Here is a 71,423-nt window from a genome sequence, read left to right as displayed (position 1 = left end):
CCAATCTTTCAATTTCTCTTTTGAGATCTTCAACTGAATTTCTCCTTGCAGCACTTTCCTCTTGTTGTTGCCTTATCAGGGAAGCTTTCTCTTGTTCTTGTTTTAGCTTGCGTTCAGCTTCCTCCTTCTCTTCTAGGAGGCGCTGTGACGTCGCAGCGGCTTCTTGCTCTGCAGTTATGCGTTTGTCTTCTTCTTCGAGCATTTGTACCTTTTTTCTGTGTCTCTCTTGTTCAGTCATTATCTTCAGTACAGCCTTTGTAGCTTCATACTCTGCAGCAGCTTCTTGTCTTTTGGCAGAGGAGACATTTGAAACAGCTGTACTTGTCTTAGACTGGCTTCGTAGTGAGACACTGGTGGTGCTAGATGATGTAAATATAGAGCTAGCATCAGGCCATGCAATCTCATCTTTACTTGCACCTTCAATGTGAGATTTAGCATTTTGTAGTACTAGATTAGTCACCTATGGCCCACCACCCGCAGGAGGGGCCATAGGGGTCCGGTGCCATGTGTGTTGGGCGGCGGCCAGGGGCGGGGAGCCTGGCGTACCGACCCCCGGCTACACAAGCTGGCTCTAGGGACGTGGAACGTCACCACTCTGGCAGGGAAGGAGCCTGAGCTGGTGTGCGAGGTTGAGAAGTTCCGACTTGATATAGTCGGCCTCACCTCGACACACAGCAGGGGCTCTGGAACCAGCCCTCTCGAGAGGGGTTGGACTCTCTTCCACTCTGGAGTTGCCAATGGTGAGAGGCGCCGAGCAGGGGTGTCAATACTCATTGCGCCTCGGCTTGGTGACTGTGTGTTGAAGTTTACCCCGGTGGACGAGAGGGTGGCCTCCCTTCACCTTCGGGTGGGGGGACGGTTCCTCACTGTTGTTTGTGCCTACGGGCCGAACAGCAGTTCGGAGTATCCGCCCTTTCTGGAATCCTTGGAGGGGGTGCTGGAGAGCGCCCCTTCTGGGGATTCCATAGTTCTGCTGGGGGACTTCAACGCTCACGTTGGCAATGACAGTGAGACCTGGAGAGGCGTGATTGGGAGGAACGGCCCCCCCGATCTGAACCCGAGTGGTGTTCTGTTATTGGACTTCTGTGCTCGTCACAGATTGTCCATAACGAACACCATGCTCAGGCATAAGGGTGTCCATATGTGCACTTGGCACCAGGACACCCTAGGTCGCAGTTCGATGATCGACTTTGTTGTCGTATCGTCGGACTTGCGGCCGCATGTCCTGGACACTCGGGCGAAGAGAGGGGCGGAGCTGTCAACCGATCACCACCTGGTGGTGAGTTGGCTCCGATGGTGGGGGAGGATGCCAGTCAGACCTGGCAGACCCAAACGGATCGTGAGGGTGTGCTGGGAACGTCTGGCGGAGTCCCCTGTCAGAAGGAGTTTCAACTCCCACCTCCGGTCAAGCTTCAACCATGTCCCGAGGGAGGTGGGGGACATTGAGTCCGAGTGGACCATGTTCCGTGCCTCCATTGCTGAGGCGGCCGATCGTTGCTGTGGCCGTAAGGTGGTCGGTGCCTGTCGCAGCGGCAATCCCCGAACCCGTTGGTGGACACCGGCGGTAAGGGATGCCGTCAAGCTGAAGAAGGAGTCCTATCGGGCCTTTTTGGCCTGTGGGACTCCGGAGGCAGCTGACAGGTATCGGCTGGCCAAGCGGGCTGCAGCTGCGGCTGTCGCCGAGGCAAAAACTCGGGTATGGGAGGAGTTTGGCGAGGCCATGGAAAACGACTTCCGGACGGCTTCGAAGAGATTCTGGTCCACCATCCGGCGTCTCAGGGGGGGAAAGCGGTGCACTGTCAACACTGTGTATAGTGGGGATGGTGCACTGCTGACCTCAACTTGGGACGTTGTGAATCGGTGGAGGGAGTACTTCGAAGACCTCCTCAATCCCACCGACACGCCTTCTGATTCAGAAGCGGGGCCTGGGGTCTCGGGGGTAGATTCTCCCATCTCTGGGGTCGAAGTCGCCGAGGTAGTTAAAAAGCTCCTCGGTGGCAGGGCCCCGGGGGTGGATGAGATCCGCCCGGAGTTCCTCAAGGCCCTGGATGTTGTGGGGCTGTCCTGGTTGACACGCCTCTGCAACATCGCGTGGACATCGGGGGCAGTGCCTCTGGATTGGCAGACTGGGGTGGTGGTCCCTCTTTTTAAAAAGGGGGACCGGAGGGTGTGTTCCAACTATAGGGGGATCACACTCCTCAGCCTCCCCGGGAAGGTCTATTCAGGGGTACTGGAGAGGAGGGTCCGCCGGATAGTCAAACCTCGGATTCAGGAGGAGCAATGTGGTTTTCGTCCCGGTCGTGGAACTGTGGACCAGCTCTACACCCTCAGTAGGGTCCTTGAGGGTGCATGGGAGTTTGCCCAACCAGTCCACATGTGTTTTGTGGATCTGGAGAAGGCTTTCGACCGTGTCCCTCGGGGAACCCTCTGGGGAGTGCTCCGGGAGTACGGGGTAACGGACCACCTAATACAGGCTGTCCGTTCCCTGTATGACCGGTGCCAGAGCTTGGTCCGCATCTCTGGCAATAAGTCGAACTCGTTTCCAGTGAGAGTTGGACTCCGCCAGGGCTGCCCTTTGTCACCGATTCTGTTCATAATTTTTATGGACAGAATATCTAGGCGCAGCCAGGGTGTTGAGGAGGTCCGGTTTGGTGACCTCAGGATTCCGTCACTGCTTTTCACGGATGATGTGGTCCTGTTGGCTTCATCATGCCAGGACCTCCAACTCTCACTGGATCGGTTCGCAGCCGAGTGTGAAGCGGTCGGGATGAGGATCAGCACCTCCAAATCCGAGTCCATGGTCCTCAGCCGGAAAAGGGTGGAGTGCACTCTCCGGGTCAGGGATGAGGTCCTGCCCCAAGCGGAGGAGTTTAAGTACCTCGGGGTCTTGTTCACGAGTGAGGGAAGGATGGAGCGAGAGATCGACCGGCGGACTGCCACGGCCTCCGCAGTAATGCGGACGCTGTACAGGTCCGTCGTGGTAAAGAGGGAGCTGAGCCGAAAGGCGAAGCTCTCAATTTACCGGTCGATCTACGTTCCTACCCTCACCTATGGTCACGAGCTTTGGGTAGTGACCGAAAGAACAAGATCGCGGGTACAAGCGGCTGAAATGAGTTTCCTCCGCAGGGTGGCTGGGCTCTCCCTTAGAGATAGGGTGAGAAGCTCGGCCATCCGGGAGGATCTCAGAGTAGAGCCGCTGCTCCTCCGCGTAGAGAGGAGCCAGATGAGGTGGCTCGGGCATCTAATTAGGATGCCCCCCGGACGCCTCCCTGGTGAGGTGTTTAGGGCATCTAATTAGGATGCCCCCCGGACGCCTCCCTGGTGAGGTGTTTAGGGCACGTCCCACTGGGAGGAGGCCCCGGGGAAGACCCAGGACATGCTGGAGAGACTATGTCTCCCGGCTGGCCTGGGAACGCCTTGGGGTCCCCCGGGAGGAGCTAGATGATGTGGCCGGGGAGAGGGAGGTCTGGGCTTCCCTCCTAAAGCTGCTGCCCCCGCGACCCGAATCAGCGGTAGAAGATGGATGGATGGATGGAGATTAGTCACTGATGTGCACTTGTCTAACGTAGATCGCATGTCATGAGGTGGACCATCAATTGCTCTAAATTCATCAAAAATGTCATTGAGCTCTGTAACCTCTCTTTGAACTGTGTCCATGTGACCTTCAACAATGTCAACTGGATCATCTTTGATTACAGATTTTTTGGCAACTTTTATTAATGCTCTCCATCGCTCATAAATCCCGTTAAAACGATGTTGCAATCCTTGTAACTTTTCTTTGTGAAATTCTTTACCCTTCTCTGAAAGCACACGAGTCCTTTCACCTTTACGATGCTCAGTTTGCTTTGTTTGCTCCAAAAACGTGTCATCCACTTGCTCAAGCTCAGTTTCTTTTGTTTCAGACATTCTTGTGCTTCTTTTAACAGTATGTACCTTTAACTTGATCCAAACAACATTACTAACTCATTAACTTGACTTGAGAATGAACTTGGTTGCATTAATTCCCTTCTTGTTACCTTGTGGTGCTGTTGTTTTAGGCTTCACACAGTTCCTTGTTGTTGCTCCTTTTGTGACCTTTCAAACATGTACTTGAATGTCGGACTTCTGGACGTCTTGATGAGGAAGCAACTGGTGAACATGAGTGTCCGTTAACATTTGCAGCAACTTCTTTCTTGATGTAGTGACGCGATGTCGCCACCAGGAGGCCGGGAATCATGCAGGTCCGAGTTCGACTATCACTTCTACCTCTTCTTAAAGTCTTAAAAGTCAATAAAGAGTTCTTTCACTGATGGATTCATTCTTTTAATGACACCACGGAGTTGCAGATGCCACAATGGGACACTTGAGGCACCTTTGACCACCATCTGCTACATTGAAACCACGTTGAACCACCGTCAAACTAAAAGCAACATAAAGAAGCCATTAAGGCAAGGCAAACAAACATAAAACTGCACAAACACAGTATAGAAAACATACCTCGCTGGTTGACCACAACTTGAGGTAGAAATGAGGTCTTAACCTTTCTTAACAGCTTATTTTTCTGGCTGTAAAAAATGTCATGCTTCTCTGAGCTGAGGGCGTACATCACTAATTAGCGCACGGGCGGAACCAAGTACCTGAACAAAAGTTCCTACTTGAGACATCTTTCAAAATAAACATCCTAGTGACACAAAAAATATGCTTAAGGTAAAACAAAATACAAATAACAAATTTATGGCTGTAAAAATCTATACCGTCAGATTATTTGTTTCTAAATGATATTTTCCACCTATATGCACCAGTATTAATATACCACCAGTATAAAAAAATATACGGGGCCAAAATTTATCTTAAACAACCAGAAAGTTTTTCCAACAAGATCAGACTCTGAACGATCATGTATTGATGTACAAACCATCTGTTTGTTTGGGTTCACCTTCAAAATAAGAGCCTATACCTAGTAATGAAGCTTAGTAAGAGGCTCTACTTTAACCTTGACCATTATTATTATTTTTTTCTTAGTTCTTTTCTTTTCATGACCAAAAAGAAAATAAAAAATCCCGGCAGTGACAGGGAACTACCAAGGTTCGTTGAAATATGCTCAAAAAAAAGAGACGAAAAAGGAAATTACCAGGGTTTGTGTAATATCCTAGCTTTAAAATGCTTTTTTAAATTTTTTTTTTTTTTACATTTCAGATGATGTCTGCCATCGCGTGGCATCTTGACATGGATCTTTGGACAGGAGGGGTTTGCCAGATTTTAAGAAGGAAAAAAAACGTAGGTAGTCAGAGGAAGTTACCATAATACTTTGTAGGATGCCAGCCTATCAATATAAAAGCACGGAGACGTTAATAGAAACACATCAGGGTCTTGCCAGCCTCGAAGAAGATACACAGGATGTATTGAGTAATGACAGCGCACAAGAAAGTTTGGTGAACAGTGAAGGAAGAGGAGATGACATTAAGCTTGTTGGGTGGAACATTTTCTTATAACAACTGGAAAAATAAAATAAACAACCGGAACAATAAAATAAACACCTGGGGAAAATAAAGACTCAGAAAAATAAACAACCAGAAAATAATATAAACAACTGGAAAAATAAAATAAACAACCAGAAAATAAAATAATCAACTGGAAAAATGACATAAACAATTGTGTAATAGCAATTTCAGCCAACCCCTCTGGTTTGCTGTTTGACTTTTACTGATGGCTGAGTTGGATTTGTGTCTTGACACATGCAGATAAAGATGAGTAGTGGCTCCAGTTCTTCCCAATGACCATTTATTGCTTGAATGAATTTACAGATAAATTGAAAAATCAATTAACAAAGATTTGAAGGAAAGAGTCTTTAGAAGGCCTTGTTCCTTCTTGCAGCTGCATGGTCAAAAAACTTTTTCCTTCCTCAGCCACACCCAGACAGATGCTGTGGCAGCTGGTCTTGAAGCCTTTACCTTAGGCTCCACCTACAGCTTCCTCGAGGGCACACCTGCACACACACTCTCTCTCCATTCCTCCCATCACATAAACATACTAATAAAAAGAAAGAATGTGTGAAAATCAACACAAATCGCAATTTGGCTCCTACAAATTGGAAAACTGCCAAAACTGCCAAAATTCAACAATTAGAATATGAAACAAACAACCAGCAAGGAAAACAAATAATTGGAAAAATAAAATAAATAACCAGGAAAAAAATAAACAACTGGAAAATAACATAACCAAAAAATGAAATAAACCACTGAAAAAATAAAATAATAGATCTCTGGAAACTCCAAGACTGTTGGAAAACCATTTCAGGTTCATTCATTGAGAGAATGACAAGAGTGTGCAAAGCAGTAATCAAAGCAATGGGTGGCTGTTTGGAAGAATCCAAAATATAAAACATGCTTTGTTGTTTAGTACATAATTCCATATGTGTTCATAGTTTTCATGCCTTCAGTGACAATCTACAATATAAACAGTCATGAAAATAAAGAAAAACCATTAAATGACAAAGTGTGTCCAAACCTGTGTGTGTGTGTGTGTGTGTGTGTGTGTCTGTGTGTGTGTGTGTGTGTGTGTGTGTGTGTGTGTGTGTGTGTGTGTGTGTGTGTGTGTGTGTGTGTGTGTCTGAGGAAGGCTTGTACGATTTGAAATCAGTCAAAAAATGTTGGAGATTGAGTAAAAACACAAAAGAACCAAAGATTCATTGCTTTTTTTAAATTTCATTCAAAACAATTCAATCACTTCTAACACAGTGACAACTGGCATCAAAGCAGCAGAGATATAATTAATTGCACAGGTGTGTCTTTGAAAATGATCTTCCTGTGTAAGATTTGTCTAACCTTTTCTTATGTCCTCTCACAGAGACACACCATCCGTTCAACAATGGAGATTTGTGTGCAGGCACATTCTTGCTATTTTTGCTAATACATCTGCAAATCCACCTGAGTGAAGTGAAGGCTGCTTGACTTTTTCCGTTTGCACACATAACATGGGGCTTTCTTTTGACAGCAAAGCCATCAGTCGGCTCTAAAGGGACTAAAAGCAGTAAATTGCGGTCACAGTTCTATGACAGACAAGAGGAGTGTGTCCCCCTCTAGTGATGATGTAACGACACTGCACCTCAAAACTTGAAATCAGATCTACAGGGGTGGGAAAAAGGCATTTATTCATTCACTGTCAATTAAGACCAGCAAGGTTTGTGCTCCAATAGGATGCAAGCCAATTTGGGTTAAGAGAAATTACTGCAACACAATAGCAGAGTTATGCTTTCAAGGTACACAATATTCACAGACTTGTTCATGGAAAATACTTCACATCCTTATCACATGCTGGTTTGTTGTCTTACCTTAGGTTTTATCTGAGAATCCCTGTCACAGTCTAAGACAATCTAAGTCTTTATGAAGGTTATGTTTCTGAGACACCGTGAGAAAAATGCTGGTTCAGCAGTGTGGTCACTTAAGGCTGCAGGTGGTGTGTTATACTGCAGTGATTCTAATATCCCACTGTCTTAGTGTAGAAGAGCTCCTGTTTATAATGAAAGTGATTATTTTGTGCAACTTGAAAGTAGTAAAATACATGTCTCTGCTTACCATTATCACCCCAGTCGGTGTTCCAGGAGTTGACACAGAGCCAGTAGGAAACACCATCCTCCTCTACCCAGCCCAGGATCTTGATGGCGTGTCTACCCACAGCAGAGCCTGAAACATGCTGATACACACCTGGAGACAGGAAGAGGACGCAAGAAACACAAGTGGGAACCACGAGGTCCCAAGCAACACTGTACACAATCACTGAGCACAATATGCAGTTAGGGTTCACCCTGTACTCAATATTCAGTTAGGGTTCACCCTGTACTCAATATTCAGTGTAATGCGTGTTTGCATTACATCTCTTACTGCTGCATGTGTTCTTGCCAGACTTGTACAATACAAAGTCTTCATAGACTTTAAATGCTCCCTCTACTGGGTCGTTCTTGTATATCTCAGTCCTAATCTGGATCACATTTGATAATGTGATAATGCCCGAGGGCCAACCATCCTGTCTCACATTCTTTCAACCATTAAACCTAAATGCAAATGCACTGTTTTATATAAGTTTTATGTATGACAATTTTCATTTATTCACATGGGAATGCAAATAAATGTGAGTTGCCCAGACATAAACAGGTCCTAAAATCAATACTTCTCATATCTGGAGGGCCCAGTTAAATAAAGAAAAAACCTCCAGGAAGCTTATAAATATCGTAATAGGTTCATTTTAAACATGACTTAGTATGGACACTGAAATGTTGTCTGTCAACTATCAAATTCAAAGCAGATAACCAGTTCACATACAGCTCAATGAGCTCCAGTTGATGAGGAGCATCATCAGGGTCCACAGAGAAAGGAGAAGAAAAAAGCAACATCTCATTTTCAATAGCTGAGAGTTGGTAAACTCATTGTTTTTGTATTAATATTGTCCTGTGGAAAACTGTTCATTACCTCCTGTAGAGCTGAGAAATGTGCAGTGTCAGGCCCAGTTTGTGACAAGTGTTTTTGGAAAAGTTGTAGCTTGGTTCCAAAGGTTTTGATGTGTGCAGACAACTGGCTCTTATCCTTGAAGTCTCATGTTCTGCGCATTCAGATGCTTTTTTAGGTCAACTAAAAACACCAAATCTGCCAGCAATAAAGGATCTGATCAGTTTCCCCACTGAGACAGAAAAAGTGCTGCTGTGAAGCAAAGACATTTTCCAGTTACTTCACGTTCTTAATGCAGTCACTCCTGGATAAGTTGTCATGTGCCCTAGAACGTTTTGACTGACGGGGTCTTTTTTTTTTTTTTTTTTTTTTTTTTTTTTTTTTTCAAATCTGCAGTTTCCATTTCAGAAATCATCTGGAAAGGATGGCAGCAAAGTTACATATTCAGAGGGGGTCAACAGAGTCTTGCTGCTAACATTCAGCAACACAGAAAATTGCATTTTGCATCAGAGATATGCATATTCTGTTTGACAGCACTGGCACGCCAGAAATTATACATTATATGATAGATGCATGTTTTTAAAGAGACAAGCTAACAGGGCTCCTTCTGTTCTTCTCCTCCACATCCTGACTCTTCCTGCCCAGATCTGCCTTCATAGTTGTGCTGCTTTCTCCTCAGCTTCAAGGTGGTTTTATGGTCATATTTTTAAATTAATATTCAACCCTACCATAATACAAAATACAGGCAAGTCCACCACCGAGATGCAACATCATCAAGCACATTGATGTTCAGATTGTAGAATGATCACGATTCATCTTCCCATCCTCAGGAGTTCGTACTTCAAAGATGTCACTGTCAAGTCTGCAAGTCCATACTTACCGTACTTGGTATTTATTTCATGAGAAGGAGGAGAAGTAAAGAATGACCAAGAGACATGAGAAGAGACGAAGGAGGATTAAGGACAGTAAAGGGAGGAAGAGACGGAAAAGTAATAGGACAGGAAGAAGAACAGGAAAGGGGAAAAGAAGGAAAGAACAATAAAGAGAAGCAAATGGTGAAAAAGAGGGAGAAGTGATGATGGAAGGAGCAGGATAAAAGAAGAAAAAAATTTAAAAGGAGGAGAAAGAATGAGAGTATAAAGGAGGAGGTGAAAGGAATGAGGGAGGAAGAAACACAAGGTGCTGAGAAAAACGGAAGAGAGAAGAAGAACGAAGAAAACCAAGTCCGACAAGGTGAAAGAAAAACAAGAAGACAGAAGGAGAAGAAAAAGAGGAAGAGACTGAGGAAGCATAGAAGGAGGACGAGGAACAAGTAGTAAAGGGAGGACGAGATGAAAACTGGGAGCAGTAGAAGGAGGAGACAATGAAGAAAGGAGGAGGAGAAGAAAGAGGAGAAGAAAAAGGAGAGGTGAAGAAGACAGTGAAGGAGGACAAAGGAGACAACGACAGAAGGAAGGAGAGAGGAAAAAGACAGAAATGGCAAAAAGAATGAGGAATAGGAGGAAAAAACGAGGAGCAGAAGGAAGAAGAGATCAAAAAGAAGATGAAGGTGACAGAGGAGGAGAAAGGAATGAGGGAGGACAAACAGAGTGGAGGAGGGAAAAAGGAGAAGGATAAGAAGAAAAGAATAAAGTAGAGAAAAAAGGCAGAGAAGAAGAAGAAGAAAAGACAAGACAGAAAGAACAGAAAGAGGAACGAATGAGGACAAGGAGGAAAGGGAGGAAGAGACAGAAATGTAGTAGAAGGAAGAAGAGAACATGAAGAAAAAAGGAGGCAATGGAGAAGAACAAAGAAGAGAAGGAAAGAATAAGGAACAGAAGGAGAAAGAAATGAAAAACAGAAGGAAGGTGATGGAGAAGGTAGAGGAGAAAGAATGAAACAACAGGAAGAGGAAGTGTAGAAAAGAATAAGGATAGGAAGAAGGCAAATAAAAAGAGGAGAAAGATGAGAAGAAAGAAGCAGAAGATAGAGAATGAGAAAAATAGAACATGACAGAGAACAGAGGAGAAGAAGGGAGAAAAAGACAGGAAGAGGAGAAAGATGAAGACAGGAGGAGAAGCAACTTTTATTTGCCTATTTATTTGCCTTTTTCCCTGTGGGGAAAAAGGCAAATAAATGTAGAAGCAAGAATAGAAGAAGAAAGAAGCATCTTCAAACAGATGAAGAAAAGAAAAGAATGAAGAAAAACAAGGAGAAGAGGAAGAAAGAGATGAAAAAGAACAAGAACGTGACAGAAAGAGGAAGAGGAAGCAGGAGTCGGAGAAAGAGTCAAAGGAGAAGAAAGAAGGAGATGTCAGATGGAGGTGAAGGAAGAAAGAAGGCGATAAAGACAGGAGAAGACAGAAGAAGGAGAAGACTAGAAAAGGTAGAGAAGGAGGAGAAGAGGAGAATAAAGAGGAAAAAACAAAATGGCTGAAGAATAAAGGAGAAAGAGGAGAAGGAAAGAAGGAGGAAGAAAGGAAGAGGAGAAGGAAGAAGAACAAGTAAAAGGAAGGAAAAGTAGCAGAAGTAGTAGGAGAAGGAGGACACCATGAAAAAACAGGAACAGGAAAGGAACAAAGGAGAGAAGAAGAGAAGAGAGAGGAGAAAATTGGAATTGAAGTAGAAGGAGGAGACAGGAGGAGAATGAGGAAGAGAAGATAAAGAAGGAAGAGGAGAAAGAAAGAGAAGAAGAAGAAGACAGAGAGGGACCAGGAGGAGAAAAAAAGAATGAGAAAAAGAGGGAAGAGATGAAATGAATGAGGGACAGAATGAGGAAGAGTAGAAGGAGAAAAAGGAGGAAGAGGAACAAGGAGCAGAGGGAGGAAGGAATAGAGAAGAATGAGTCGTAGAAGAAGGAGGAGAACACGAGGAAAAAGTAGTAGTAGCAAGAGAAAGGAGGACAAGAAAGCGGGAAGAGAACAAGACAGAAGGACAAGAGAAGCAGGAAGAGTAGAAGAAGGAAAAAACTAAGAAAAAAGAAGGAGAAGATGGCATCCGATGAAGAAAGAGGAAAGGGAGGACGGGATTAGAAAAGGGAGCAGTAAATGGAGAAGAAAAAGGAGATGGAGAAAAAGGAAGAAGAGAAGAACGGCAAAGTGGAGACAACGACAGAAGGAGACAAATACAGAAGGAAGAGAAAGAATGAAATGAAGATAGGAGGAGAAAGGAGAACAACACAGACAAGGAGGAGGAGAAAGAAGATGGAAAAAGAAGATACAGGACAGAAAGACAGAGATGGAGTAGAAAAGCATGCTGGAGAGAGGAAGAAGGAAGAAGAACAAGGAAAAGATGAAGTAACAGGTGAAAAGGGAAGAGGAGGGAGGAGAAGATAGGAGGGTGAGGAGAAATGAGACAAAGAGGAGGAGAAAGAAAAACAAGGAGTTTGAGATAGAGGAGGAGAAAGGAGAAGATGCAAGAGGAGGAGGATCAAATGAAGAAGAAAAAAGAGGAGACAGAAGGAAGAAAAGACAAAAGGACAATAAAGGAGAAGCAATCAGATGAGGAGGAGGAGAAGGAAAGAGGAAGGAGGTGACAAAGGAGAATGAAGGAGAAGACCGGAGAAGAATCTTTTCCTTTTTCTTACAAGAAAGACAATTAGAAAAAGGAGGAAGGAGGAAGAAGAGCAAGGAGTAGAGAGATGCAGAGATGAAGAAGACAACAGAAGGAGAAGAAAGGAGACACAAACAAAAGGAGGAAGAGAAGGAAACAGCAAAAAGAGGAGGACAAAGTAGGAGAAGGACATGAAAAAGGAAGAGGAGAAAAGAATGAGGTAGAAAAGGACAAGACAAGAATGAGGAAGAGGAAAAGGAGAAGAGGAGGAGGAGTAGGAAGAAGATGAACAAGGAGTAAAAGGAGGAAGAGATGGAAAAATAATAGAAATAGTAGGAGAGGAAAAGAAAAAAGGTGCAGAGGAGAAATAAAGAAGAAAAAGAGGAGAGGAAGGAGGAAAATAGGAGGGGACAAGTAGAAAAAGGATGAGAAAAGAATGGCAAGACTGAAGGAAAGGAGAAGGAGAAGGAAGAGCAGAAAGAGAAGCAAGATGAGCAAGGAGCACAGGGAGGAAGGGATGAAAAGAAGAGGAAGAAGGCAACAGAGAAGGAGGAGGAGAAAGGAGACAGAAAGGGTAGAAGGAAGGATATGGAGAAAGGACAAGACAACGAAGGAGAAAGAAGTAGACAAAAAGGAGGAGGACAAAGGAGAAGGATAGATGATGAAGAATGAGTAGCAGAAGAGGAAGGGGGGAAACAAAGAAAAAAGGAGAAGTAGAAAAAGATGGAAGAGAAGAAAAGCAATAAGCAAGAGGAGAAGACAAGAATGACAGGGAGGAAAAGAAAAGAATGAAAAACGATACGGAAGAAAAAGGCGTAAAGGGAAGAAGGGATGAGAAAAGGGAGTACTGTAAGGAGACAAAGACGATTAAGAAGAGAAGATGACAAGGTAGGAGAAAGGAGGAGGGTATAGAAAAGAATGAGGTAGAAAACCAGAAGGTGAGACTGAGTAAGAGAAAAAAAGAAAAGGAGGAGAAGGAAAGAATGAATACAAGGATTAGGAGAAGAGAAAGGCAAGATGAAAAGCATAAGGAGAGAATGAGGGAGAGCAGGAGAAGAAGATGAAGAGAAGCAAGGAGTCAAGGGAGGAACAGATGAAGAAAAATGAGTTATAGAAGAGGAAGGAGGAGAACAAAAATGGAGAAGGAAGAGGAGAAAATTAAGATGGAAGGAGAAAAGGGAAAAAGAGATGAGAAGAGGGAGCAGTGCAAGGAGACAAAGATAGAAAAAACACAAGAAAAAGAAGGAAAAGAAAAAGACAGAATAGGAATAGAAAAGGAAGAAGAATGAGTAGAACGAAGAAGAGATAGACATGAAGGCAAAAGGAGGGAGAAGGAAAAGAAAAGGAAAAGAAAAATAGGAGGGGAAGAATAGAAGAAGGCAGAAGGAGGATGATAAAAATGACGAGACAGAAAAAGAAGAAAAGAATAAGGAAAAGCAGAGGAGAAAGCAAGAAGAGGAGAAAGAAGACAAAAGACAAGGAGGAGAAGGAATGAGGAGAAGAAGAGAAGGGGAGATGAGAAGAATAAGAAGAAGGAGGAAGAGAAGCAAGAGATGAAAAAGACGAGGAAAAAGGCCACAGAGAAGGAGGACAAAGGAGATAAATACAAAGGAGGAGGGGAAAGTACAAGACAGAAAGAGGAAAGAAAAACTGGGAGATGGAGTAGAAGAGGAAGATAGAAGGAAGAGGAAAAGAAAAAATGAAGAAAAGAAAGAGGAGATGAAAAGAATGAGGAAGAGGAGGAAGAAATACAAGGAGCAGAGGGAAAAGAGATGGAAATGTAGTAGGAGAGAACAGAGTAGAACATAAAGGGGAGAGAAGAAAACAGGAGAACAGAGAAGGAAGGAGAAAAATATAAGAGTAGTAGAATAGAGGAGAACTATGAGAAAGAATGAAAGGGAGAAGAAAGAAGAAGCAGAAGAAGAATAAAAGAATGAGGGAGAGAACAGAACAAGGAGCAGAAGGAGGAAAAAACTAGTAGGCAGAAGGAGAAGACAGAAGAAAAGTAGAAGTCAGAAAGAGGAGCAGAAGAACGGAGAGGACAGAAAGTGAAGGAGAGGGAGGATGAACAAGGAGTAAAGGGATTAAGAGTTTGAAAACTAGCAGGAGTAGAGGATGAAGAAAAAAGGGATAGAAAAGAAGAAAACAGAAGAAGAGAAGGAGGGAGAAAAAATAGAAGGATGGGATAAGAATGACAAGACAGAAGAAAAGAATGAAAGGAGTAGAAGAAGACAAGACTAAAAGAATGAGGGAGAGAAGGAGAAGAAGGAAGGAGAGGAACAATGAGTAAAGGGAGGAAGAGATGAAGAAGAATGAGTAGAAGAGGAAAGTAGAAAACAGGAGTAGAAGAAGGAGGAAGAGGAGAAGAAAGGAGAACAGAGAAGAGGAAGAAAAGAGGAGGAGTAGAAGACAGGACAATAAAACAATGAAAAGGAGGAAAAGGAAGACAGAAAAGGAGGAGGAAGAAGAAGACAGAAGAAGGAGAAAGGAGAAGAAGAGAAGAGGAGGAGATGGAAAAGTAGTAGATGCATTAGGAGGGGGAGGAGAACATGAAGGAAAAAGTGGTGAATGAGAAGGAAAAAGGACAAGAGAAGAGGAAGGAGAAAAATAAGGAGTAGAAGAAGAAAAGAACGAGGAAGAGACGAATAAGACGTAGACAGTAGGAAAAGGAGAAGAGAAGAATGAGGAAGAGCAGAGAAGAATGAATGAGACAAAGGCAGAAGGAGAAGAAAAGAATGAGGAGATGAAGAGAAGGGGAGATAAGAATGAGGGAGAGTAGATTGGGAAGGAGGAAGCACAAGATATCTAAAACAAGAGCAAGAAGAGAAGAATAAGGAAAAGCAACGAGTAAAAGGGATGAAGAGATGAAAACATAGTGGGAGAGAAAGAAGGAGAACAAAGAAAAAGGGGGAACAGAGAGCAGGAAGGAGAAAAACAAGGGAGGAGAAGAAGACAGGAAGATCATTAACAAGAATGAAAAGGAGAAGAAAGAATGAGAGGACAGGAGGAGAAAAGGAGGAAGAAGGAGAAGACGGAATGGGGAGCAGAAAAAAGAAGGTAGAAAAGGAGAAGAGAATGAGGAGGAAGAATCAGAAGGAATAAAGTGAGGAAGAGATGGATAAGCAGGAGGGAGAGAGAAAGGGCCAGAGGAAGTAAAATGTAGAAGGACAAAGACGAGAGGACTAAGAAAAACAGAAATAGAAACAGAAAAAAAGGAGAAAGAAAACTCAAGGAAGACAAGAATAATTAAAAGTAGACAGAAGGAGAAGGAGAGAGGAATGAGGAAGAGCAGAGTAGACAAAGAAGGAAAATGAGAAAGAAGGAGAAGAAGAGAAAGGAGGAGGAGAAAGGATAAAAAAGACAGAGGAGGTAGAAAGAAGGACATGAAGAAGAACAAGACAAAGAAGGAGAAAGAAGACAGAAAAGGGAGGAAGCAAAAGAAGAAGAAAAGAATGAGGGAGCACAGGGAGGAAAAATGAGAAGACAGAAGCAGGAAAAGATGACAGAAGGAGAAATAAATAGAAGACAGAGGAGTAAGAGGAGAAAAAATGAAAAACAGAAGGAGAATAAAGAAGAAGCCAAAAGAAGGAGAAAAAACAAAAGACAAAAGGAAAGCATGAGGAAGAGAAGGAGAAAGAACAAGGAAAGAGGGAAAGAGTTGGAAAAGAAGCAGTACTAGGAGAGAAAGGAGGAGGACAACTCAAGAAGAAAGGGGAAGAGAAGAAAAAAGGAGAGGAGGAAGGAGTAACAAAATAGGAAGATGGGATAAGAAAATGACAAGACAGAAGGAGAAGGAAGACAAGAGAAGGAGGAGACAAAACAATAGAGTGAGGAAGAGTAGAAAGAGGGGGAACAAGGAGTAATAGAGGAAGAAATGAAAAAGAATAAGTAGAACAGGAAGTAAAATGTGAAGAAAATAGAGGAAAAAGAAGGACGAGGAGAAGACAAGAGTGACAAAAAGAAGGAGAAGAAGAACAAAAGAATGAAGGAGACTGAAGATGGACAGAAAGAAAATGCAAGAACAAGGAGTAAAGGAAGTTGTGTAAGGAGACAATGAAGCGAGGAGGAGAATAAAAGAATGAGAAAAATGAAAAGAATGACAAAACAAATACAAAAACAAAAACAGTGGAGGAGAAAGGAGACAAAGACTGAAGGAAGAGGAGAAAGAAGGGAAAGATGGAAGGAGGAGTAATAGAGAAGGGAGAAGGAGAACAAGGGTGGGGGGAAGAGGAGATGAAAGAAGAAGAGGAAAATGACGGGAGGAGAAAGAAGGACAAGAAGACAGAAGAAGAGAAAAGGCTAAGAAGATGACAGAATAGGAAGAGGAGAAAAAGGAAAAGAAAGGAGGAAAGAAGGAGGAAGTGAAGGAGGTGGAGAAAAGGATAAAGGAAAACAAGAAGTAGAGGGATGAAGAGATGATGAAGATGACAGAAGGAGAAGGAAAAGAAGATGGAGGTAAAGAAGGAATCGAAAGAATAATGAGTGGAACGAGGGAGAGAAGAAGGTGAAGAAGAAAAAGTAGTTAAGAGAAAGGAAGAGAACATGAAGGAAAAAGCAGAATGGAGGCAAAGGAAGGGGAAAAAGACAGAAGAGGAGAAGAAAATGGAGAAAAAAACTGGAGGCAGTAGAAGCAGAAGGAAGGGGGAAATAGGAGGACAAAACAATGGAAGGAAAGGGATGAGATGACGAGAGGGGGAGAAAAAGGAGGAGAGGGAGGAAGAAGAAGGATTAGAAAACAGTCAAGAAGAAGAGTAGTAGGAGAGGAAGAAGGCAGAAAACATGTTGAAAAAAGGACAAAAAGAGAAGACAAGGCAAAGAATAAGAACAAAAAAAATAGTGCATTTTATAAAACGTGTACAGAACAGCATTCAAAGGCCACTTTTCTGTCGTCTCAGAGGTGGGAAGGTCCACAATCACATCAGGAGACCTGAGGGTGGAAAACAAAAGTCAAACACAATGACTTCCTGGACAGTTTCACATGTTAATGATTGTTGGTTGCATAGCATTAAATAGTAAAAGATCACCAAAACATAAATCAAGTTCCAACATAATGTTTCAAACCCACCCTTATCTAATATTTACATGATAGCTCTGCTTCAGCAGCTTGGAGGACTCAAAGCCAAAGCTGATGAATTTGAGGTCTGTGTTTTGATTCACCAAAATGATGCCATGTGCTTTCATATTTGTATTATGCCAACATTCTTCAGTCTGGATGGCTGTGAGCAGCTACAGGGACAGAAAGTTAAATAAAGAACCCACCAGAAAAGGTCTCAGGAAAAACACGGCTTTCCAGACCATTCAATGCAGTCATTTTCAGTTTGAAGAAGCACTTATCGTTTCTGATGCTGAGCAAAGCTGCAGTCAGACATTTAAAACACTGAAAAGTCCTTTAGAGTGTAATGACGCTTTATCTGAATAAAAACTGTCCTGGAATCTCTGATGGAGTTCAGGATTCATCCAGAACAAGAACATTATTTACCATCAGGACCAATGTTAAAGTGTGTAAATACAATCATCACTATCAGTTTGAAGAAGCACTTACAGTTTCTGATGCTGAATAAAGCTGCAGGTATTTAATAGTCAAAAGAAAGAATGTCACCCACAGTCAGCTTTAGGCAGTAAATGGGTTATCTGTAGGTATAATGATGTTTCTGAAAAATCCACAATTAAATTCTAGGAAATCTGAATATTACTGTTTAACAAATCAACTAGGAATCCGAGAGTTTGAAGAGAGGGTCAGTTTATGATGCCACATTCGCCATCAGCTATGAAACACTGATACAGTCAATCAGCTGCAGTGAACAAAACCACTCAGAATAACGCTGAACCTTGTTGACATTATGAGCAGTCAGCAACAGGCCTCATCCGAAATAAGCACACAAAAGTGGGAGCTACTGTGACAGCCTCTTATTCTCCAGCTTACAAACTGGAAATCAAACATCGGACAGGAGGCAGGAAACACGCAGTTACTCACACGGTTATGGAAGAAAACAGCAGAACAGCTCGGTTTGACTCGGAGAGATGAAATAACAGGTGGAGCATCAGACCGACACTGGTTCAGTTCAGCTCTGAGTTCAGAACAACACAAACCTGACTGTGCGTTTTAAACAACATCGTAACATCCGTTCACAGACAGGATCAGCTCTGAACTGAAAAAGACCCGATGTCCAACAACATTTTCAACAAGCAGCTAAACTCAGCTACGATCTCTGAGCCTGGACGCTGTGAGGTCATAAAGCCTCTCCGAACACTTCTGCTGACCGTTCCATGGATTCCACAAATAAACACTTGGAGCATTTTTTGAAAAATGGCCTCGACGCCATTTTGTTTCCAAAAGTTTCAACACCAAATTCGAGAAAAATCCATGTCCCCAAACCAAAATATCAGTTTTTCCAAATGACTACAGCACATTCCATACATTTCCCTCAACTTTTCACATAAAATAAGTACGGAAATTACACCAAGAAACCGTCTGTATCACCAAAACAGTTTTTCAAACAGGTCCTCAAACATTCTGTTACTTAACAAACTTTAAATTCAACAATTTATTCTAAAATTTCTCCTGAAATGGCGTCCAAGGTGTTTCTGAAGGTCAGTTTAGGAGTCATGCTCAGCAGAAACACCACTTTTATTTTCTTACCTGTGTGCTGACTCTCCAGGTCTGTCAGGCCTCCAAACAGCAGCTGCTCTTCTGTCTGATCCGTTTGTCCAGCGGGTCGGTTTTCTTCTTCTTCTGTCAGTAATCCACCGAGTTTGTTCTTCAACAAGGTCCATTCTTCAGATGCTTTCCAGCGTTTCAAATCTCCAGAGTCCATCTCCCAGTTTCTCTAACAGCTCAGCTCCAAATCCAAGTGCAGAATGACAGTCGAAAGAGCAGCAGGTCTTTTATAGGAGTTCGGCTGCGCGTCATCGTTGTTTCCATGGCGTTAAGATGACGCATGCACGCGCATGTGCGTGACAGACGTTGATATGAAGTTAAATGTATGATCTATACCGTCAGATTATTTGTTTCTAAATGATATTTTCCACCTATATGCACCAGTATTAATATACCACCAGTATAAAAAAATATACGGGGCCAAAATTTATCTTAAACAACCAGTAAATTAAGTTTTTCCAACAAGATCAGACTCTGAACGATCATGTACTGATGTACAAACCATCTGTTTGTTTGGGTTCACCTTCAAAATAAGAGCCTATACCTAGTAATGAAGCTTAGTAAGAGGCTCTACTTTAACCTTGACCATTATTATTATTTTTTTCTTAGTTCTTTTCTTTTCATGACCAAAAAAAAAAAAAAAATCCCGGCAGTGACACGGAACTACACGGTTCGTTGAAATATGCTCAAAAAAAAAAAAGGGGACGAAAAAGGAAATTACCAGGGTTTGTGTAATATCCTAGCTTTAAAATGCTTTTTAAATTTTTTTTTTTTTTTTTACATTTCAGATGATGTCTGCCATCGCGTGGCATCTTGACATGGATCTTTGGACAGGAGGGGTTTGCCAGATTTTAGAAAGGAAAAAAAACGTAGGTAGTCAGAGGAAGTTACCATAATACTTTGTAGGATGCCAGCCTATCAATATAAAAGCACGGAGACGTTAATAGAAACACATCAGGGTCTTGCCAGCCTCGAAGAAGATACACAGGATGTATTGAGTAATGACAGCGCACAAGAAAGTTTGGTGAACAGTGAAGGAAGAGGAGATGACATTAAGCTTGTTGGGTGGAACATTTTCTTATAACAACTGGAAAAATAAAATAAACAACCGGAACAATAAAATAAACACCTGGGGGAAATAAAGACTCAGGAAAATGAAATAAACAACCAGAAAATAAAATAAACAACTGGAAAAATAAAATAAACAACCAGAAAATAAAATAATCAACTGGAAAAATGACATAAACAATTGTGTAATAGCAATTTCAGCCAACCCCTCTGGTTTGCTGTTTGACTTTTACTGATGGCTGAGTTGGATTTGTGTCTTGACACATGCAGATAAAGATGAGTAGTGGCTCCAGTTCTTCCCAATGACCATTTATTGCTTGAATGAATTTACAGATAAATTGAAAAATCAATTAACAAAGATTTGAAGGAAAGAGTCTTTAGAAGGCCTTGTTCCTTCTTGCAGCTGCATGGTCAAAAAACTTTTTCCTTCCTCAGCCACACCCAGACAGATGCTGTGGCAGCTGGTCTTGAAGCCTTTACCTTAGGCTCCACCTACAGCTTCCTCGAGGGCACACCTGCACACACACTCTCTCTCCATTCCTCCCATCACATAAACATACTAATAAAAAGAAAGAATGTGTGAAAATCAACACAAATCGCAATTTGGCTCCTACAAATTGGAAAACTGCCAAAACTGCCAAAATTCAACAATTAGAATATGAAACAAACAACCAGCAAGGAAAACAAATAATTGGAAAAATAAAATAAATAACCAGGAAAAAAATAAACAACTGGAAAATAACATAACCAAAAAATGAAATAAACCACTGAAAAAATAAAATAATAGATCTCTGGAAACTCCAAGACTGTTGGAAAACCATTTCAGGTTCATTCATTGAGAGAATGACAAGAGTGTGCAAAGCAGTAATCAAAGCAATGGGTGGCTGTTTGGAAGAATCCAAAATATAAAACATGCTTTGTTGTTTAGTACATAATTCCATATGTGTTCATAGTTTTCATGCCTTCAGTGACAATCTACAATATAAACAGTCATGAAAATAAAGAAAAACCATTAAATGACAAAGTGTGTCCAAACCTGTGTGTGTGTGTGTGTGTGTGTGTGTGTGTGTGTCTGTGTGTGTGTGTGTGTGTGTGTGTGTGTGTGTGTCTGAGGAAGGCTTGTACGATTTGAAATCAGTCAAAAAATGTTGGAGATTGAGTAAAAACACAAAAGAACCAAAGATTCATTGCTTTTTTAAAATTTCATTCAAAACAATTCAATCACTTCTAACACAGTGACAACTGGCATCAAAGCAGCAGAGATATAATTAATTGCACAGGTGTGTCTTTAAAAATGATCTTCCTGTGTAAGATTTGTCTAACCTTTTCTTATGTCCTCTCACAGAGACACACCATCCGTTCAACAATGGAGATTTGTGTGCAGGCACATTCTTGCTATTTTTGCTAATACATCTGCAAATCCACCTGAGTGAAGTGAAGGCTGCTTGACTTTTTCCGTTTGCACACATAACATGGGGCTTTCTTTTGACAGCAAAGCCATCAGTCGGCTCTAAAGGGACTAAAAGCAGTAAATTGCGGTCACAGTTCTATGACAGACAAGAGGAGTGTGTCCCCCTCTAGTGATGATGTAACGACACTGCACCTCAAAACTTGAAATCAGATCTACAGGGGTGGGAAAAAGGCATTTATTCATTCACTGTCAATTAAGACCAGCAAGGTTTGTGCTCCAATAGGATGCAAGCCAATTTGGGTTAAGAGAAATTACTGCAACACAATAGCAGAGTTATGCTTTCAAGGTACACAATATTCACAGACTTGTTCATGGAAAATACTTCACATCCTTATCACATGCTGGTTTGTTGTCTTACCTTAGGTTTTATCTGAGAATCCCTGTCACAGTCTAAGACAATCTAAGTCTTTATGAAGGTTATGTTTCTGAGACACCGTGAGAAAAATGCTGGTTCAGCAGTGTGGTCACTTAAGGCTGCAGGTGGTGTGTTATACTGCAGTGATTCTAATATCCCACTGTCTTAGTGTAGAAGAGCTCCTGTTTATAATGAAAGTGATTATTTTGTGCAACTTGAAAGTAGTAAAATACATGTCTCTGCTTACCATTATCACCCCAGTCGGTGTTCCAGGAGTTGACACAGAGCCAGTAGGAAACACCATCCTCCTCTACCCAGCCCAGGATCTTGATGGCGTGTCTACCCACAGCAGAGCCTGAAACATGCTGATACACACCTGGAGACAGGAAGAGGACGCAAGAAACACAAGTGGGAACCACGAGGTCCCAAGCAACACTGTACACAATCACTGAGCACAATATGCAGTTAGGGTTCACCCTGTACTCAATATTCAGTTAGGGTTCACCCTGTACTCAATATTCAGTGTAATGCGTGTTTGCATTACATCTCTTACTGCTGCATGTGTTCTTGCCAGACTTGTACAATACAAAGTCTTCATAGACTTTAAATGCTCCCTCTACTGGGTCGTTCTTGTATATCTCAGTCCTAATCTGGATCACATTTGATAATGTGATAATGCCCGAGGGCCAACCATCCTGTCTCACATTCTTTCAACCATTAAACCTAAATGCAAATGCACTGTTTTATATAAGTTTTATGTATGACAATTTTCATTTATTCACATGGGAATGCAAATAAATGTGAGTTGCCCAGACATAAACAGGTCCTAAAATCAATACTTCTCATATCTGGAGGGCCCAGTTAAATAAAGAAAAAACCTCCAGGAAGCTTATAAATATCGTAATAGGTTCATTTTAAACATGACTTAGTATGGACACTGAAATGTTGTCTGTCAACTATCAAATTCAAAGCAGATAACCAGTTCACATACAGCTCAATGAGCTCCAGTTGATGAGGAGCATCATCAGGGTCCACAGAGAAAGGAGAAGAAAAAAGCAACATCTCATTTTCAATAGCTGAGAGTTGGTAAACTCATTGTTTTTGTATTAATATTGTCCTGTGGAAAACTGTTCATTACCTCCTGTAGAGCTGAGAAATGTGCAGTGTCAGGCTCAGTTTGTGACAAGTGTTTTTGGAAAAGTTGTAGCTTGGTTCCAAAGGTTTTGATGTGTGCAGACAACTGGCTCTTATCCTTGAAGTCTCATGTTCTGCGCATTCAGATGCTTTTTTAGGTCAACTAAAAACACCAAATCTGCCAGCAATAAAGGATCTGATCAGTTTCCCCACTGAGACAGAAAAAGTGCTGCTGTGAAGCAAAGACATTTTCCAGTTACTTCACGTTCTTAATGCAGTCACTCCTGGATAAGTTGTCATGTGCCCTAGAACGTTTTGACTGACGGGGTCTTTTTTTTTTTTTTTTTTTTTTTTTTTTTTTCAAATCTGCAGTTTCCATTTCAGAAATCATCTGGAAAGGATGGCAGCAAAGTTACATATTCAGAGGGGGTCAACAGAGTCTTGCTGCTAACATTCAGCAACACAGAAAATTGCATTTTGCATCAGAGATATGCATATTCTGTTTGACAGCACTGGCACGCCAGAAATTATACATTATATGATAGATGCATGTTTTTAAAGAGACAAGCTAACAGGGCTCCTTCTGTTCTTCTCCTCCACATCCTGACTCTTCCTGCCCAGATCTGCCTTCATAGTTGTGCTGCTTTCTCCTCAGCTTCAAGGTGGTTTTATGGTCATATTTTTAAATTAATATTCAACCCTACCATAATACAAAATACAGGCAAGTCCACCACCGAGATGCAACATCATCAAGCACATTGATGTTCAGATTGTAGAATGATCACGATTCATCTTCCCATCCTCAGGAGTTCGTACTTCAAAGATGTCACTGTCAAGTCTGCAAGTCCATACTTACCGTACTTGGTATTTATTTCATGAGAAGGAGGAGAAGTAAAGAATGACCAAGAGACATGAGAAGAGACGAAGGAGGATTAAGGACAGTAAAGGGAGGAAGAGACGGAAAAGTAATAGGACAGGAAGAAGAACAGGAAAGGGGAAAAGAAGGAAAGAACAATAAAGAGAAGCAAATGGTGAAAAAGAGGGAGAAGTGATGATGGAAGGAGCAGGATAAAAGAAGAAAAAAATTTAAAAGGAGGAGAAAGAATGAGAGTATAAAGGAGGAGGTGAAAGGAATGAGGGAGGAAGAAACACAAGGTGCTGAGAAAAACGGAAGAGAGAAGAAGAACGAAGAAAACCAAGTCCGACAAGGTGAAAGAAAAACAAGAAGACAGAAGGAGAAGAAAAAGAGGAAGAGACTGAGGAAGCATAGAAGGAGGACGAGGAACAAGTAGTAAAGGGAGGACGAGATGAAAACTGGGAGCAGTAGAAGGAGGAGACAATGAAGAAAGGAGGAGGAGAAGAAAGAGGAGAAGAAAAAGGAGAGGTGAAGAAGACAGTGAAGGAGGACAAAGGAGACAACGACAGAAGGAAGGAGAGAGGAAAAAGACAGAAATGGCAAAAAGAATGAGGAATAGGAGGAAAAAACGAGGAGCAGAAGGAAGAAGAGATCAAAAAGAAGATGAAGGTGACAGAGGAGGAGAAAGGAATGAGGGAGGACAAACAGAGTGGAGGAGGGAAAAAGGAGAAGGATAAGAAGAAAAGAATAAAGTAGAGAAAAAAGGCAGAGAAGAAGAAGAAGAAAAGACAAGACAGAAAGAACAGAAAGAGGAACGAATGAGGACAAGGAGGAAAGGGAGGAAGAGACAGAAATGTAGTAGAAGGAAGAAGAGAACATGAAGAAAAAAGGAGGCAATGGAGAAGAACAAAGAAGAGAAGGAAAGAATAAGGAACAGAAGGAGAAAGAAATGAAAAACAGAAGGAAGGTGATGGAGAAGGTAGAGGAGAAAGAATGAAACAACAGGAAGAGGAAGTGTAGAAAAGAATAAGGATAGGAAGAAGGCAAATAAAAAGAGGAGAAAGATGAGAAGAAAGAAGCAGAAGATAGAGAATGAGAAAAATAGAACATGACAGAGAACAGAGGAGAAGAAGGGAGAAAAAGACAGGAAGAGGAGAAAGATGAAGACAGGAGGAGAAGCAACTTTTATTTGCCTATTTATTTGCCTTTTTCCCTGTGGGGAAAAAGGCAAATAAATGTAGAAGCAAGAATAGAAGAAGAAAGAAGCATCTTCAAACAGATGAAGAAAAGAAAAGAATGAAGAAAAACAAGGAGAAGAGGAAGAAAGAGATGAAAAAGAACAAGAACGTGACAGAAAGAGGAAGAGGAAGCAGGAGTCGGAGAAAGAGTCAAAGGAGAAGAAAGAAGGAGATGTCAGATGGAGGTGAAGGAAGAAAGAAGGCGATAAAGACAGGAGAAGACAGAAGAAGGAGAAGACTAGAAAAGGTAGAGAAGGAGGAGAAGAGGAGAATAAAGAGGAAAAAACAAAATGGCTGAAGAATAAAGGAGAAAGAGGAGAAGGAAAGAAGGAGGAAGAAAGGAAGAGGAGAAGGAAGAAGAACAAGTAAAAGGAAGGAAAAGTAGCAGAAGTAGTAGGAGAAGGAGGACACCATGAAAAAACAGGAACAGGAAAGGAACAAAGGAGAGAAGAAGAGAAGAGAGAGGAGAAAATTGGAATTGAAGTAGAAGGAGGAGACAGGAGGAGAATGAGGAAGAGAAGATAAAGAAGGAAGAGGAGAAAGAAAGAGAAGAAGAAGAAGACAGAGAGGGACCAGGAGGAGAAAAAAAGAATGAGAAAAAGAGGGAAGAGATGAAATGAATGAGGGACAGAATGAGGAAGAGTAGAAGGAGAAAAAGGAGGAAGAGGAACAAGGAGCAGAGGGAGGAAGGAATAGAGAAGAATGAGTCGTAGAAGAAGGAGGAGAACACGAGGAAAAAGTAGTAGTAGCAAGAGAAAGGAGGACAAGAAAGCGGGAAGAGAACAAGACAGAAGGACAAGAGAAGCAGGAAGAGTAGAAGAAGGAAAAAACTAAGAAAAAAGAAGGAGAAGATGGCATCCGATGAAGAAAGAGGAAAGGGAGGACGGGATTAGAAAAGGGAGCAGTAAATGGAGAAGAAAAAGGAGATGGAGAAAAAGGAAGAAGAGAAGAACGGCAAAGTGGAGACAACGACAGAAGGAGACAAATACAGAAGGAAGAGAAAGAATGAAATGAAGATAGGAGGAGAAAGGAGAACAACACAGACAAGGAGGAGGAGAAAGAAGATGGAAAAAGAAGATACAGGACAGAAAGACAGAGATGGAGTAGAAAAGCATGCTGGAGAGAGGAAGAAGGAAGAAGAACAAGGAAAAGATGAAGTAACAGGTGAAAAGGGAAGAGGAGGGAGGAGAAGATAGGAGGGTGAGGAGAAATGAGACAAAGAGGAGGAGAAAGAAAAACAAGGAGTTTGAGATAGAGGAGGAGAAAGGAGAAGATGCAAGAGGAGGAGGATCAAATGAAGAAGAAAAAAGAGGAGACAGAAGGAAGAAAAGACAAAAGGACAATAAAGGAGAAGCAATCAGATGAGGAGGAGGAGAAGGAAAGAGGAAGGAGGTGACAAAGGAGAATGAAGGAGAAGACCGGAGAAGAATCTTTTCCTTTTTCTTACAAGAAAGACAATTAGAAAAAGGAGGAAGGAGGAAGAAGAGCAAGGAGTAGAGAGATGCAGAGATGAAGAAGACAACAGAAGGAGAAGAAAGGAGACACAAACAAAAGGAGGAAGAGAAGGAAACAGCAAAAAGAGGAGGACAAAGTAGGAGAAGGACATGAAAAAGGAAGAGGAGAAAAGAATGAGGTAGAAAAGGACAAGACAAGAATGAGGAAGAGGAAAAGGAGAAGAGGAGGAGGAGTAGGAAGAAGATGAACAAGGAGTAAAAGGAGGAAGAGATGGAAAAATAATAGAAATAGTAGGAGAGGAAAAGAAAAAAGGTGCAGAGGAGAAATAAAGAAGAAAAAGAGGAGAGGAAGGAGGAAAATAGGAGGGGACAAGTAGAAAAAGGATGAGAAAAGAATGGCAAGACTGAAGGAAAGGAGAAGGAGAAGGAAGAGCAGAAAGAGAAGCAAGATGAGCAAGGAGCACAGGGAGGAAGGGATGAAAAGAAGAGGAAGAAGGCAACAGAGAAGGAGGAGGAGAAAGGAGACAGAAAGGGTAGAAGGAAGGATATGGAGAAAGGACAAGACAACGAAGGAGAAAGAAGTAGACAAAAAGGAGGAGGACAAAGGAGAAGGATAGATGAAGAATGAGTAGCAGAAGAGGAAGGGGGGAAACAAAGAAAAAAGGAGAAGTAGAAAAAGATGGAAGAGAAGAAAAGCAATAAGCAAGAGGAGAAGACAAGAATGACAGGGAGGAAAAGAAAAGAATGAAAAACGATACGGAAGAAAAAGGCGTAAAGGGAAGAAGGGATGAGAAAAGGGAGTACTGTAAGGAGACAAAGACGATTAAGAAGAGAAGATGACAAGGTAGGAGAAAGGAGGAGGGTATAGAAAAGAATGAGGTAGAAAACCAGAAGGTGAGACTGAGTAAGAGAAAAAAAGAAAAGGAGGAGAAGGAAAGAATGAATACAAGGATTAGGAGAAGAGAAAGGCAAGATGAAAAGCATAAGGAGAGAATGAGGGAGAGCAGGAGAAGAAGATGAAGAGAAGCAAGGAGTCAAGGGAGGAACAGATGAAGAAAAATGAGTTATAGAAGAGGAAGGAGGAGAACAAAAATGGAGAAGGAAGAGGAGAAAATTAAGATGGAAGGAGAAAAGGGAAAAAGAGATGAGAAGAGGGAGCAGTGCAAGGAGACAAAGATAGAAAAAACACAAGAAAAAGAAGGAAAAGAAAAAGACAGAATAGGAATAGAAAAGGAAGAAGAATGAGTAGAACGAAGAAGAGATGGACATGAAGGCAAAAGGAGGGAGAAGGAAAAGAAAAGGAAAAGAAAAATAGGAGGGGAAGAATAGAAGAAGACAGGAGGATGATAAAAATGACAAGACAGAAAAAAGAAAAGAATAAGGAAAAGCAGAGGAGAAAGCAAGGAGAAAGAAGACAAAAGACAAGGAGGAGAAGGAATGAGGAGAAGAAGAGAAGGGGAGATGAGAAGAATAAGAAGAAGGAGGAAGAGAAGCAAGAGATGAAAAAGATGAGGAAAAAGGCCACAGAGAAGGAGGACAAAGGAGATAAATACAAAGGAGGAGGAGAAAGTACAAGACAGAAAGAGGAAAGAAAAACTGGGAGATGGAGTAGAAGAGGAAGATAGAAGGAAGAGGAAAAGAAAAAATGAAGAAAAGAAGGAGGAGATGAAAAGAATGAGGAAGAGGAAGAAATACAAGGAGCAGAGGGAAAAGAGATGGAAATGTAGTAGGAGAGAACAGAGTAGAACATAAAGGGGGAGAGAAGAAAACAGGAGAACAGAGAAGGAAGGAGAAAAATGTAAGAGTAGTAGAATAGAGGAGAACTATGAGAAAGAATGAAAGGGAGAAGAAAGAAGAAGCAGAAGAAGAATAAAAGAATGAGGGAGAGAACAGAACAAGGAGCAGAAGGAGGAAAAAACTAGTAGGCAGAAGGAGAAGACAGAAGAAAAGTAGAAGTCAGAAGGAGGAGCAGAAGAACGGAGAGGACAGAAAGTGAAGGAGAGGGAGGATGAACAAGGAGTAAAGGGATTAAGAGTTTGAAAACTAGCAGGAGTAGAGGATGAAGAAAAAAGGGATAGAAAAGAAGAAAACAGAAGAAGAGAAGGAGGCAGAAAAAACAGAAGGATGGGATAAGAATGACAAGACAGAAGAAAAGAATGAAAGGAGTAGAAGAAGACAAGACTAAAAGAATGAGGGAGAGAAGGAGAAGAAGGAAGGAGAGGAACAATGAGTAAAGGGAGGAAGAGATGAAGAAGAATGAGTAGAAGAGGAAAGTAGAATACAGGAGTAGAAGAAGGAGGAAGAGGAGAAGAAAGGAGAACAGAGAAGAGGAAGAAAAGAGGAGGAGTCGAAGACAGGACAATGAAAAGGAGGAAAAGGAAGACAGAAAAGGAGGAGGAAGAAGAAGACAGAAGAAGGACAAAGGAGAAGAAGAGAAGAGGAGGAGATGGAAAAGTAGTAGATGCATTAGGAGGGGGAGGAGAACATGAAGGAAAAAGCGGTGAATGAGAAGGAAAAGGGACAAGAGAAGAGGAAGGAGAAAAATAAGGAGTAGAAGAAGAAAAGAACGAGGAAGAGACGAATAAGACAGACAGTAGGAAAAGGAGAAGAGAAGAATGAGGAAGAGCAGAGAAGAATGAATGAGACAAAGGCAGAAGGAGAAGAAAAGAATGAGGAGATGAAGAGAAGGGGAGATAAGAACGAGGGAGAGTAAATTGGGAAGGAGGAAGCACAAGATATCTAAAACAAGACGAAGAAGAGAAGAATAAGGAAAAGCAACGAGTAAAAGGGATGAAGAGATGAAAAAATAGTGGGAGAGAAAGAAGGAGAACAAAGAAAAAGGGGGAACAGAGAGCAGGAAGGAGAAAAACAAGGGAGGAGAAGAAGACAGGAAGATCATTAACAAGAATGAAAAGGAGAAGAAAGAATGAGAGGACAGGAGGAGAAAATGAGGAAGAAGGAGAAGACGGAATGGGGAGCAGAAAAAAGAAGGTAGAAAAGGAGAAGAGAATGAGGAGGAAGAATCAGAAGGCGTAAAGTGAGGAAGAGATGGATAAGCAGGAGGGAGAGAGAAAGGGCCAGAGGAAATAAAATGTAGAAGGACAAAGACGAGAGGACTAAGAAAAACAGAAATAGAAACAGAAAAAAAGAAGGAGAAAGAAAACTCAAGGAAGACAAGAATAATTAAAAGTAGACAGAAGGAGAAGGAGAGAGGAATGAGGAAGAGCAGAGTAGACAAAGAAGGAAAATGAGAAAGAAGGAGAAGAAGAGAAAGGAGGAGGAAGCAAAAGAAGAAGAAAAGAATGAGGGAGCACAGGGAGGAAAAATGAGAAGACAGAAGCAGGAAAAGATGACAGAAGGAGAAATAAATAGAAGACAGAGGAGTAAGAGGAGAAAAAATGAAAAACAGAAGGAGAATAAAGAAGAAGCCAAAAGAAGGAGAAAAAACAAAAGACAAAAGGAAAGCATGAGGAAGAGAAGGAGAAAGAACAACAAGGAAAGAGGGGAAGAGTTGGAAAAGAAGCAGTACTAGGAGAGAAAGGAGGAGGACAACTCAAGAAGAAAGGGGAAGAGAAGAAGAAAAAAGGAGAGGAGGAAGGAGTAACAAAATAGGAAGATGGGATAAGAAAATGACAAGACAGAAGGAGAAGGAAGACAAGAGAAGGAGGAGACAAAACAATAGAGTGAGGAAGAGTAGAAAGAGGGGGAACAAGGAGTAATAGAGGAAGAAATGAAAAAAATAAGTAGAACAGGAAGTAAAATGTGAAGAAAATAGAGGAAAAAGAAGGACGAGGAGAAGACAAGAGTGACAAAAAGAAGGAGAAGAAGAACAAAAGAATGAAGGAGACTGAAGATGGACAGAAAGAAAATGCAAGAACAAGGAGTAAAGGAAGTTGTGTAAGGAGACAATGAAGCGAGGAGGAGAATAAAAGAATGAGAAAAATGAAAAGAATGACAAAACAAAAACAGTGGAGGAGAAAGAAGGAGACAAAGACTGAAGGAAGAGGAGAAAGAAGAGAAAGATGGAAGGAGGAGTAATAAAGAAGGGAGAAGGAGAACAAGGGTGGAGGGAAGAGGAGATGAAAGAAGAAGAGGAAAATGACGGGAGGAGAAAGAAGGACAAGAAGACAGAAGAAGAGAAAAGGCTAAGAAGATGACAGAATAGGAAGAGGAGAAAAAGGAAAAGAAAGGAGGAAAGAAGGAGGAAGTGAAGGAGGTGGAGAAAAGGATAAAGGAAAACAAGAAGTAGAGGGATGAAGAGATGATGAAGATGACAGAAGGAAAAGGAAAAGAAGATGGAGGTAAAGAAGGAATCGAAAGAATAATGAGTGGAACGAGGGAGAGAAGAAGGTGAAGAAGAAAAAGTAGTTAAGAGAAAGGAAGAGAACATGAAGGAAAAAGCAGAATGGAGGCAAAGGAAGGGGAAAAAAGACAGAAGAGGAGAAGAAAATGGAGAAAAAAAACTGGAGGCAGTAGAAGCAGAAGGAAGGGGGAAAGAGGAGGACAAAACAATGGAAGGAAAGGGATGAGATGACGAGAGGGGGAGAAAAAGGAGGAGAGGGAGGAAGAAGAAGGATTAGAAAACAGTCAAGAAGAAGAGTAGTAGGAGAGGAAGAAGGCAGAAAACATGATGAAAAAGGACAATAAAAGAGAAGACAAGGCAAAGAATAAGAACAAAAAAAATAGTGCATTTTATAAAACGTGTACAGAACAGCATTCAAAGGCCACTTTTCTGTCGTCTCAGAGGTGGGAAGGTCCACAATCACATCAGGAGACCTGAGGGTGGAAAACAAAAGTCAAACACAATGACTTCCTGGACAGTTTCACATGTTAATGATTGTTGGTTGCATAGCATTAAATAGTAAAAGATCACCAAAACATAAATCAAGTTCCAACATAATGTTTCAAACCCACCCTTATCTAATATTTACATGATAGCTCTGCTTCAGCAGCTTGGAGGACTCAAAGCCAAAGCTGATGAATTTGAGGTCTGTGTTTTGATTCACCAAAATGATGCCATGTGCTTTCATATTTGTATTATGCCAACATTCTTCAGTCTGGATGGCTGTGAGCAGCTACAGGGACAGAAAGTTAAATAAAGAACCCACCAGAAAAGGTCTCAGGAAAAACACGGCTTTCCAGACCATTCAATGCAGTCATTTTCAGTTTGAAGAAGCACTTATCGTTTCTGATGCTGAGCAAAGCTGCAGTCAGACATTTAAAACACTGAAAAGTCCTTTAGAGTGTAATGACGCTTTACCTGAATAAAAACTGTCCTGGAATCTCTGATGGAGTTCAGGATTCATCCAGAACAAGAACATTATTTACCATCAGGACCAATGTTAAAGTGTGTAAATACAATCATCACTATCAGTTTGAAGAAGCACTTACAGTTTCTGATGCTGAATAAAGCTGCAGGTATTTAATAGTCAAAAGAAAGAATGTCACCCACAGTCAGCTTTAGGCAGTAAATGGGTTATCTGTAGGTATAATGATGTTTCTGAAAAATCCACAATTAAATTCTAGGAAATCTGAATATTACTGTTTAACAAATCAACTAGGAATCCGAGAGTTTGAAGAGAGGGTCAGTTTATGATGCCACATTCGCCATCAGCTATGAAACACTGATACAGTCAATCAGCTGCAGTGAACAAAACCACTCAGAATAACGCTGAACCTTGTTGACATTATGAGCAGTCAGCAACAGGCCTCATCCGAAATAAGCACACAAAAGTGGGAGCTACTGTGACAGCCTCTTATTCTCCAGCTTACAAACTGGAAATCAAACATCGGACAGGAGGCAGGAAACACGCAGTTACTCACACGGTTATGGAAGAAAACAGCAGAACAGCTCGGTTTGACTCGGAGAGATGAAATAACAGGTGGAGCATCAGACCGACACTGGTTCAGTTCAGCTCTGAGTTCAGAACAACACAAACCTGACTGTGCGTTTTAAACAACATCGTAACATCCGTTCACAGACAGGATCAGCTCTGAACTGAAAAAGACCCGATGTCCAACAACATTTTCAACAAGCAGCTAAACTCAGCTACGATCTCTGAGCCTGGACGCTGTGAGGTCATAAAGCCTCTCCGAACACTTCTGCTGACCGTTCCATGGATTCCACAAATAAACACTTGGAGCATTTTTTGAAAAATGGCCTCGACGCCATTTTGTTTCCAAAAGTTTCAACACCAAATTCGAGAAAAATCCATGTCCCCAAACCAAAATATCAGTTTTTCCAAATGACTACAGCACATTCCATACATTTCCCTCAACTTTTCACATAAAATAAGTACGGAAATTACACCAAGAAACCGTCTGTATCACCAAAACAGTTTTTCAAACAGGTCCTCAAACATTCTGTTACTTAACAAACTTTAAATTCAACAATTTATTCTAAAATTTCTCCTGAAATGGCGTCCAAGGTGTTTCTGAAGGTCAGTTTAGGAGTCATGCTCAGCAGAAACACCACTTTTATTTTCTTACCTGTGTGCTGACTCTCCAGGTCTGTCAGGCCTCCAAACAGCAGCTGCTCTTCTGTCTGATCCGTTTGTCCAGCGGGTCGGTTTTCTTCTTCTTCTGTCAGTAATCCACCGAGTTTGTTCTTCAACAAGGTCCATTCTTCAGATGCTTTCCAGCGTTTCAAATCTCCAGAGTCCATCTCCCAGTTTCTCTAACAGCTCAGCTCCAAATCCAAGTGCAGAATGACAGTCGAAAGAGCAGCAGGTCTTTTATAGGAGTTCGGCTGCGCGTCATCGTTGTTTCCATGGCGTTAAGATGACGCATGCACGCGCATGTGCGTGACAGACGTTGATATGAAGTTAAATGTATGATCTATACCGTCAGATTATTTGTTTCTAAATGATATTTTCCACCTATATGCACCAGTATTAATATACCACCAGTATAAAAAAATATACGGGGCCAAAATTTATCTTAAACAACCAGTAAATTAAGTTTTTCCAACAAGATCAGACTCTGAACGATCATGTACTGATGTACAAACCATCTGTTTGTTTGGGTTCACCTTCAAAATAAGAGCCTATACCTAGTAATGAAGCTTAGTAAGAGGCTCTACTTTAACCTTGACCATTATTATTATTTTTTTCTTAGTTCTTTTCTTTTCATGACCAAAAAAAAAATAAAAAATCCCGGCAGTGACAGGGAACTACCAAGGTTCGTTGAAATATGCTCAAAAAAAAAAAAAGGGGACGAAAAAGGAAATTACCAGGGTTTGTGTAATATCCTAGCTTTAAAATGCTTTTTACAATTTTTTTTTTTTTTTTACATTTCAGATGATGTCTGCCATCGCGTGGCATCTTGACATGGATCTTTGGACAGGAGGGGTTTGCCAGATTTTAGAAAGGAAAAAAAACGTAGGTAGTCAGAGGAAGTTACCATAATACTTTGTAGGATGCCAGCCTATCAATATAAAAGCACGGAGACGTTAATAGAAACACATCAGGGTCTTGCCAGCCTCGAAGAAGATACACAGGATGTATTGAGTAATGACAGCGCACAAGAAAGTTTGGTGAACAGTGAAGGAAGAGGAGATGACATTAAGCTTGTTGGGTGGAACATTTTCTTATAACAACTGGAAAAATAAAATAAACAACCGGGGGAAATAAAGACTCAGGAAAATGAAATAAACAACCAGAAAATAAAATAAACAACTGGAAAAATAAAATAAACAACCAGAAAATAAAATAATCAACTGGAAAATGACATAAACAATTGTGTAATAGCAATTTCAGCCAACCCCTCTGGTTTGCTGTTTGACTTTTACTGATGGCTGAGTTGGATTTGTGTCTTGACACATGCAGATAAAGATGAGTAGTGGCTCCAGTTCTTCCCAATGACCATTTATTGCTTGAATGAATTTACAGATAAATTGAAAAATCAATTAACAAAGATTTGAAGGAAAGAGTCTTTAGAAGGCCTTGTTCCTTCTTGCAGCTGCATGGTCAAAAAACTTTTTCCTTCCTCAGCCACACCCAGACAGATGCTGTGGCAGCTGTTCTTGAAGCCTTTACCTTAGGCTCCACCTACAGCTTCCTCAAGGGCACACCTGCACACACACTCTCTCTCCATTCCTCCCATCACATAAACATACTAATAAAAAGAAAGAATTTGTGAAAATCAACACAAATCGCAATTTGGCTCCTATAAATTGGAAAACTGCCAAAAACTGCCAAAATTCAACAATTAGAATATGAAACAAACAACCAGCAAGGAAAACAAATAATTGGAAAAATAAAATAAATAACCAGGAAAAAAATAAACAACTGGAAAAATAACATAACCAAAAAATGAAATAAATGAAGTAAAATGATGGCTGAGTTGGATTTGTGTCTTGACACATGCAGATAAAGATGAGTAGTGGCTCCAGTTCTTCCCAATGACCATTTATTGCTTGAATGAATTTACAGATAAATTGAAATATCAATTAACAAATTGTAGCAAGAGTTTGCTTTATTACAATGTAATTATGTAATTACTTACAACCAGGAGTGTGTAGCGTTAAATAATGATAATACTAAAAGTGGTTGAATTAGGTGAGAATATATACTGGGCTATTGACAGAAGGTTAGATTCGGCTACTGGAGGGCAGTGCAGTAAATGAGACCAGGAGATAGTAATTTGATTTTAAATGTGGAAATATATTATAAGAATGTGAACAAAATAAAGCAAAACGTATTTACAAACTGCAGTAATTTCTGTGCACAGATTAATCAATCAATCAAAAGAACAACAACCAGTCAACAATACAATTGTTTCTGTTTCTCATGAAGTTCAATAAATCAAACTAGAAAAAGAAAACAAAATGCATCCCAAGGTCCGACCAAGCATTTGGGTGGCTCCAAACGCATACTGAACGCAATTGTTCATTTGGGGCTTTTATTGTTCGAGGTGGGTAGTTTCCAACGCGCAAATTGTCCAGAGGGGGAGTAGGTGGATGTGAAAGGGCTCAGTAGTGAGAAGGTAGGAGAGTGAGCAGGCTGCTAAGCCTCCTACCAGACCATGGGATGTTGACAAAGGGTTGGGATTTCTTCAGGCTCCTGGCTTGGGATCGAAGCTCGCCATCGAATAGATACAGGAAATCCGTGGTGGATCAGGGGCACCTGGCCTAGATGAATCAAAATACCAATCTTTAGGCCTTTGTTAGCTTTTGGCTAATTGCTAAGCTAGCATTAGTCACACATAGCCAAAATCGCTGCCAGACATGATACATTTCCTTATAAGGTCATTTCGGGTCAAGTTAGCATGCTAGCGTTAGCATGCTAATAGTTAGCATGCTAACATTAAATTTACATCAATAAAACAAAACAATATACATCAAAGTAACACTGGAGCCTCATGTTAGCATTAGCAGTTAGCATTAGCATGCTAATGCTAACAAGCAAAAATTGTTAAGATTCAAACTCACCAGTTCCTTATGATCACAAAGCACAAAACAAGGTAGAGTCCCAACACAAAAGTACAGGTCTGGATTCTACAAAAAGTTACAAAACAGTAGTTTTAGAATTGTGCAAATGGATAGGCTTGAAAAGTCAATATGTTGGAACTGACCTGAGCAGCTGCTGTCTCTGGCTCCTCTCCCACACAACTGAGGAGAGTGGCGTCAGAGCAGCTTATATAGGGCTAGAGAAGTCACCGATTGGATGATTGCTGTCATGTGACCTGGTCACATGTCATGAGGCATTCAGGGGCAGGGAAAATGTGGGAAAAACTAAAATCGAGTGGAAAAATGTATTTCAACCTCAGTTTTCACCCCGGTTACAAAAGATTTGAAGGAAAGAGTCTTTAGAAGGCCTTGTTCCTTCTTGCAGCTGCATGGTCAAAAAACTTTTTCCTTCCTCAGCCACACCCAGACAGATGCTGTGGCAGCTGGTCTTGAAGCCTTTACCTTAGGCTCCACCTACAGCTTCCTCAAGGGCACACCTTCACACACACACTCTCTCCATTCCTCCCATCACATAAGCATACTAATAAAATGAAAGAATGTGTGAAAATCAACACAAATCGCAATTTGGCTCCTACAAATTGGAAAACTGCCAAAAACTACCAAAATGAAACAATTAGAATATGAAACAAACAACCAGCAAGGAAAACAAATAATTGGAAAAATAAAATAAATAACCAGGAAAAAAATAAACAACTGGAAAAATAACATAACCAAAAAATGAAATAAACCACTGAAAAAATAAAATAATAGATCTCTGGAAACTCCTTCAAGACTGTTGGAAAACCATTTCAGGTTCATTCATTGAGAGAATGACAAGAGTGTGCAAAGCAGTAATCAAAGCAATGGGTGGCTGTTTGGAAGAATCCAAAATATAAAACATGCTTTGTTGTTTAGTACATAATTCCATATGTGTTCATAGTTTTCATGCCTTCAGTGAGAATCTACAATGTAAACAGTCATGAAAATAAAGAAAAACCATTAAATGACAAAGTGTGTCCAAACCTTTGAGTGTGTGTGTGTGTGTGTGTCTGCTATTGTGTATTATGAGAATATTTTGCATGAATACAAGCCACACTATGAGGACATTTTGAATTATGAGGACAGGGTCGTTGTCCTCATAATTCTGAGAATGCAGAAGGGTTTCTTTAGGTCTAGAAGGAAGGAATCCAACATTTCTCCAAAAGTCTCAACAATTCACACTGACCTGAATTTGTGTATAATTTGTGTATCAACATAGCGCCCCTGTAGACAGGTCCTGGTATTGCACCTGCTCATGAATTATTCCTACAGTGTATATATCAGGGCTTCTGATTGGTTGACAGGCGGAAGGTCCCCATAATTGCGGATTTTGTCAGAAAAGCTGTGTATTCTCGAATTACACCATGTGGTCACCTCATAACCAAGAAAACTATGCTGTCATAAAGTAGCGACCACTTTTACTGGTAGACAGACAGAAAAACAGCAAGATATGACAATTAAAGAGACAGCTATGACCAGGAAAGACACAGATATAACCAGTACAGAGACAGATATGAAAAGAAAAGAGACAGATGTGACCAGTGCAGAGAAACATATGATCAGTAAAGAGACATATGTGACCAGTAAAGAGAAAGATATGACCGGTAAAGAGGCAGATCTGACCAGTAAAGAGACAGATATGATCAGTAAAGAGGCAGATATGACCAGTAAAGAGACAGATATGATCAGTGAAGAGACAGATTTGACCAGTAAAGAGAAATATATGACCAGTAAAGAGACAGATATTAGCAGAGAGACAGATATGACCAGTAGAGAGACAGATATGACAATTAAAGAGACAGATATGACCAGTACAGAGACAGATGTGATCAGTAAAGAGACAGATATGACCAGTAAAGAGACAGTTATGACAAGTAAAGAGACAGATATGACCAGTACAGAGACAGATGTGATCAGTAAAGAGACAGATATGACCAATAAAGAGACATATGTGACCAGTAAAGAGAAATATATGACCAGTACAGAGACAGATGTGACCAGTAAAGAGACAGATATGATCAGTAAAGAGACAGCCATGACAAGTAAAGAGACAGATATGACCAGTAAAGAGGCAAATATGACCAGTAAAGGGACAGATACGACCAGTAAATAGACATATATTATCAGTAAAGAGACATATTTGACCAGTAAAGAGACATATGTGACCAGTAAAGAGAAATATATGACCAGTACAGAGACAGATATGATTAGCAGAGAGACAGATATGATCAGTAGAGAGACAGATATGACAATTAAAGAGACAGATATGACCAGTACAGAGACAGATGTGATCAGTAAAGAGACAGATATGACCAGTAAAGAGACAGTTATGACAAGTAAAGAGACAGATATGACCAGTAAATAGACATATATTATCAGTAAAGAGACATATTTGACCAATAAAGAGACATATGTGACCAGTAAAGAGAAATATATGACCAGTACAGAGACAGATGTGACCAGTAAAGAGACAGATATGATCAGTAAAGAGACAGCCATGACAAGTAAAGAGACAGATATGACCAGTAAAGAGGCAAATATGACCAGTAAAGGGACAGATACGACCAGTAAATAGACATATATTATCAGTAAAGAGACATATTTGACCAGTAAAGAGACATATGTGACCAGTAAAGAGAAATATATGACCAGTACAGAGACAGATATGACTAGTAAAAAGACAGATATGATCAGTAAAGAGACACAAATGACAAGCGTGTCGCCATCCATCCATCCATCCATCCATCCATCCATTGTCTTCCACTTATCCGGGGCCGGGTCACGGAGGCAGCAGTCTAAGAAAAGAGGCCTAGACTTCCCTCACCCCATGTACCTCCTCCAGCTCTTCCGGTGGGACCCCAAGGCGTTCCCAGGCCAGCCGAGAGACATAGTCCCTCCAGCGTGTCCTGGGTCTGCCCTGAGGCCTCCTCCTGGTGGGACATGCCCAAAACACCTCCCTATCGAGCCGTCCAGGATGCATCCAGAACAGATGCCCAAGTGTTGTTGCCCCTCCGTTAAAAACTGGTAACCAGTCAGTCTGCCTATTTAAAGGGTGAAAAGCAGTTACTATGCTGTCACTGTGCTGGTGTCATGGTGCGTATCACTCTGAACATGAACAACAGAAAGCTGAAGAAAGAGTTATCTCAGGACATTAGAAAGAAAATGATGAACAAGCTTGATTTAAAGGTTAAGAACATCTCCAAGCAGCCTCACGTTTCTGTGACAACAGCGACAAATATTCAGAAGTTTAAGGTCCACAGGATTGTAGCAAACCTCTCTGGAAGTGGCTGCAAGAGATGATGACAAATTGAAGAGACACATGATATGAATGGTCATCAAAGAGCCCAGAACAACTTCCAAAGAGATTAGAAGTGAACTCCAAGTTCAAGGTATGTCAGTGTCTGATTGTACCATCCATCACTGTTTGAGCCATAGTGATGACCATGGATGAGTTTGCGGTTGAGAGCAAATCATAAAAAAACGAGACTGGAATTTTCGCAAATGCATATTGATAGGCTGCAGAGCTTCTCTGAGAATGTCCATTGGACAGAGGAAACAAAGCTGGAGCTTTCTGACAAGTCACATTAAGTCTATGTTCACAGATGCAAAAATTAAGCATACAAAGTAAAGAGCACTGCACCAACAGTAAAACATGGAGGAGGCTCTGTCATGTTCTGGGGCTGTTTTGCTGCATATGAATCTGTGCAGGGTTCAATGAAATCTCAAGATTATCAAGGCATTCTGGAGGGAAACGTGGTGCCCAGTTTCATAAAGCTTGGTCTCAGTCGCAGGTCCATGGGTCCTCCAACAGGACAATGACCCAAAACACACAACTAAACACACAAAAGAACGGTTAAGAACAAAACATTGGACTGTTCTGTAGTGGCCTTCTATGAGCCCTGATCAAAATCCTATTGAACATCTGTGGAAAGAGCTGAAACATGGAGTCTCGAGAAGGCACCTTCAAATCTGAGACAGTTGGAGCAAACAAACAAACAAAACGCTAAATCAAGGGTACCATATTTTTGTCCAGGCCAGTTTCATGGACGAAATTTTTTTTTTAATTATTCAGTTTAACCACAATTCAAAAGCAATATCTGATTTTTTTTTATTTGTTAATTTTCAGGAAATAATTATTTGTTATTACTTAGTTTCAAGTTATTTCAGGTTTTTCTGTCTTAAACTGAAGGGCACCAACAATTTTGTCCATGTGTGTATGACCACTAAAAGGACAGATATGACCAGAAAAGATCGAGATTCAGAATGCTTTATTAATCCCCAAATGGCAATTTTTTTCTACAGTCGACCTCATTCAAGTAAAGAATTATATGAAATAAAGTAGATCAAAAGAGACAACAGCAATCAGATGATAGGACAAACACATCCTCAACATAAACACAAACAGGTCAGTGTGATCTGCAGGAACCAAGACCCACTCTGCTGTCACGAGGAGCCAGATAGACAAACACCATTCATCCATTCATTATACCGCTTATCCATGAAGGGTCACAGGGGTGCTGGAGCCTATCCAAACTGATATTAGGTGTGAGGCAAGGGGACACCCTGATCATTATCAATTAACCTAACAAGCATGTCTTTGGTTAGTGGGAAAAAAATGGAATATCAGGAAAGAACCCACAGGGCACCGGGAGAACATGCAGACTCCACACAGAAAGGTCCCAGCCCCAAGAGGTCGCGAACCAGGAAACTTCTTACTGTTAGGCAGCAGTGCTAACCACTGCAGCATTGCGCCTCCTCTAGACAAAGTTCAGTGATTAAAAAAAGAGACAAATATGACCAGTAAAGAGACCTATAAGACAGATGTGCTTCGAATAGTTGCACAAAACAGTCAGTGTTTGGAAAATGGTGTTGAGTGCTGCATTTTTTTATGAGCTGGCTATATGCAATTGCCTACTTGCCTGCTCCATAAGAAGTAAGTGAATACAAATAATGTATGATTTTTTTTGCCATCTCTTTTTTTAAATTTTTATTTAATTTTTTAAAACATTTTTTAAGATTGTTATTCGGCTATTTTTAATCGTTATTTTGAATAATTTCTGATGAATATGTCAGGGAAAGCACATATTAAATGTTGATATTTATTTAAGAAGTAATATTTTATATTTTCTTTTAAATATAGAAATGAAAATGGCGTTACTTTAACATACACACATTTGCTTGACATAATAAATAAAATAGAAAATGCGCTTCCTGAGGTTGACTTCTCTTCAGCCAATCACCGTCGTTGTTGTGGCCCTGTGACACCTAATGCTTCCTGACTTTCACCGTCTGCAGGAGCACGTCTCTTTTGAATGCCTGCAGGTGTGGATGCAAGAGGTAAGGCCTGAAACTAACCACCACATGTGGAGTCCAAAAATTAGTGTGACCAAGTATATTTTTATATTGTTAGTTTAAAGCGTGAGTGTCATTCACAGTGTGCAGTCCTGCACTATTTTTCGGGCCAATAAACGTTAGCGCTGCATGCAACGCTACATATGGTGCTAACGTTAATTAGCGTTAGCATGTGGCGCTAACGTTAATTAGCATTAGCTTTAAATGCAACGCTACGCATGTGAAGCTAACTTTAATGTTAGTTAGCCTAGCTTAGGTTAAGTCTGCATGTTTGCATTTACCTACCAAACTGTTTTTTTTCTTTAAGCGTTCTTTTAATGAAAAGTTATCTTTGTGAGCAATTGAAATTATAGTAAATTAATGTTATGTTAATGCACTCTGCAGATTTGCCATTTAATGAAACTTAGCTGCACAGTGTGTAAGTAAATATGCTATCTGGCACAGTTTAAGTAAAAGTAGAAAAAGTGTCTGTTTGGGATTTTTTTCACTGGGCTGTATTGGTACATTAAAATGAAAAAGTAATCCATGACAAAAGACAGCTGTACAGTGGTCTGTTGATAGTGATATTACTGGTGTAATGAAAGTTAAACCAGACTATTTCACTTTATGTGTTTCTGTTTATCATTCCTACAGGCATTATCATTTGACTGCATGACAAAACAGAAATGGCCATGAGGCCGCAAAGGGCAAAAATAAAACCAAAAGAAGAAGCAAAATATTTTGCATCCCTGGGTAAAGACAAGGATGGATTTGAAGTGCAGTTTATTAATTCATACAAAGGTGAGTTAAGATATTCAGGATTGTCTGCAAAATTAGATTTTTAATTATTGTGTTAATCTTAACTTTTTCTGACAATCTCTATTCTGTGTGAGGTCGAGGAGTGTTCAGCAGGCGCTACTTTCAGAAAGGAGAGTTCCTCATAGAGTATCGTGGAGAAATAATAAGCAAAAAAGAACATGAAAACCGCCTTAGACTGTACCATGACGCCCTCAAAGTGTTCATGTTTGAATTTCGCCATGATGGAAAAAAATTATGGTAAATATAGCATCTCTTAACATTTTATTTCCCCCTTAGAAAAATAGCCTCAGTTTAGTAAAGGTCCACACTTATAAATTTGTTCATATATGTTTAATTACTGTCATAGTATAAAACCTTAACTCATCATAATTTTGGCTATTTCAGCATTGATGCAGCCAAAGAAGATAACTCCCTTGGGAGACTGGTGAACGATGACCACATCAGTCCAAACAGTAAAATGAAAGCAATCGCAGTCACTGGAATACCGCATCTCTGTTTGTTCGCACTGAAGGATATCAAACCAGGAGAAGAGATAACGTACAACTACGGAGACTCTGACTGGCCTTGGAGGTTAAAGGTATAGATGGAATCTACCAGAATTTCACTGTTTTGGATTTACACAGTACAATTAAGCATGCCATGAATAATTTTCATGATCAGTCTTTTTATACCTTTGCACAATTTAGAGAATGATGAAAATATACACATTAGATAATGTACAGTACAATGTAAAAAATTATTGACCAGCAGTGGAACGTTTTCTTTTTGCATAATCTTGTTATGATGTATACTGCTAAACACACAATTACTGTACCAGCAAAGAAGTGTGTTCAAGCAAGACTAATTTTTCCTTGTATTATTTTCACAGTCTAGCCCAGAGAAGGAGCGGCTCTGCTCTGAGGTTTTGGTCAACCTCAGAGCAGACGATGCAACACAGATGGTAAATGCTGATTATGATGAAGGATTTTTTGTAATAGAGGAGCGATACTGGTAAATTTAATACTCGGGTGTTTTTAGTCATTTTAAACATTACCATAATGATGACCTTGACATCTGATTCTTCCTGTGAAAACACTGAACAGGTAAATTCATTACCAGAGCACCTTGTTCTAGGCAGTGTTGTCCTCCCCTACTAGCTTGGTTATGAGGTCAGATTTTAAAGTCAAATCTAGATGAGGACTATACCAGCTAACATTGTATCTAAGGAGGGCTACATCCAGTACATGCTGCACTTCTTAAGAATTAGTCATGTTAAACAGGGTGGTCCAAACATACAACAAACATAGAACTGTTTACGCCGAGAACACTGTATGAATGTGGAGAATATCTGAAGAGTCAAATCGACACAGCAGTAAGAATTGACCTCTTCTTCTTAGTGAAAGGCTGAATACATTTGTTATGTTGTCATATAGTCATGGTTCAGTGTGTGTTGTTGTGCATATATTATTGATTTGTTAAGTGACTACATGTGATTATTGTTATTATTTTTCATCTGAAGCGCTGATTGTTTTGTCCTGTGTTTTTTCATTTTTCTTCTCAAGACTTCAACGGAGGCAGATTGCCAAAATTCTGCTGTGGCCATGACATCAGACTGCCTCAGACAAGATGAACAGGTGATTTTTATTGATTGTTGGTACTGCATTATTTTTTCAATAACAAACTGTATTCTCTGCATGTCAGTATTAAATACCATAGAGACACAGTCTTCACAGTGACTGTACTGGTCAGGTACACTGAATACTCAGGACAGTGTATACACTCTGTCCTTCATACAAAGATTTCTAACAGTTTAGGATACTTTTCACATTTCATGATTTTACTTGAAAATACATATTGCCAAGCCCAACGCTTAAAGTGGATGATCAAAGCAAGAATTATTCATCATTGCTGTTTAAATAAGTACCTTCAATTCTGTGATCTAATCTAATTGCAGCTGTTCTTTTTTTGTTTTTGTTGCTGTCCACAGATCTGTAAACATGACTTGGTTTCTGCCGTAGTATCAAGTCTTGAGAAATGCACCTTCTGTAGTGGACCATTCACTGCTCTAAAATGGTTGGTCTTCAGTGCAAAGGTAAGTGTTACATTTTCATTAAGAGGATGTACATTTACCTTTTTTCATTATTGTCATTATTTAAGTACAACAAATGTCTTTTGGTAGCACAATGTCAATTTTCTGGATTTTCAAAAAACACAATTTTATTCTTCAACTTCGATTATAATGTACAGTGTTGAAACAACCATAAAACCAATTAAAATTGTAATCTATCTAGTTTGTTCCTGCTTCTGGCACAAATCATGTTATGAGAAAAAGTTTGGATGCCTGGTAAGTGTTCAGGAGAACATTCTCTTAAATATTTGTGTTTAAAAAGCTCCATGTAGTAATTATATATTTTTTTGAATATCAGGTGTCTGAAGAACCTAGTTCATCTTCCAGTGAAGAAGTCTCAGAGGAAGAATATGTACCAGAGTCTGTTAGTTATTCAGATGACTCAGACAAGAGTTTATCACGATCTCTTCTTGGTTTTCCCAACAAGCCATATGTTGAACTCTCCTGCTCCACCCTTGACCCAGAAATTCTAGAAAGCCAAGACTGCCCAGAAAAACTCTTAGATAAAGAGCTGTGCCCTATAGACTGTACAGAGCAGCTTCAGGAAATCAGTGAGGAAGCCAGGCCAATACAAGAAACAGGAAATGTTCAAGATGACATTCAGAAAAGCAATACTACAGAAAAGGGGGAAGATCATTGTGTACAATCTTCAACGATATCCTCTTCAGAAAGTAAGAAAAACTACTGCTACATCTGTGGGATACCTCAGTCAAAAATTACCCGTCACTTAACAACCCATGAGAAAACAAATGCTGAAGTTGCTCAAGCTTTAGCTCTCCCAAAACACTCAAAAGAACGAAAGAAAATGCTGGAGAAAATAAGAAACAAAGGGAACTATAAACACAATCAAGATGTTATATCAAGTGGGACTGGATCACTAAAAATTAAGCGCAAACCTAAGAAGAAGTATGATGTTAAAGAGTATGTGCACTGCATGCAATGCCAAGCCATGTATCTTCGAAGGGATCTTTGGCGGCATGTTCGAAAATGTCCCTCAAAAATAGTGGAAGCCAATGAAGAGCCAGGAAGAAGAAGAATCCTTTCTTTGGCCACAATGTCGGAGTCGACCCTGCATCAACATATATCCCAAGGTGTTTGGAAGTTGATAACTGTCATGAGAGATGATGAAATTTCTGCTGCTGTGCGCAGTGATTTCTGCATTCTTCAGCTTGCCCAGTCCTTTTTCAACAAACATGGTCAAGATTCCACCAAATATCAATATATTAGGCAGAAACTTCGTGAAGTTGGTAGACTTCTACTGACACTGAGAAAAGAATTTTCAATATATAACATTGAAGATGCTGTAAGACCTGCAAATTTTCACTCGGTTATCCAAGCTGTTAAGAACGTTTCAGGGTTTGATGAAGAAAAGCATTACTACAAAACTCCAAGCCTTGCGCTGAAGTTGGGTCACTCACTGCAGAAAATATGTGAAATGATACACTGCAGAGCTCTAATTGCAGGAGACAATGAGCTGAGAAAGTCAACCCAGACTTTTATTTAAATGGTAAAACAGGTAACTATACATCAAAGTGGTCTGAACTTGTCTCACATGCTGCTTTGACCACATTGAATGAGGCTCATTTCAACAAGCCATCTACCTTGCCTTTCACTGAAGATGTCCAACGTTTGCATCGACATCTTGAAAACACAGCGGATATAGCATCTCAGAGGCTAGGCACAAGACCATCATCACAAGTTTATGGGGAGCTCTCCAGAGCAACTTCGGCAAAAGTCATTCTCTTCAACTGAAGACGTGGAGGTGAAGTAGCAAAAATGAAACTTACAAGCTTCCTTGAGAGGGACACAGCTCCCCTACATACGGATGTTGCTGTTGGCCTCACAAAGTTTGAGCAGAAACTCTGTGAGCATTTCAGCAGAGTGGAAATTAGAGGTAAAAGAGGGCGAAAAGTTGCTGTGTTGCTTTCACCGGACATGGTTGAGTCATTGACACTCCTCATTAACAAAAGGAAAGAATGTGGGGTTCCAGAGGAGAACATTTTTTTGTTTGCAAGGCCACACTGTTTGACTCCATACAGAGGACAGGACTGTTTAAGGAATTATGCAAATGAATGTGGTGCTCAGAACCCTGAACTCCTCAGGTCAACACAGTTGCGTAAGCATATTGCAACTTTGTCGCAAGTCCTGAACCTCAAAAACCACGAATTGGACCAAGTTGCAGACTTCCTTGGACATGACATTCGAGTTCATCGAGAATACTACCGACTTCCAGAGGCTACAACCCAGCTGGCTAAAATATCAAAACTCCTGCTTACCATGGAGAAAGGGTTCATTGCAAATCTTCAGGGGAAAACTCTCGAAGAGATTGAAATTGAAGGTATTACTATGAAAAGTTAGGTTTAAAGTGACATTTGATATATTTTGTAGGTTTTGTAAATTGGAAACATTGAGGATATTTAGCAAAACATTACTGAGTTAAATATTACATCTTTAGTGACCACATAACATTAACAACTTCCTGTTCATTAAGCTGAACATTCAACATTGTTCATAATACAGTTTTACCTAAAATTTTAATGTATTCTTTGGTCAATTTTTGTTAGAGCACATTGAGTTCAGTGATTCTGAAGAAAGTGGAGAGAGTGAAGCTGAGGAAGGTGACCAGCCCCCGACACAAGGTCCACAGACAGCTATAGGTAAGTGAGGCTAAATGTGGCAAAAATGACATATTGTATTTCTTGATTATACTTATTGAAGGCACAATATGATCCACTACAAAATTCTACACAGTTGAGACCCTGGGAAAATGGTTATTTTTCTGTTTGTACAATACTCTGAGTGCTCACCTGCAAAAACTACACGTCATATATTAAAACATTGATATACACTGTGCAGGAATGGAGAGAGCCACACAGCCTGTTGGTGGACCTTCAGATGCCTCAGATGGTACGATCCTCCATTTCAATCCAGCAGCATGCTCATATTTGTTTCTTAGCATTTATGCCTGGTAAGGCCAAAGACTGTGGGCATTTATTATTATTTAACTGTTTTTATATTCCATTTACAGACGACTCTGGCCAAGAAGGGACATCTAAAGGTATAACTGAGAATATCATTTGTAAAGTTGTAAGGAAGCATGCATGTATTACCTGTAAGTGACGCAGAAATTAACAGTAGTTAGTAAAACAAGATTACACTAAGATTATGTTTGCTGTTTGTTTTTGAGATAACGAGATGAGAGAACCCAGCAGGAAAATGAAACGACACAATAAACATGGTAAATTTCACAAACAGTATATACTGTACTACAGAATCACTTCCATACATGTATGTAAAAAGGTTATGAGGCTGTCAAAGGTACTATAGACTGTAGTTACAGTCTCTCTTTCTTTACCTACTGCGAAATGGAGGTATCACAATATGCCAGCACAGTGTTATTAGATATATATATATATATATATATATATATATATATATATATATATATATATATATATATATATATATATATATATATATATATATATATATATATAAAAATAAATTGTTTTCAGGCCTATGTGAAGTTTGGATAATAGCTGGACAACTGACAGGGTCATGACACGAATAGAATAGAAGATTTTTATTGTCAATTTCTCTATATATCCAGGACATACAGAGGAACCAAAATACATTTCTGTCTTACCTTTGTGTTAGTATATAATAAAGTAAAATAAAATATTTAACAATCAACCTATGTACAGTGGTGGTAGTGCAAAACAGTGAGAGTTTATTGAGGTGATGGTAGTGCAAATATGGTAGCAGCGATGTACAGTAGTGCAATGGTTCAGTAAGTGAAGACAGATTGTGACATAATGTACAAACAGTGAATCTACGAGTCTGTATGTGCAAAATGGACGTGTTACAGTCCAGGGGCAGGGGACAGAGGGGGAAGGTAGTGAGCAGAGTTCAGCTTCCTGATGGCCTGGTGGATGAAGCTGTTCAACAGTCTGGTGGAGTGGGTCTGAATTCTCTGGTACCTTTCTCCTGAAGGCAGTAGACTGAATAGGGAGTGTGAAGAGTGAGATGTGTCACCGGCAACGCTGATGGGTCGGCGGATGAGGCGGGTGTTGAAAACGTCTGAGGACTGGAGACCGATGATCTTGCTGGCTGCATTCATCATGTGTTGCAGGGTCTTTCAGCAGGAGGCAGTGCATCCTCCATCCTAAACAGTGAGGCAGTCAGTGGGGACACTCTAATTGGTGCCCTGGTAGAAGGAGCACATGACGGGGGTGGGACTCGTGCTATCCTCAGTTTGCTGAGGAAGTAGAGGCGTGTTTGTGCCTTCTTCATCAGAGATTAAGATTATACTGTAAAACAAGTGGTTGGTTTTAGTCACTGAAGTTCAAGGTAGATATAACAGTGGGTCAAACAAATGAGAATCTGCTTATTACTTGCACTGCAGTAGGGTTGAATGGCAGTTAAATACTTTAATGCTTTTTAGGGGTCAGAATATTATCATCAACACCTAGCTTCAGTTATTCAGTCCTTTTCAAGATATATGACCAATAAATGCATTGTGATTTGCTGAAATACATACAGGAAAGATGAAATGCATTTTGGAAAAATGAATTTTGTTACTTTCTGTGGCGCTCTTAACCTGAAAACCTTTTAGAAGTCAAAACTCTGACAATGGCTTAATGCCAGAGTATAAATGGAGCAGTGCTGGAACAGAGTGCAGAGGCTAGTTGGACCATGATAAAGATTAAATTCCCTTAAATATGACTAGTTCTCCTTCTCAGGAAACTGGAATTACAAATAAAGGCCAGTAAATTTCAGTAGTTAAACTAAATAAAGGTCAGTCACTATTTATCCTTAACCCAAGAAAGGGATCAGGCTATAGGTTGGGAAAGCTAAATTTAACAGAGTTAGCTTATTAGAGTCGGACAACCTGTTCTTCTGTTTGATGTAAACCTTACAAACAACTGCAAAAACTGTATGGATAATCAGTATTCCTATGTTTTTAAGTATTTGGCTCTCACGTCAAACTCCACTGTGGTTGGATGGTCACTTTCTGCCACTAGTTTGGCTCCACCACAAAATGTCATGTACAAACCACGAAAATGGTCTGTGTGTCGGTTTTCAAAGCTTTCATTTTTTCAGAGGGCACTTTACATCTTATTGGGATAAATTATAATACCTTTTGAAGCTTGTAAAGGCGCAAAGAGCAGTAGCTTTACACATTGTAAATTTGTTAATGCTTGGCATATTGTGATACCTCCATTTCGCAGTAGGTAAAGAAAGAGAGACAGTAACTACAGTCTATAGTACCTTTGACAGCCTCATAACCTTTTTACATACATGTATGGAAGTGATTCTGTACTACAGTATATACTGTGTGTGAGATTTACCATGTTTATTGTGTCGTTTCATTTCCCTGCTGGGTTCTCTCATCTCGTCATCTGACAAACAAACAGCAAACATAATCCTAGTATAATCTTGTTTTACTAACTACTGTTAATTTCTGCGTCACTTACAGGTAATACATGTGTAGCAGGATGAATGCTGCACTCTCCTTGGGTTGGCTGTGTTATGCTCCTGTGACATAATGACCGTGCCTTGCTTTGACCAATCATGACACGAGGATGCACTATAAAGCTGGGCAAGGGTTACTCACTGTTCTCTTGCTGCAACGTCAGGGGCACGCCCCGCTTCCCGTTTGCCTCGCTTCCCGTTTGCCTCACTTCCTGTTTACCATTGCTAACAGGTATGGTAGCAGTTGCTGCATTGTTTGCCCTTGCTTTAAGGCTGTGTTCATGTCTAGTGGTTATAGAGGCTGTTTATTTTTATAGGGTCACTGTTGGGTGTCCATAGCCAGAGAGCTGAGCCGCTCGCTGGCTGCTGTATGTCCAGTTCGAGCCGTGAGCCGCTCGCGAGCCGTTACTGGTAGGTTTCCTTTGCTTGCGACCCCATAATGTGTTTATGTTGCATGTGTGTAACAGCTTGTCATTTTAGGCTGTTACCGTGGCTGCCGGTTGCTCCCCGTTCCCTTGTGGTGGACAAAATTTACTGATTGGTGGGCTGCCGTTTGTCTGGAGCTGTGCTGGCTACACGGGGTCCCAACCGTAGGAGACGCTGCTGCTGCTTTGCCTCCGTGGGTTTGTCTCGCAGACGTAGGTCTGTGTTGCCGAACGCTTGCCGGTCGGCTTCGTCTTCTTCCAGTCTGTTATCTGCTCTTGCGTTGGCGCTGTGGGTGTCGGGCTGCTCCCAGCTTGTCTCTGTGGCTGCTGACCAACCGTTGTACATACTGCTTCTTCTAACGTCCAGAGTGCATGTGTGAAAATAGGGTTTAATTTTCTTTCTTTTCCCCTTGTTTCTTTTGAGTATTTACTGCAGTCACGTGGCTATTTGTGTTTGTTAGGTATTTTCTTTGTCTGATTTTAGGATTTGTGTCACGTGACTGCACTTGATTAGTCATTTTGTATGCAGTGGGTTTTGTTTAAGTATAAGTTAATGTTCATTCATTCAGTTAATTGAATCTTTCAGTTTTGCTAAATTTGTTTTTTTATTATGTTAAGTAGTTTTCTGAAGTGTTGGTAATTGTCCTTTTGTCAACTGATTTATGGAACCCTGTTAATAACTGTTCCCTTTCCTTTGTGGTTTGCAGAAGCTGTGGGCCTCCGGTGGTGGGGACTGGTGTCTTCGGGTGGTGGGAACCCCTTCCTGTGTGGTGCGCTGCTCATCCCCTGGTTGTTTTTTTTTTTTTATTTCTTCACTCAGGTGTGTGTGTGTGTGTGTGTGTGTGTGTGTGTGTGTGTGTGTGTGTGTGTGTGTGTGTGTGTGTGTGTGTGTGTGTGTGTGTGTGTGCGCGCGCGCGTGTGCATGTTCACGTGTGAGTGGGGTGATTTCTCCTGGGCTCCCTTGTGATGCCCGTTGGCCCAAACCTCCACCAGAGAGCCCCCAGCTCTGATTAGTCCCCAAACCCGTCATTTAACAATCTCGTGTGAATGGTTGTTTTTTTTTTTCTTTTATTGGTTTTAAACTGAGTATTTTTAGTATTAAATAAAATTTGTATTTTTTGCCTGCACTGGAATCATGTCTCCTGCCTCATCAGTGGAACGAACCTGAGTTGCCCTTCTCGTTAGTGGTGGTTATAATTCCCTGGGTGAAAGTCCCAGGGTGGCGTTGTCTGGCCGGTGTCTACATTCAGTAATTGTAGCACGTTAGTCTATCCTCGACCCCTCCGCTCGCCACAATCTGGCGTTGTCGGCAGGATCTACTTGTTGGAGGCAGATACATGTGTTCCATTTTGGGTTTTATTTTTTTGATGTTGTAGGTGTTTGCTTTTTTTTTTTTCCATTTTCTCGTGTTTTTTTTTTTTACTGTGTGTATGTTGTCTTGGATTTTGTTTTGAGGCAAAGCAGTAGCAGGTTTCCCATGGATGCTCAGTGTTACTAGGTGAGGACCTGACCTTTGTTTTTAGGTGTACGTGCTGTTTGCTCACTCACTCACCTATTCTGGTTTTGGTGTCTCTTCACTGGTCAAGGTGTAACTATGGAGGGAGAGTTACAAGAGTTGAGGGATTTAGTTGCACAATTAAGAGCAGATAACGAGAGGCTGCGACAGGAACAGGCTGCGGCCGTGCCTGGTCCGAGTGTCGGGCCTTCCACTTCTGCTGCGCCCCCTACTGCTCCTCCCACAGTTAGTGCCCCTTTAACAGAGAGGTTTGTGTTTGTGCCACGTGATCGAAAATGTCCCATGTTTAAGGGAAAAATAGGTAAAGGATTAGCTGAGTGGATCGAAGAGTACAGGCGTGCATGAGGGTGCGTCATTTGTCCTTATCGGATCAGGCATTTTTTATGTTTGACCATCTTGAGGGAGAGGCACGGGAGGAAATCAAATTCCGTCCTAGTGCAGAACGGGGAGACCCAGCCAAAATAATTTCTGTGCTGCAAGAGCTTTATGGTTGCTCTGATTCTTATGTAGCCCTACAGGAGGCTTTCTTTTCCAGACGACAGCAAGAGGGAGAGACCCTGCTCGAGTTCTCCCTTGCATTAATGAGTCTTATGGCGTCAGTTAAACAGCGTGCACCTGGTGACATGCCCAATGCAGAGGGCTTGCTGCGTGACCAATTTGTTGAGCACGTCATTGATAGTTCCCTTCGTCGGGAGTTGAAACAATTTGTGCGCAGGCAGCCTACTGCTACTTTGCTTGAGGTTCGGGGCGAGGCAATTAGGTGGGAGCGTGAGGGTTTGCCAGGAGGAGTTAGAGGTCGAAGTCATTCTGTCCCCTCAGTTCTGGGCCTCCAGTATGGAGTTAAAAGTGGTCCTCAGGTGGTAGCTAGTCCATCTCAGGTGTCCGAACTAAGTGAGATGAGGGAGATGCTTAGACTCCAGCAGGAGCAGCTCAACCAACTTACTCAAAGCATTTCCCGCTTGCAGAGCTCTCATCAGCGTAGTCGCCCCTCTCATCGTGGCCCGGTCATTTGTAGAAGATGTCAGCAGCCTGGTCATTTTGCTAGGGAGTGTGATGGTGTGCGTATAGCCCCTCGCACTGAGCCTTCCTTGCCTGCACAACAGTTCAGCCGGCAGTCTCAGGCTAATCAGCCTTCGGAAAACTAGCGCCCGCCGAATTGCAGAGCCACAGTTCGGGGGGTGCAGCCATTGGCTCGACAGTTATTTTCAGTGATTCTGATGAAGTTAGTAACCTTGTGTCCTCTTGTCCCCATTTAGGTGTGAACATGGGTGGAGTTAGCGTTCCTTGCTTGGTGGATACTGGTTCCATGGTGTCCACCGTAACGGAGAGCTTTTTCCGCCAACATTTTGAGCCTTGGGGTCAAGAAAAGCTTCAGTCTTGTCACTGGCTTCAGCTCAGGGCAGCTAACGGGTTGGCCATTCCTTACATCGGCTATTTGGAGCTTGAAATTGGGCTGTGTGGGAAGTTAATGCCACAATGTGGTGTTTTGGTGGTCAAGGATCCTCCTGGTGGTGTGTCTGCTCAGGTCCCTGGTGTGCTAGGTATGAATGTCATACGTAAATGTTATCATGAGCTTTTTGGGAAGCATGGCCTGGCTTTGTTTGACTTGCCATCAGTATGTGAGGCTCCTGGAACAGTTGTGGAGGCCCTGCAAACGTGCCACCAAGCCAGCGTGCAGGCCCCTCAGCATAACTTTGGTAAGGTTAAGGTGCGGGGCAGGAAGGCTTGGCGGATCCCTGGTGGCGTGATGCAAATCGTTGCGGCTACCTGCTCAGAGCAATACTCAGGCAATACTGTATCGTTTGAGCCCTTGGACTCTGGCCTACCTGCTGGACTACTTGCCTCTCCTGCCTTGGTTCGAGTGACAAGGGGCACTGCCTACATTCCCATTGTGAATGTAGGATCTACTGATGTGTTGCTTTATCCTCGTACAGTTGTGGGCAGTTTGGACGAGGTAAATGTTGTGAGCCTTCCTGCTGGGGTCACTGAGGTGCCGTTTGGTCTGGCCACAGTGGCGTCCCAATCCGTTTATACTTCCGTGCCGGAGCAAATAGCGACCATGGATCTGTCTTCCTTGCCTGCTGGAGAGCAGGGTCAGGTACGGGCCCTTCTAACAAAGTATGCTTCTGTCTTTGCAGCTCATGAGGGGGACCTTGGTTGTACCAACCTGATCGCCCATGATATTCCCCTCTTGGATGACACTCCTGTTCGGCAGCGCTACCGACGCATTTCTCCATCTGACTATGAGCTTGCGAAAGAGCATATCCACCAGTTGTTTGAAGCACAAGTGATTAGAGAGAGTAGCAGTCCTTACGCATCTCCTATTGTGCTGGTTAAAAAGAAAGATGGTAGTCTCCGCATGTGTGTTGACTACCGGCAACTAAACAGCAAAACTAGGAAAGACGCGTTTCCTCTTCCTCGCATTGAGGAGTCCCTTGATGCCTTAACAGGTGCTCGCTGGTTCTCCACTATGGATCTTGCCAGCGGTTACAATCAGGTTCCAGTCGTAGAGGCAGATCGACCTAAAACGGCCTTCTGCACTCCGTTTGGCCTCTTCGAATGGAATCGTATGCCTTTTGGCCTTTGCAATGCCCCAAGCACCTTCCAGCGGTTGATGCAACGGATTTTCGGTGATCAGCAATGCCAGTCATTGCTGTTGTACCTTGATGACATTGTGGTTTTCTCTTCCACCGTTGCTCAGCACCTGGACAGATTGGAGGTGGTGCTCAGGCGGCTACAACAAGAAGGCCTCAAAGCTAAACTCACAAAGTGTGCCTTTTTCCAGCGGGAGGTGCATTATTTGGGCCATGTGACCTCTGACCAAGGTGTTGCTACAGACCCTAGTAAGGTGGAGGTGGTGGCAAACTGGCAGCCTCCAACTACCATTTCTGAACTGCGGTCATTTCTCGGCTTTGCGAGTTACTACCGCAGGTTTGTGGAAGGTTTTGCTAAATTGGCTGCCCCTCTACACAGGCTGGTGGCAGAGTTGGGTGGCTCCAAGTCTGGGAAGAGATTAAAGCATGTACTTGCTGAGAAGTGGTCCGATGAACGTCAGCAGAGCTTTGAGGCACTGAAGACCAAACTCACCACCGCACCTGTGCTGGCTTATGCCGATTTCTCCCTCCCTTTCATTCTTGAGGTTGACGCAAGTCATGGTGGCCTGGGAGCAGTGCTGTCACAGGAGCAGGGTGGCAAGGTGAGGCCTATTGCTTATGCAAGCAGAGGTCTGTGGCCCACTGAGCGCAATATGGACAACTACAGCTCCATGAAGTTGGAGTTTTTGGCACTCAAGTGGGCCATGACTGAAAAATTCAGGGAGTATCTGCTTGGTCATAAGTGTGTTGTCTATACGGACAACAATCCACTTAGCCACTTGTCATCTGCTAGGCTTGGCGCCATGGAACAACGCTGGGCAGCCCAGCTTGCACTTTTCAATTTTGATATTCGGTATCGCTCAGGGAGGGTTAACAGGAACGCTGATGCGTTGTCCCACCAGCATCCTTCTGATGCACCAGACATGAAAGCTATGCTCCCTGGCACATCACTTCCTGAACCCTTGCAGCAAGCCCTGCGGTTGGAGGAGGCTGATGCGACTCAAGCTGCAATCGCAGCTTTGCCTCATTATGCCCCTTCTAACCTCTGTCAACTTCAGCAGGCTGATCCTGTTATACAGGAAGTGTCGGTGTTCTGGACACAGAAGCGGCGTCCGAGCCACACAGAGCACCAACAGCTTTCTCCGCGTGCCTTGGCTCTCCTCCGCCAATGGGACCGCTTGGTGGAGAAGAGTGGAATCTTTTATCGGCAGGTCTATCGTCCTGATGGTGCTGCAGCAATTTTGCAGTTGCTCTTGCCAGCTGCGTTAAAAGAGGAGGTGCTAACTGAAGTTCACCAGAGGCATGGCCACCAAGGTGTTGAGAGGACCTTGGAGCTGCTACGGCAGCGGTGTTATTGGCCAGGCATGTCCTCTGATGTGGCACAGTGGTGCCAGTCTTGTGAGAGGTGCCAGGTTGCCAAAAACACACAGCCAGCTGCTCGCAGCTTCATGGGGCATTTGCTGGCCTCTCGGCCAAATGAAATCCTCGCCATGGACTTCACTGTGTTAGAACCCACTCGTACAGGGATTGAGAACGTCCTCGTCATGACGGATGTTTTCAGTAAGTATACACTGGCCATTCCCACCCGCGACCAACGAGCCCCCACTGTGGCTCAGGTCTTGGTTACAGAATGGTTTTGTAAGTTTGGTGTCCCGGCCCGCATACATTCTGACCAGGGCCGCAATTTTGAAAGCAGTCTGATTCAGCAGCTGTGTAGCCTTTATGGCATTGAAAAATCTCGCACCACCCCGTACCATCCGGCTGGCAATGGGCAGTGTGAACGGTTTAATCGAACCCTCCATAACCTGCTGCGTACCCTGCCTGTCTCTCAAAAGCGGGACTGGCACTCCTGTCTGCCCCAACTCCTGTTCCCTTACAATACTACACCCCATCAGTCAACTGGTGAATCGCCATTCTTTTTAATGTTTGGCCAGGAGCCCCGTCTCCCAGTCGACTTTCTGTTGGGTCGTGTTCAGGATCCTGTTGGTGGTGATGTCACAGAGTGGATTCAGGAGCACCAGACTCGCTTACAGATTGCCTTTGAGAGCGCCCAAGGGAGGCTGAGGGTTGCAGCAGAGCGCCGAAGAAACAATCATGATCAGCATGTTCAAGCTGCTCCACTGCAGGAGGGCCAGTGGGTGTTGTTGCGGGACTTCAGTGTGAAGGGGCGTAACAAGATTCAGGACCTGTGGGGCTCCGTAGTGTATACGGTCTTAAAAGCACCAAAAGATAGGGGCTCTGTGTACACCATTGCCCCTACAGGCGACCAGTCCAAGGTCAAACATGTCCATTGTACACTCTTGAAGGCAGTGGCTGGTGCGGGTGCTTCCGATTGTGCTGCTGCTCCTCTTTCACCCTGTCCTGACCAAGAAGAGGTGGAGGATGAACTCGTACACGATGGGGACTTGCTGGTTGTGAGGCATGACATCCCTCATGCAGCTCCTGGTCAGATGGTTGCTGTGACCCAAACCACCCCTCGGTTGCTGCTCCCACAGGCTGACCCCGTTCTCCCTGGGCAGGGTCCTTTAGTGACTCCGTCCTCTGCAACAGCAGATTTGCCTCCTGCCCCAGCAGTAGGACCATCAGCCTCTCGCCCTGATACCAGTGCAAGGCCAGTAAGACGGACCACACCGTCAACTGCTGGTCAGCACTCCAATGTTTATCACCTTCCTAGGTCGGTGGGACCACCGGCAGACGGGGCTGCAAATGCTTCTGGACTGGTGTCCAATGCAGTGGTTGCTGTTTTTAGACCTTGGGACTAGTATGGGGACACTTGGGCTCAACTGATTCATCGTCGGGGCGACGATGCAGAAAGCGGGGGTGGATTGTAGCAGGATGAATGCTGCACTCTCCTTGGGTTGGCTGTGTTATGCTCCTGTGACATAATGACCGTGCCTTGCTTTGACCAATCATGACACGAGGATGCACTATAAAGCTGGGCAAGGGTTACTCACTGTTCTCTTGCTGCAACGTCAGGGGCACGCCCCGCTTCCCGTTTGCCTCGCTTCCCGTTTGCCTCACTTCCTGTTTACCATTGCTAACAGGTATGGTAGCAGTTGCTGCATTGTTTGCCCTTGCTTTAAGGCTGTGTTCATGTCTAGTGGTTATAGAGGCTGTTTATTTTTATAGGGTCACTGTTGGGTGTCCATAGCCAGAGAGCTGAGCCGCTCGCTGGCTGCTGTATGTCCAGTTCGAGCCGTGAGCCGCTCGCGAGCCGTTACTGGTAGGTTTCCTTTGCTTGCGACCCCATAATGTGTTTATGTTGCATGTGTGTAACAGCTTGTCATTTTAGGCTGTTATCGTGGCTGCCGGTTGCTCCCCGTTCCCTTGTGGTGGACAAAATTTACTGATTGGTGGGCTGCCGTTTGTCTGGAGCTGTGCTGGCTACACGGGGTCCCAACCGTAGGAGACGCTGCTGCTGCTTTGCCTCCGTGGGTTTGTCTCGCAGACGTGGGTCTGTGTTGCCGAACGCTTGCCGGTCGGCTTCGTCTTCTTCCAGTCTGTTATCTGCTCTTGCGTTGGCGCTGTGGGTGTCGGGCTGCTCCCAGCTTGTCTCTGTGGCTGCTGACCAACCGTTGTACATACTGCTTCTTCTAACGTCCAGAGTGCATGTGTGAAAATAGGGTTTAATTTTCTTTCTTTTCCCCTTGTTTCTTTTGAGTATTTACTGCAGTCACGTGGCTATTTGTGTTTGTTAGGTATTTTCTTTGTCTGATTTTAGGATTTGTGTCACGTGACTGCACTTGATTAGTCATTTTGTATGCAGTGGGTTTTGTTTAAGTATAAGTTAATGTTCATTCATTCAGTTAATTGAATCTTTCAGTTTTGCTAAATTTGTTTTTTTTTTATGTTAAGTAGTTTTCTGAAGTGTCGGTAATTGTCCTTTTGTCAACTGATTTATGGAACCCTGTTAATAACTGTTCCCTTTCCTTTGTGGTTTGCAGAAGCTGTGGGCCTCCGGTGGTGGGAACCCCTTCCTGTGTGGTGCGCTGCTCATCCCCTGGTTGTTTTTTTTTTTTTATTTCTTCACTCAGGTGTGTGTGTGTGTGTGCGCGCGCGTGCATGTTCACGTGTGAGTGGGGTGATTTCTCCTGGGCTCCCTTGTGATGCCCGTTGGCCCAAACCTCCACCAGAGAGCCCCCAGCTCTGATTAGTCCCCAAACCCGTCATTTAACAATCTCGTGTGAATGGTTGTTTTTTTTCTTTTATTGGTTTTAAACTGAGTATTTTTAGTATTAAATAAAATTTGTATTTTTTGCCTGCACTGGAATCATGTCTCCTGCCTCATCAGTGGAACGAACCTGAGTTGCCCTTCTCGTTAGTGGTGGTTATAATTCCCTGGGTGAAAGTCCCAGGGTGGCGTTGTCTGGCCGGTGTCTACATTCAGTAATTGTAGCACGTTAGTCTATCCTCGACCCCTCCGCTCGCCACACATGCATGCTTCCTTACAACTTTACAAATGATATTCTCAGTTATACCTTTAGATGTCCCTTCTTGGCCAGAGTCGTCTGTAAATGGAATATAAAAACAGTTAAATAATAATAAATGCCCACAGTCTTTGGCACCAGGCATAAATGCTAAGAAACAAATATGATGAGCATGCTGCTGGATTGAAATGGAGGATCGTACCATCTGAGGCATCTGAAGGTCCACCAACAGGCTGTGTGGCTCTCTCCATTCCTGCACAGTGTATATCAATGTTTAGCATGGGGCAGGTATCACATGCAAAATGGGACAAAAACAAAGACCATTTCCTCATCAGAGTAGAAACCAGTCAGTGTGTGTGTGTCTGAGGAAGGCTTGTAAGATTTGAAATCAGTCAAAAAATGTTGGAGACACACAAAAGAACCAAAGATTCATTGCTTTTTTTATTTCATTCAAAACAATTCAATCACTTCTAACACAGTGACAACTGGCATCAAAGCAGCAGAGATATAATTAATTGCACAGGTGTGTCTTTGAAAATGATCTTCCTGTGTAAGATTTGTCTAACCTTTTCTTATGTCCTCTCACAGAGACACATCATCCGTTCAACAATGGAGATTTGTGTGCAGGCACATTTTTGCTATTTTTGCTAATACATCTGCAAATCCACCTGAGTGAAGTGAAGGCTGCTTGACTTTTTACGTTTGCACACATAACATGGGGCTTTCTTTTGACAGCAAAGCCATCAGTCGGCTCTAATGGGACTAAAAGCAGTAAATTGCAGTCAGTTCTATGACAGACAAGAGGAGTGTGTCCCCCTCTAGTGATGATGTAACGACACTGCACCTCAAAACTTGAAATCAGATCTACAGGGGTGGGAAAAAGGCATTTATTCATTCACTGTCAATTAAGACCAGCAAGGCTTGTGCTCCAATTGGATGCAAGCCAATCTGGGTTAAGAGAAATTACTGCAACACAATAGCAGAGTTATGCTTTCAAGGTACACAATATTCACAGACTTGTTCATGGAAAATACTTCACATCCTTATCACATGCTGGTTTGTTGTCTTACCTTAGGTTTTATCTGAGAATCCCTGTCACAGTCTAAGACAATCTAAGTCTTTATGAAGGTTATGTTTCTGAGACACCGTGAGAAAAATGCTGGTTCAGCAGTGTGGTCACTTAAGGTTGCAGGTGGTGTGTTATACTGCAGTGATTCTAATATCCCACTGTTTTAGTGTAGAAGAACTCCTGTTTGTAATGAAAGTGATTATTTTGTGCAACTTGAAAGTAGTAAAATACATGTTTCTGCTTACCATTATCACACCAGTCAGTGTTCCAGGAGTTGACACAGAGCCAGTAGGAAACACCATCCTCCTCTCCCCAGCCCAGGATCTTGATGGCGTGTCTACCCACAGCAGAGCCTGAAACATGCTGATACACACCTGGAGACGGGAAGAGGACGCAAGAAACACAAGTGGGAACCACGAGGTCCCAAGCAACACTGTACACAATCACTGAGCACAATATGCAGTTAGGGTTCACCCTGTACTCAATATTCAGTGTAATGCGTGTTTGCATTACATCTCTTACTGCTGCATGTGTTCTTGCCAGACTTGTACAATACAAAGTCTTCATAGACTTTAAATGCTCCCTCTACTGGGTCGTTCTTGTATATCTCAGTCTGAATCTGGATCACATTTGATAATGTGATAATGCCCGAGGGCCAAGCTGTGGAGGACTAAAAGTGCCAAAAACAAATAAATAAATACATCATTAAATAATTAAATGTCATTAATTAAAATTGAAACCAAATATGTCACTAATTAATTAAAATTGGAATTAAATACATAAATGTGTTATTAAATATGTCATTAATTCATAAAATACCAATTCATTTTAAGTAAAAAAAACATATATTATTATTTCACTATTTAATTAATTATTTCATGGTCCTTGTGTTGCAGTGGATCATGAATTTATTTTATCTGTCAACCTCGCCCGTCAAAGTCGGTGGGCGGGACTAACTCGAATCTAGTCTAATCCACTGCTTTTGTCTGCCTTGAAACCGGAAGTAGAAGAAGAAGTCTTTCTAAACATGGCGGCTGTGTTGAGGGAGGATCGCTGTGCAGAGTATGTGGAAGCAGGACCTGGTGACCCCGAGCATGTAGCGTGTAAAGCAGAGGAATTTATTGAAGTTGTTGGAGTTATTTCCGCACTTTGCGACCAAGATGTGGACCGTAGAGTGACTGCAAATTTAGAAGAAGCACTCCGCCGCTTTTCTGGTACCAGGGCGCAACAGGAGCACACACAGGGACCAGGTCGTTTGGCGTTTGACATACCGAGGGAAGTTCTGGAACATCACATTCTTTGTGGATTACCAGCCTGTCAAATTGCAGCGATGCTCGGAGTGTCGAGGGCTTTTCCTTTAGGACCTACTCGGCGCGGCACGGCTCCGCTCGTCTTTGTTTAGCCGCGATTCCACAAGCATCTACTCGGCACGGTACGGCTCGTCTCATCTTTGTTTATTTTTAGCACCTTCTCGGCTGAGGTTCCCAGCGAGCTGAGATGAGCCGATAATGTGGCGTTTACATAGTGCAGGCCACTGATTGGACAGGGAGTGACGACACACAGAGCAACTCCAGCACGAAAACAAAACCCTGCATTAAAAACCAACTGTAAACAGCGACGGTGTGCATTGCTCTTCACGGAACTCTCTGTTCTTCATAATTTTAATATGACAGCCAGACCTGTACCCTGGGTGAATGAAGAGGTCGAGACTTTTCTGTCTATGGTGGCGGACCAAAGAATACAGAGGAAGCTGGACGGAGAAAGTTTATCAGGAGGCCTCTGAGCGGATGGCTGCCCACGTATACAGTAGACCGTATATAAAGAGGACAGAAGCAGTGTAAGGAGAAGCTGAAAAAGCTCAAAAGTGACTATCGGTCCACCAAGGACCACAACGGCCGGCGTGGGTCAACCAGGAGGTGTTGGAAGAGGTTTAATGGAAGCTATTTAATGGCACTGAACCGCCAGCAACAGGAGGGAGACTCAGCCGCTGCATGTTGGAGACGTTCGAGGACGGTGAGTGTTTTGTGACTTCAAGAAACTTATACATCATTTATCCAATTGGTGGTGTAATGGATAGATAATGAATGACCTAGTCAAAAGGATTAAAAACATGTTTAAAAATAGTGATTAATAGTACAAAGGATTAAAAATACATTTAAAAATAGAAACAATCTTAAAATAAGAATTATGTGTTAGGAGAGAGTTTAAGTTCATTTAAAAGATACTTTAAAATCGTATTTAAAACATAAATATTGTATTGTTTATTTGTTCTGGTGAGTAGAAGAGAAGTGAATCCAACTCTGTGATTGATTAGTTGTGTCTAGGTTTCGCTGTCGTGCACTTCCTGTTTTGGTCTGTAGGGGGAGCTTGTTGCCTGCGGCTTTTCATTGTACTTTTGGATGAAAGCTAGCAACAACAGCGTGTTTCTTCTTTCATTCACTTCCCCCTTTACAGGTAAAAATATAAAGTTGTAATGTATATATAAAGTTGTAAGTTGACATTTAAACTGTTGTTATTAAGATGTGTTTGTTATGCACTAAATTCATTATACTTTTGGATGAAAGCTAGCAACAACAGCGTGTTTCTTCTTTCATTCACTTCCCCCCTTTACAGCATGCTGTACAGGGGTGTAACATTTGGAGGCACCGCTGGGATGTGTGTTGCCAGGACCAGCTTCTACCCCTGTTAGATGCCCCAGAGCACTACACAGCCCTCCCAAAAACCAGCCAGTGTTGAGATGAAGGAGGTAGATCGACGGCAGCAGGACGTTTGCAGTCTGAGGAGAGTGTATGCAATCTGAGGTATTCCTACATACCAGGAGCGCAGCTAACTACCCTCAACGGCTAAAACTACCACTTCACGTCGTTTACATCCAAGTATCTCTGCTGGAAAATGGATTCATCAGAAATGGAGAAGTTGCAGCTTGAAATAATTGGAGATTTGTGCCTGCTTTCTAGAGCCATTTTAGTGGAAATATGTGACTTTTTACTCATTCCACCGGGCCCAGGACAAAGAGGTGAGACTGCCCAGTATCAGCAAAGATTTGCTCCACAGCGCAACTACCCACCACCAAACCGTGGACACATGAGGAGATGTTTTGGCTGCAGACAGCGTGGGACTGAGGACTACTGCAACCACTGTTTCAGGTGTGGCAGCAGCGAGCATTTCTCGGCTGGATGTCGAGCTAGAGGACAGAGACATTTTGCAGGTGACCCTTTAAACGAGGAAAGGTCATTCGCGAGGGACAGGGAGTCACACAGAATGGTCCCAGCTCTGTGCTCACTGTGGACAGAAGAGTGATGTGATAAGACTGAAGCAATGCTCATCATGTAAAAAAGAGCTTTATTGTTCAAAGTCATGTCAAGTTAACAACTGGACTGTGCACAGAGAAAAATGTAAAATACCTGCATGTATGACTACACACACTCACTCAAGAAGAGAAAAACAAACAAATGTGGCTCCACTGGTAGGACAAAAACACATAATCCACTGCTACATTCAAGGTGAGAGGGTTCAAGCTTTGTGGGACTCTGGTTCTCAAGTGACAATAATTGATGAACAGTGGAAATATGAACATTTACAGGACACAAGACTGAGAGACATTTCTGAAATTTTGGAGAGTGCAGAGACACTAGACATAGTGGCAGCAAATGGTGAAAACATGCCATATGCAGGTTGGGTGGAGGTTACTTTCAGATTGGCCCCAGAAGAAGCACCCACCACCGAAGTTATTGTTCCAACACTTGTCATGAAGGGAAACAAGTTGTTTTGTCCCATTATTGGCTCAAATGTTATTGATCTCATCATAGACAGTGAAGCAGGACACTCCAATCCAACTGAGAGAGAACGCCTCAGTCACACAGTGAGAGCAGCATTCCCTGACCTCAAACCAAGTCAAGCACAAGCCTTCGTTGAACAAGTAAGAGTTGAACATAATAGAGAGTATGTTGTGAAGACAAAAAAAGAAATAATCAACGTACCCAAACACACATCTGTAAAAGTCGAGTGCTTTATTAATATGTCTTCACCACCTGAAGATTTGACTCTCATCTTTGAGCCAGATGTGAATCCCCGTTGGACTGAAGGGCTTCAATTCTGTGACACTCTTGTAACAGTGGCAAAAGATAATAAGCCATTAATTACTGTCAGTGTGCAGAACCCCACAGATCATGACATTGTATTGGCAGGAAAAACTGTGGTCGGAACTGTCCAGCAGATTCAGGCAGTTTATCCAGCATCTATTTTAGAGGGTTGCCACTCACCTCCTCCCGCCTCAATGAATCATATCAGAGTTGATAACAACCAAGCCCCTGACGATGTATGGGACCCACCTGTGAATCTGAGCCACCTCAATGAACCAGAAAAGAAAGTAGCTCAGCAAATGTTGAGAGAAGAGTCAGCTTCCTTCTCAAAAACAGACAATGATATTGGCTGCATTGAGAAACTCCAACTCAGCATAACTCTAAAAGACACTGAACCTGTTGCAAAAACTTACCTTTCGGTGCCCAGACCTCTATATAGGGAGATGAAAGACTACCTGCACGATCTCATCGCACAAGGCTGGGTGAAAAAGTCCAATTCACCGTATGCGTCACCAGTCGTCTGTGTTCGTAAAAAGGACGGAACCCTGAGACTGTGCATCGACTTCCGTGAGGTGAACAAAAAGACTCTGCCAGATCGTCAGCCTATTCCCAGAGTGCAGGACATCATGGATGGCCTTGGAGGAAACTCCTGGTTCTCGCTCTTGGATCAAGGTAAGGCCTATCATCAGGGTTTCATGGCAAAAGACAGCAGGCCCATGACAGCTTTTGTGACACCATGGGGTCTATATGAGTGGATAAGAATTCCATTTGGCCTCATGAATGCGCCAGCTGCATTTCAGAGATGCATGGAGGAATGTCTGGAAGGTCTGCGAGATGAGATCTGTATACCATACCTGATCTCATCTCGCACACCCTTGTTTTCAGCAAATCATTTGAGGACCATGTTGGGGACGTAAGAACAGTTTTGCAGAGATTGAGACAGTATGGGATCAAACTAAAGCCAAGTAAGTGTGAAATGTTTAAGTGTGAAGTTCGTTACCTTGGACGAATTGTATCAGCAGAGGGCAGTAAAATGGATCCTGCTGATACTGTTGCTGTCAGAGCTTTAAAGGAGAAGAAGCCAAAGACTGTAGGGGAGCTGAGAACAGTTATGGGCCTCCTGAGCTACTACCAACAGTATATTAAAAATTTTTCTCGCATTGCTGGACCTTTGTATGCTCTGCTTGAAGGGGGACCTGAATCGAGTGAACAGCAGGGGAAGAACACAAAGACATGGAGAGCAAAAGGTAAAAACAGGTGTTCCTGCACACAAAACAATCACATGGACTGATGAACACCAACATATTCTAGAAAAATTGATTGACTGTCTAGTTGAGCCACCTATCCTCGCATTCCCAGACTTTAATAAGTCATTTGTGCTGCACACTGACGCGTCTAACCAAGGCTTAGGTGCAGTATTGTATCAAGAACAAGAGGGCAAGTTACGTGTGATAGCCTACGCATCCCGCACCCTAACCAAAGCAGAGAAAAACTACCATTTTCATTCAGGAAAGCTAGAATTTCTAGCATTGAAGTGGGCAGTTACTGAGAGATTTCGGGACTATCTGATTGGTTCATCTTGCACTGTATACACTGACAACAACCCGCTCACTTATGTGTTATCAACAGCCAAGCTCAACGCCACAAGCTGCAGATGGGTTGCTGAACTTGCAGATTTCCACCTGACCATCAGATATCGCCCCGGCAAAGAAAACTGTGATGCAGATGCACTTTCAAGGATGCCTTGTAACATAGAAGCTGTGATTGAACAATGCACAGAAGAAATGTCTTCAACCGCAATACAAGCCACTGTCCAGGCAGTAGAAGTTACAGATTCAGTGTGGTCTGTGATGGCTGTGGAATGTGAAGTCACAGATGAGAGCTCATCAACTTCTTTGTCAAGGGAAGCTATATCTCAGGCTCAAAAAGAAGATCCAAATATTGGCCCTGTTATATGCTGTAAACAGTCTGACAAAAGACCCATTGGAGCAGAGCTTAAGTCATTCAGTGTCCAGAGTAAGCGTCTCCTGCGGGATTGGGACAAGCTCAGCTTAGATGAGGATGGAATATTACATCGGAAAACCGTCACCAGGAAACAGCTTGTGTTACCAGAAAAGTACAAAATGACTGTTTTGAGGCAACTTCATGATGAAATGGGACATCAAGGTGTGGAGCGCACGACATCACTTGTTAGAGATCGTTTCTTCTGGCCACATATGCAGAAAGACATAGAGCAGTATGTGCTGCATCGCTGTACCTGCCTCAAACAGAAGAAGCCTTTTAAAGAAACAAGAGCCCCTCTAACACCCATTATCACAACGCAGCCATTTGAGTTAATATCCATTGACTTCCTGCATTTAGACAAGTGCAAAGGTGGATATGAATACATACTGGTGATTGTTGACCACTACACAAGATTTGCACAAGCTTATGCTACAACTTCAAAATCTGCCAAGACTGTTGCCGATAAGATTTTTAATGACTATGCACTGAAGTTTGGTTTCCCCTTGAGAATTCACCATGACCAGGGAGGTGAGTTTGAGAATCAGTTATTTGCACAGCTGAAGAAAAACTGTGGAGTGATGGGCTCACGAACAACACCCTACCACCCACAGGGTAACGGACAAGTGGAAAGAATGAATCGTACACTGTTGCAAATGATGAAAACACTCACAGAAAGTCAAAAATCCAAGTGGAAAGAGTCACTGCCAAAGCTCATTTATGCCTACAACAGCACTCGATGTGAAGTCACAGGCTTCTCTCCGTTTTATCTCTTATTTGGGAGGTCACCAAGATTGCCTGTTGACTTGCTGTTTGGTTTGACCCCTGAAACAGGAACGGCGCACCACCAAGAATATATGAGAACATGGAAACAACAAATGCAAGAGGCATATAAGATTGCAACTGAAAATGCAAAGAAATGCTCGGAGAGAAGTAAACGAAACTATGACAACAAGACAAAAAGTTCTGTGCTGCATGAAGGTGACCGTGTGTTGGTAAGAAATATGACACCCAGAGGTGGGACAGGGAAACTTCGCAATCACTGGGAAAGTTGTATCCACAAAGTCATTCGACAGGTGGGAAAAAACATGCCAATATATGAAGTTTTGCCAGAGCAGGGTAGGAGTAGAAAGAGCAAGATCCTACATCGTAATCTTCTGTTACCATGTGACCATTTACCCCTTGAGATCCCGCTGAAACCTGTTGCACCTCAGAGGAAAATCATCTCCCAAAGCAACAGAGACAGGGAAGAATCACATCATGATGATGGTGACAGTGATGATGACTATGATGAAGATTATTATTATATGCCTCAAGAGCAACCACTGCCCATGTATCAACCGCAGGTAAACACAGACAGTGAACATGCCAGCAGAGATTTTAGTATAACCTCGGATGATGCTGATCATAATCCACAAGACATTCCCCAGGAGCAGGTAGTTCAGGTCACAGAAGACATGCTGGATGATGAACAGATTTCAGAAATTCAAGAGGTGATGGTTCATGAGGACACACCAGATCTGGGTGCATTACAAGAGGAGATGATCTCAGAAGCTGAGATGCCAGCACAAACATTTCCTGCTCCGGCTGAAAATGACAGAGACACAGAACAAGGACATCAGCGACCAATTAGAGAGAGGCGAGCTCCAAAAATCTTCACGTATGACCAGCTGGGTAATCCTGTTTGTTATAGTACTGGACTCCCAAGCAGCACCATGTATTGGTACCCTCCGCCATCTTATGGACCAGCACAAACAGCAGGACCATGGGTGATTCCAGTACAACCTTTCCACTACCAAACAGCTTTTGTTCCTGGTTACTGAAACAGAGACATTTGATGGACTGTTACATTCACAAATGCACTCATACACTCATGGACTTTTGAAAAACTGAGTGCCTTCATATATGCATTTCATTTCTCATGGACTGTGTAAAACACTTGAGAGTTTATGCATTCACACATGTCATACATTTCATGGACTCTACCACTCTCAAACCATACACTCATGGACTTTTGCAAAGCTGAGTGCTCTCATAAATGCATTTAACTTTCTCATGGACTGTTCCACACACTGAGAGCTCATGCATTCACGCATTTCAGATATTCATGGACTGTTGAAAAAGCACACAAAATTCATTTGAAGAAAAAAGAGAAGAAGAAGCTGCATGTTCTGAGACATAACTCATATTCTCATGGACTGATTAAAGGGGTTATTGTTTAACAGAAAGTATGTTAATGGGGTTTTGATGTTTAGAGCTCATAAGTTTAAACATATATGAGTTTGTATATGAAGAGATTGAAAGTTGCATCTGACATTTCATAATTTGCTGCAAATATTCATGAGATGTGGATCGTGGAAGTTAATTGTGACGTCGGGACGACATCTGTTTTGTGGGGGAGTGTGTAATGGATAGATAATGAATGACCTAGTCAAAAGGATTAAAAACATGTTTAAAAATAGTGATTAATAGTACAAGGATTAAAAATACATTTAAAAATAGAAACAATCTTAAGATAAGAATTATGTGTTAGGAGAGAGTTTAAGTTCATTTAAAAGATACTTTAAAATCGTATTTAAAACATAAATATTGTATTGTTTATTTGTTCTGCTGTGTAGAAGAGAGGTGAATCCAACTCTGTGATTGATTAGTTGTGTCTAGGTTTCGCTGTCGTGCACTTCCTGTTTTGATCTGTAGGGGGAGCTTGTTGCCTGCGGCTTTTCATTATACTTTTGGATGAAAGCTAGCAACAACAGCGTGTTTCTTCTTTCATTCACTTCCCCCCTTTACAGGTAAAAATATAAAGTTGTAATGTATATATAAAGTTGTAAGTTGACATTTAAACTGTTGTTATTAAGATGTGTTTGTTATGCACTAAATTCATTATAGTTTTGGATGAAAGCTAGCAACAACAGCGTGTTTCTTCTTTCATTCACTTCCCCCCTTTACAGCATGCTGTACAGGGGTGTAACAGTGGCAAGCTTCTTTTAAGCAAACAAGCATATTTTAGAAAGTAACGTCGTTGTCTCCTGTAGCAGACAATAAGCTAGCTAATTAGCCATCGGTGCTAGCTAGTTAGCCATCAGCGCTAGCTAGTTAGCCATCAGCGCTAACTCAGTGCTCTGCTTGTATTTCGTGCTGCTATTTCTAACGTTTAGCTCTCAGAAGCTAATACTTCAGTCAGCATGTCGTCTTTTTCGTGTACTTAGGGTGAGTGTTTATTTCTGTTCAAAAATCCCTTTCCACATGCGAAGCCTGCTCCACCTCCATCATGGAGCCCCGAGCTCCCCTGCTTCCTCTCCAGCACCAGCTTCGACACCAGTACCAGCTCGGACACCGCGCCCTGTCAACATCAACCTCCAGCACGTCACACCAACGTCTTATCACCGGTAAGACACGGTAAACAGAGAGCATGGCTGATTTTTTTGCATTATTATTATTACTACAGGTGTAAATGCCTGCAAGCATGATCAGAACAGTGAGACCAATGACCAAGAATTCAGGCAGGTGTAAATGCAAACTGTGCAGCATGCCAGCTCAGGAACACCTGATGAAAGCTACATGTAGCTAGAGTGACACATCAACAGAACACATGCAGCTGCATTTTTTCCCATTAACTTAACAAGTAAATCACTCTAATGAATTTACGTTCTGGTGCAGTGTAGTATTGCAACCATTCTTCTTATAGTCACTAGGTAGCTGTGAAACTGGCTGAAAATATACATAGAAATAAGAAAACACAGCTGTTCTTAGCAACTCCAAAATGTGCACAGGATGAAATGAAGTTCACACCACGTTGTTTTTATTTGTGGTGGAGGAGGTACTGCTTGTGCTTTGGTTAAAGCGAAGAGTGCCAGAAGTTTATTGAAGTATCAAAGACATGATCATGATTGAAAATCAATGGACGGGTGGCTAAACACATCACATCATAGCTGTGGAGTCCTTCAAGTTCCTGGGGACTGCAATCTCTCAGGACCTGCAGTCCTCCATCCTGAAAAAGGCTCAGCAGAGGATGTATTTCCTACAATAGCTGAGGAGACATTCCTGGGTGTGCTGGGGCAGCTGAGGCCGGCAGTGCTGGGGCAGGCAGTGGGCAGCCGGCGAGTATAAGCGAGTCCACCTCCCATAGACTTGAGATTTACAAGTGCTGGTCATATAATTAGAAGATCATGAAAAAGCTCGTCTTTTGGACAACTGTCAGGTCAGCAGTCTTCCCCATGATTGTGTAGCCTACAGAACTAGACTGAGAGACCATTTAAAGGCCTTTGCAGGTGTTTTGAGTTAATTAGCTGATTCGAGGTGTCTTCAATATTGAACCTTTCCACAATATTCTAATTTTCTGAGATACCAAATTTGGGATTTTCTTTAGTATTCAGGTATAATCATCAAAGAGAAATAAACATTTGAAATATATCAGTCTCTGTGTAATGAATGAGTATACTATACAAGTTTCACTTTTTGAATGGAATTACTGAAATAAATCGACTTTTTCATGATATTCTAATTATATGACCAGCACCTGTAGTTGTATGTAGTTTTACTTTTAGCCCTCCACTGTAGGACAGGCCCACCACAGTTTGTACTGTGTAATGGAAAAACAACTAAACCAAGATGAGCTGTGGCGTGCCAAGTAGGTGCTAAAGGAAATTTTGTCTTGCACCACGCTGCATCAACATTTGGGGTAGAGGACCGAGTCTTTAGCGGTTGCCAATAAAGTTTTGTTTAATAGAGTATCCAAACCAACGTAGAGGTGACTAGCGCCACCCAGTGTATCGGAATGTGTTCACAAGCTCTGCATCAATCCATTATCTGGAATCCATTTGTTATAATCCGCCCACCGACTTTGACAGGCGAGGTTGACAGATAAAATAAATTCATGATCCACTGCAACACAAGGACCATGAAATAATTAAATAGTGAAATAATATATGTTTTTTACTTAAAATGAATTGGTATTTTAATGAATTAATGACATATTTAATAACACATTTATGTATTTAATTCCAATTTTCATTAATGACATATTTAATTAAATATTTAATGATGTATTTATTTCATAACACATTCGAGTATTTAATTCCAATTTTAATTAATTAATTAATGACATTTGATTTCAATTTTAATTAATGACATATTTAATTATTTAATGATGTATTTATTTATTTGATTTTGGCACTTTTAGTCCTCCATACATCACAAGGACCATGAAATAATTAATTAAATAGTGAAATAATAATATATGTTTTTTTACTTAAAATGAATTGGTATTTTAATGAATTAATGACATATTTAATAACACATTTATGTATTTAATTAATTAATTAATTAATTTATTAATTAATTAATTAATTAATTAATTAATTAATTACATATTTGATTTCAATTTTAATTAATTAATGACATGTTTAATTATTTAATGATGTATTTATTTATTTAATTTTGGCACTTTTAGTCCTCCATAGGGAAGAAGTTGGCAGCCCTGAAACTGTGGTCCTATCAGTGCGCTCCTGAAAGTGCAGCCTCCGGCTGTGTAGAAAAATTTACAGGGATTAAAATGAACGGGGAATACTTCTTGAATAAACCTTTTGTATTGTAAGTATATTTTGAGTGAAATCGTCAATTTAAAACGTAAATTGTGCACTTTAGTGATCATCTATTGCGGCAGGTGGCGCTGTCTATAAAAAGTGCTCTAAACTTAAAGGAAGTGTACAGCCCTCTGGGTGCAGCCCTGTAGGTGCAGCCCTGTAGGTGCAGCCTCCGGCTCTGCAGACACATAACCTTCTAGCAATGACTGAACTGTTGTGCTGCAATGCACCATGGGAGTTCGGGGTATTGGGGGTTTAAATGTCATTATTGTGGTTTATGTTAGTGTTCCAGTGTTATTAGTATTTATGTTTTATTGTGT

The 71,423-nt window shown here is 41.9% G+C and overlaps 2 protein-coding genes and 1 long non-coding RNA gene across 10 annotated transcripts; 1 reads left to right on the top strand and 2 right to left on the bottom strand.

Annotated features, from left to right (window-relative positions):
- Nucleotides 1-5,743: 5,743 nt before the first annotated feature.
- On the bottom strand, nt 5,744-18,993 carry LOC129349419 (uncharacterized). Of its 2 annotated transcripts, none has more exons than XM_055012601.1 (2): nt 18,592-18,993; nt 5,744-16,878 (listed from the first exon to the last, which is right to left on the bottom strand). In XM_055012601.1, the coding sequence occupies exon 2, from the start codon at nt 16,493-16,495 to the stop codon at nt 15,179-15,181; it is 1,317 nt and encodes a 438-aa protein (XP_054868576.1). In that variant the 5' UTR covers nt 16,496-16,878; nt 18,592-18,993; the 3' UTR covers nt 5,744-15,178. The 2 variants fall into 2 exon arrangements, with proteins under 2 accessions (XP_054868576.1, XP_054868575.1); XM_055012600.1 differs by having other exon boundaries at nt 18,592-18,915.
- A 14,547-nt stretch (nt 18,994-33,540) lies between these two features.
- Nucleotides 33,541-36,817, bottom strand: LOC129349554 (uncharacterized). Its single transcript, XR_008602604.1, has 3 exons — nt 35,759-36,817; nt 35,616-35,681; nt 33,541-35,315 (listed from the first exon to the last, which is right to left on the bottom strand). It is a non-coding gene; the product is annotated as an uncharacterized LOC129349554 (long non-coding RNA).
- A 16,076-nt stretch (nt 36,818-52,893) lies between these two features.
- LOC111584441 (retrovirus-related Pol polyprotein from transposon 412) lies at nt 52,894-58,209 on the top strand. Of its 7 annotated transcripts, none has more exons than XM_035940655.2 (3): nt 52,894-56,983; nt 57,069-57,162; nt 57,884-58,209. In XM_035940655.2, exon 1 carries the CDS (start codon nt 53,093-53,095, stop codon nt 56,699-56,701), a length of 3,609 nt encoding a protein of 1,202 aa, XP_035796548.1. In that variant the 5' UTR covers nt 52,894-53,092; the 3' UTR covers nt 56,702-56,983; nt 57,069-57,162; nt 57,884-58,209. The 7 variants fall into 7 exon arrangements, with proteins under 7 accessions (XP_035796548.1, XP_054869163.1, XP_054869162.1 ...); XM_055013188.1 differs by having other exon boundaries at nt 57,232-57,966; XM_055013187.1 differs by having other exon boundaries at nt 52,894-57,162.
- The last annotated feature ends 13,214 nt before the right edge of the window (nt 58,210-71,423 follow it).

The sequence above is a fragment of the Amphiprion ocellaris genome, chromosome 8 (assembly GCF_022539595.1).
Source record: "Amphiprion ocellaris isolate individual 3 ecotype Okinawa chromosome 8, ASM2253959v1, whole genome shotgun sequence".
Lineage (NCBI taxonomy): Eukaryota > Metazoa > Chordata > Actinopteri > Pomacentridae > Amphiprion > Amphiprion ocellaris.
Note: the sequence above shows the minus strand (reverse complement) of the source record. Positions and strands in the feature narration are given on the sequence as shown.

Bases quoted from the DNA above. Each gene is read 5' to 3' on its own strand.
- LOC111584441 (XM_035940655.2), top strand. From the start codon at position 53,093: ATGCAAATCGTTGCGGCTACCTGCTCAGAGCAATACTCAGGCAATACT.
- LOC129349419 (XM_055012600.1), bottom strand. From the start codon at position 13,264: ATGTCTATCTCTTCTTCGTTCTACTCATTCTTCTTCCTTTTCTATTCC.